Here is a 66020-nt window from a genome sequence, read left to right as displayed (position 1 = left end):
CCCTCCTCTATGCTTGCAAAACATGGACTGTGTATAGCTGCCATGTTTAAAAAAATGAACCACTTCCATATGAGCTCCCTGATTAAACTATTGAAATCAGATTGCAGGACAAGGTACTGAACAGAGGTTCTCACTAATGCTGTGCAATGCACAACTCTGATGGGCTGGTCATTTTGTCCGCATGCCGGTAGAACACCTACCTAAGAAGGTCTTCTATGGAGAGCTACACCAAGGCAGGAGATCTCACAGTGGTCATAAAAAAGCGATACAAGGACACCCTCAAGGCTTCGATGAAGAACCTAGTCATTGATCCTGACAGCTGGGAGAGTGTCGCTGCTAACCGATCTATGTGGCACACTCAAGTTAATCCTGGTGCGGCAGCCTTTGAGCAGAAAAGACTTGGTTGACCAGAAGAAAAACATGATCTGCGCAAATCCAGGAACAGCAGTTCCGCAACTCTCGGTCAGCAACCTGTAAATCCATGTCTCTACTGCAACAGACTTCCGATACCGGATCGGACTGATCAGCCATCTCAGGACCCACCCCCAGTGAATCGATGACATTAAATGGTCCTCATCGTAACCGATGGACAAACATCAAGAAAGTTAAACAAGTATGCCAACATGATACAGCTGCTGATGTTCAACCTCTTCCTGCATTACCAGCCTTGTCAGCCAATGAAAAGAATAAAGACAGATGAAGATGCTTCTGACTCATCCATATTAGCTAAAGCTGACTCTGTTTCTGTCTGATCCACTTCTGCTGATGCTTGAACATATACAAGTTCTTTTTCTCCAAAGATAACTAATGCTGCTCTTGCTTCCATTTTTGGAGATGTACATGTTGTGAAAGTGGAGAAAAATAATAAGACTGTTCTTGAACAAGTAAATGAAGAAACTGAGAACTACAAGGATTGGGAGTCAACTTCTCTTGGCCAGAACCCATTACAATGGTGGCGAAATCATCAGCATCAGTTTCCTGTGTTATCCAGTTATGCAAGAGATTTGCGCTGCATACCAGCAACATCTGTCCCTTCTGAAAGAGTCTTCAAAATTGCAGGAGATATTGTTTCAAGCCAAAGAGCATCATTCAGTACAGAGAATGTTGATATGCTACTATTTCTGAAGAAGAACATGACTATGTCTCCTTTGTAAACACAATGAACTCTGGACTTTGATGGATTCACTTAAGAGGTATAGGACACTTAAACAGGTTTCTCTAGAAAAATGTTAATTTGCTAATCCTTTGTTTCAAACTCAGCTAAGCTGACACCTTCCAATTTTGTCCAGTTGTAAAAGACTTTGTTTTATCTAGTCACATTAAATATTTTGTGTTCTTTCTTTTGTTGGGGAAATTTATAGTTTGACAGTGTTGCCATGTTATAGATGAAAACAAAGGGTTTACATCAGTGATCAAATTGTAATTTAACTTTGATAATCACAAAAATACTGTTTCTAGTCAGCCAAATTATGTTCTTCTGTGATTTTTTTTCTGCTGCCTGTTAATTAATTAGTCTCTCAGGATCAAACCAAGAAAAGGTTGAAATCACTGTTATTATGAATTTACTATATTATTCATTTTTCAAATCAAAGTAGGATATTTATCAATGTGATAATTTGTGATTATGTGTAGTTTTTCTTGTGTTTATCCCATGTCATGATTGTACTACAATAAATTAATCTTTAGATCATTTTGATTTCAAGACTTTCTAATCAGACAAAACAATTCTATAACTCTTTTCCAGTATTTTTGTTTCTTGCTTGTATACGTTTTCACATGTTGATATATTTAATGTATACTAAATAAGCGATGTGATATTCAAGTTAATGTGTGTTTTGGTGGAATTAAAAGCAAGATGGTTTCATTTTGTTCATATTTTATTAAAAGCAAGGGAATTACTCATTATTTCAGTACAAAATTGTAAAATCAACATTTAAGTCATAAATGCTATCAATGACCAATACGTATTGATACGTAACGCAATACAGACATACCATATTTTCAATATATTGCAATACATCTTTTCCTGTTAATACTCACTCCTAGTATCTGGTTAACTCTTTGATATCATTAAGATGTCCATTTTAAACCACATTTAAGATTTTTGCAAAAATACATGTCTAAATATGAATAAAACCAGTTGATGTCCATAAATTGTTACTGGTTGACAATGCCATATTCAATTCTATTAGTAATATAATTGAAATGCTTTCAATCCATGTTTTATTAAATGTACCCAATTGTAAGATGAATAAGTATTCATTAAATATTTCAATGGAAGTTACTGAATTTTTTTTCCTACTACTTTTTTGGATGTTTTTGGGAACTTCTCATGAATTATGTCTGTAAAAGTTACAGCGCTGAAAGACCTGCAGTTTTCTATCCTTGATGGAGTTAGATACACGCCGTCTGAAGACTTTTTAAAAGTACTTAAAGATAACCATACTAGGACCACTGACAAAGAATTGCATGCTGAAAATGTTCTGAGAGAAAAAAGCGTATAACAAAACTCCAAGAAATCATTCGATGGTATAAGCTATATTACATTATAAGCGATATTGCCTTATTGTTTTGCTTACGAGTATGATACTAATTTTTAAACGTTATAGATACTGTGCAAAACGTCGTTTTACAAACAGTAAATAAAGAATGCGATAAAACAATTCTAAATTTATAAAAAACTGTTGATTTCACTTCCCCCATAAGTGCCTCGAGATCCCATGAGATGAGATGACGCTGGTCATGTGATTGGTCAGAGAACAACGGTTGCATGAAGTGTACAGTTAAGGAGCAAATTAAAGAAGAAAACACCAAAAATTAACAGCGTAATATACGATTTCAGAAGAAAAGTCTGGCAGTCATCGGGTTTGTGCATTCCGAAGTACTAATTTCCGAAAACTGGGTTGCACCTTTGCAGAGGCAAAGTGTTGCAGATAGTTTCCCAACTTTTGCGAGTTTTCACTGAACTTCAGTATCAAGAAAATGGAGGGTGCAAACCACCCAAGGCAGTTCCCTGAGGGGACAGGCTTAATGAGTGAAATACTCAAAAATTGTCGTAAACGCAAAGGAAACATCACAGATGATGTAAGTACGGTTTCCGGTACGGGTCTGATGGGGGAAACGAATGCATTCACCATCAGCAACTGCCATCATAGGTATGAGGTCTAGTGGGGCACATGTTGGGCAGCTGGGAAAAGCTACATTAAGTCGGCCATTACGACAAGAAAACATTTCTAAATTTATACAAAACTGTCAATTATAGTCATTTGAGGGTTACATATGGTGAAGAACATTGTCACAGAATTAGGCCAAGCAGAATTTAACTTGGTTTTGCCTTAGAGCTAATTTTCATTGTACATACATACAAGGTTATCTAGGGCGATTAAGTTTTTCCAGGTAAGCGACTGTATTAACATGTACCTCGCCGGAAATTACTTGCGACGAGGGACATTAATAACACGATATGCATGGGTATTTTACCCTGACTATTGCTCACTCTCCTATGGATTTAAGTAAGATCAATTTCTAAACCGACACTGGTCGTTTTTGAGCACGTCAAGGAGTGTACATTCTCCATTGTTCTCCAGCCATAGTGGTAAGTGTTAAATTTATATTTCATTTGATATGCGAAACTTAATCGGTTTGTAATGTCTTGTCGCATAATAATACATTACAAAGCAGATTTGAACTGTGAATTACAAAATCACTTAGTGGTTAATTTATTAGGATATATCTAGAGGTTTTACAGAAACTATTATTATGACCAGTTGGGTTCTATTGTAGCTGATTGTGACTGTGACTATGACTAGAGTTATCTGAAACTGTTTAGAGCTGTCTGGAGTTTCCAGAGTATTTAAAGGAATAGGGAACATACAATTAAAGTTGTGGTTATATTACTCATTTGTTGCCCAAGATAAATTAAATAATAGTTTGGGGCGACCCAGTTACACCGAGAAATATTTACAGTACATTATAGGGAATGAATTGCTCGAGCGTTCCGATATGCATATTTGTCGAGTAGAAACGAGGCTGAATAAATGTGACGTCACAGGATCTTTTGCAGCTATCGGCCATTGCTCAGCATCCTGTTGATCCATTGTGCTTGAGAGTAGGCAGCATATTAGTGTTTGTATTCGAGTTTATTTTCCAAGAATCTTCCAAAATGCCTCACTGTGCAGCGTTTGGATGCAACAACAATTCGACTGGTAATTTTTTTCCGATTTCCGAAAGACAAAATCCGACGAAAGGCTTGGATCCATTACTGTCGCCGTGAGAACTTTGAGCCGGTAACTCATAGACTTTGCAGCCTTCATTTTTCAAAAGATCAATATGAAGTTGATCCAGAAAGACGTGCAGAATTGGGATATTTAAATGCCAGGGCAAGACTTAAGCCGACTGCAGTACCAGATATTATTCTAACCCCTAGGCCTGGGGGAAGATCTACCGACAGATCCGAGTGGCAGCAGCACCATAAATGTCAAACCGAAACGAGTAAGAGGAGCCTATCAGAAACGGCGGAATGCAGAGGTAAATAAATATGTTGTATGCACTCTAATTTCCATCAGTGTCGTGACAATAATGTAATTGAAGTATTTAAACAATAATATCTGCATAAAATAGAGCTCTGTTCATCTCAGATTCCCATGCTTCTCCAACATTATCACCACACCCCCACCCCATGTGCTGTGGAGATTGAATTATGGCGTACACTATATATTCCTGGAACATATTTACCTAGGAAAGAGTTGTTTATGACGCTAACGTTAGAGTAACAGTACTCTGTATTTAAAATATAGTGGAATGCATAATTTCATGTTTTTCACTATCACCTGAGAAATATGAGCCTTAGGCTATGACATAGGATACACTTCTTTGTGCCCCCCCCCACTTTCTTTTCCCCTTTTGTGCGGCCATAAATGTAATGAATCAATTGTTGCCATGTGACTACTCAAATGTTTCAAAGATACTACATACTTACTACAAATGCTTTTTCTTGTCAATAATAGTTTTTTTTCCCTTCAGGTTCTGCATCAAGCAATGCAGAGTTACAATGCAACTTATGTGCTTGATACACCCGCAAGTGCATGTGCTCTGGTCGATGCAGATGATGCTGAACTCAGCATACCAGATTTCGTACCAAGTCCTCAGGCCCAACCACAAAAACTAACACGAAGTGTAAAAGTTCAGGCTAAATTAGATCCCACAAGGACAGTGATGGTAACAGTGACTTTGAAGATATGCACATGAACTATAAGCTTGATAAAGATGCAAAACCAGAAGATCAGCAGCAGTTTCTGGTGTCTGAGTCTGCTTTGGCAGAATTGACAAGTGTGTGTAGATCATGTTGTTTGCCCTCCCAGACGTTTGTGAAATTTTCTCGAGGAACAATGATCACAACAAATTCAATCTGTGTCAATGGGCACATTTCAGAATGGAAAAGTCGGCCCTGTGATGGAAGAATGCCATGGAGTAATATGTTTACTGCAGGAGCAATATTTTTCTCAGGTATCAACTGTGCAGAAACTTTGCTCCTATTTGAGGGAATGAATATGCAAAGTTTCAGTAAACGTACATTTGCAAAGCTACAAACATTTTATATTGTACCTGCAGTTGAAGTGGTATGGGAGAAACAACAAGCTTCCCTAATTGAAGAGCGCACTGGAAAACAAATAATGTGGAGGTGATGCTCGTTGCGATTCCCCTAGGTTTTCAGCCAAATATGGGGCTTATACTTTGATGGATTTGGAGGCCAAGAAAGTACTTGACATCCAGCTAGTGCAGGTACAATATATGGTTGTCATTAGAGCGTTATGTGAATGTCATTATTATATTGTATACAACTTTTAAATTGGCACACGAAAGAGGGAGGCAGAAAGACAGCATTTAACTCTGAGTAGAAATACTCAATTGTCAAGGTCTTTTTAACATTGGTTATTCCACTAGCATACCAAATTTCAATTGTGTATAGCTAGCACTAAATGTTGATTGGGTTGGCTGATGATGTTTTACCAGAATATTATACTTTTGTATTATAGTCTGTACTTTGATAACATAGCTGTATCAAATTTTATCAAGTTGAACTACCTCAAGATAATGCATTTAGATCAATTAAATGTTAGCACAGGTAATTGTTAGGTTACTGGGAACTAGACTTGTTGTTTTGAAATTGTCAGTGATACATATTTAGACTGCTCAGCAAATTTTAATACCTGCAAAGGCTAGCCAATGCCACCTGCCTTTTGTATCCTTGAAAGTGCTGTTAAAAACAAATAATCAACTTTGCAAATTGTGCATTTTCTTTCTATTTAAGAGCAACGAAGTTAAAGGGTCCACACATATGGAGATTGAAGGTCTGAAGAGAGGATTGAATCACATTATTGATGATCATGGTTTGACCATTAAAGCCCTTGTTACAGATCGGCATAGAATCGTGCAGAAATATACGACAGCAGTGAGCAGATATGAAACACTATTATGATGAATGGCACTTGGCAAAAGGTACATATATAGATATGTGTTGTAATAATTAAATTGAATTTAATTGAAAACATTGTCATTTTCTTATGGATGCTATTCTCATGCCAAATTATGCCTTTGTTTGAATGCATGCTTTTTCATTTTCAGGCATCTCCAAGAAGCTGGAGGCAGCTGCAAAAAAGAAGGATGGTGAATTGGTTTGACCGTGGATCAAGTCTACAGTGAACCATGCCTACTGGGTTGCAGCTTCTTGTGAGGACAATGGTAAACTTAAAGTTGCCAAATGGGAATCACTGATGAACCACATCACAAACAAGCACGAAGACCATTCTACCATCTTCTGCAAATGTGAACATGGTCCCATTTTGGAAGAAAGACAGTGGTCGAAGGATGGTATGTTTACAATTAGAATGTGTATAGAAAAGTATACATATGCTTACATTGCTCTGTTTCAATATCCAGTTACTGATACTAGCTGTGTACACACATGATCTACCTGTATAACCAAACAAGAATGAGATTTGGCCATAATTTTATCACGATTTTTTCTAATCAGAGATTTGTGTGTGTGTGTGTGTATATATATATATATATATATATATATATATATATATATATATATATATGGTTGGGAAACACAGTGCTATTTATATTGTGGGATTATTCTAAAGAGCTGAAATCACAATACGCCTTTGATTTAACCAAACATGTAAGCGCAGACTGATAAACTTGTTCATATACACAATCATTTCTCTTTATTAGGATCCAGGGCATACAAACTTATGGATAAAGTCGTTCGCAGTCCTCACATACTCCGAGACATCCGAAGCTATCACCTATACATCAAACTTATGGCTTAGAAGTGTTCCACAATGTTGTGAATCACTACGCACCCAAGAGCACACACTTCTTTTATGGATCCATGCTTGCAAGGTAACTAGTATGCAATTAGTTTAGGTGAAAATGAGAACGTGTGTTTCCGATCAGCTGCTCCTAGCACTTTTTTCCCCCATGGTGATAAAAAAAACTTGCAGAAATTAATTATTGCATGAAATCGAGCCAGTTTTGCCAGTACTTTGATACACTTAGATATTAATCATTGTATTGTATATATAATGTTTAAAAACTAAATTGAAAAACCCTACCTGCCTACCTTAATCGTAAAACTAGCTCAGTAAATAGTAAGAATCACTGAACATTTAATTATAATTGGTTTTTTTTTTGTTGCTTTTATTTCTTCAGGTTACATCTAGCTGCCCTGCACTATAATGAAAATTCAAACAATGCACATGCAGTGACCAAGACTGGCCAGGAGCGGTGGAGAGTTGTCTATCCAAAAAGCAAGAAAGGGATGGAGGCTGTTGTAAAGCCCTGCAAAGTAGACCCAACCTTGGTAAGATTTTGACTAAATATGTTAGTGCCATATCTGTTATGTGCTGTATCCTCCTTTTCTACACCAAAGCCATAGTGTATAAGCTGCTGTCACAATTTCTCGGGGATGATTGATGTCAGTTGTAGATTGACAATAGCCAATTTTAATATATTAATGTAATGTCCAGTGTAAACAGGTAATCAGTGCTGGATTAAGGCACTGTAAGCACTGAAAATATTATGGTACCCCCCACCTACAAAATGTGAAACTAAAAAAAAAAAGCATTTAAAGCTAAAAAGAAAAGTAAATAAAAATACATGGAGATCGAAATGGTCATATATAATTCAATAATTTCATCATCAACACTTAATTTGAATTTTTTCTGGTGCCCTTGTTGGGCTGGTGCCTTAAGCATGCCCTTAGTGTGCTTAATGTGTAATCCAGCACTGCAAGTAATTACAAGAAATAAAGTAATCTCTAGTAAAATCTGAAATGTAAATAAAATAATTAAATACATTTATAGTTCATGGAATAAATTTTATTAAAGTTCATTATGTTGGGACACAGGTTATTCTATCATTACGAAAATATAATAGTTCAAAATTAAAAAAGTTTATTAATTTCATATCTTGGTGCATTTTTATTCTTTAAGGTTACATTGCACTCCTGAAGCAGGCATTGCTGGACTTGAGGCATGACTTGCCTACATACACAGAAGCATACATGTTCATGAAAGGGGCATCTCAGTATCCACCACCACTCACAGCATCATACAAACAATTTTCAAAAGATGAACTCATCATGATGCACAAATCACGCTTTATGAAATCCTAGAATTTTTATGGTGCAGCATATCTGAAGCCAACATATTCCTCTGAGGGAAAAGTTTCTCTGATTTTTGAAACAACACAGGATGGAAGCACTTTACGACTGTGTCTGCCTAGTCGATGCCAAATCCATGTGACAAAATGCCGATATGCTATATGCCTGTATGTTCTGAAAATAAATATAGAATGCCTGTAAGAGTAAATTCATACAAGAGTTAGATATTTCTTCTTTGGTAAATCATGCTGAATTGTACTTTCAGTACTTCAGGTGAATTACATTTGATATGTTTATTTTTTTTATCAAATTATTAATCTTCTTTGAATACATATAGATTTAATACAAGACATCATACATTTGAAATGACCCATATCATTATAAAATTGTTCTATTTATTTGTTGTTTGTTTATTGTGTTCTTGAAGACTCATTAAACCTAGTTGATATGCAAAAAATATTTGTTGTCATGATTGTTATTAGAATTTATAACAAACCTGCTATTCTTTTCTCAAAACAAGCATATATATATATATATATATATATATATATATATATATATATATATATATATATATATATATATATATATAATGGCACATGAGCACAATCCAGGCTGTATAATGTAAAAAAAGTTTAGATATCATTCCAAAGAAAAGACAAGAGAAAAGGGTAAAGTCTTTAAAAGAGAAAGCTACATTTTGTTCTTAAAAACTGCATTCTTTTCATAAGTTCAAGACCATCACAGCTTGAACATCATAATGGAATGCATCCCTCTGCAATAAATGTTGCCTCCATGAGTTGTAAGATGAAAACACTTTGAAGTAAGAAAATCTTGCAAATAGTTTGTTTTGTAAAATGTGTCCCAAACATTGTCACAAGTGTAGGAAAATCTGATTAAACAGGAACTTTGAAGAAATTTGTATAAGATTGGAAAAATTACTCATGTGTTGGTTCATTATCATCCAAAGGTCCATGATGTTCCAGGTATTCATACAGGGATACTTCCAGCATATGTCTGTTTAAGCAGTTTGCAACGAAACTTTCATGGAGGGTTATACATGTCAGGTCACCCTTCTTTTTCTCGATTACCTCTACCTCTTCACAGCATAAGCACTCAATTGCCGAGTTCATCATTTGGCAATATCCACAATCACACCTGTAAGGAAAGAGCACAACATAATTTTGACCATTCAAGAATGTTTAAAAATCACTTTCAACATTTTGTAAGCATTGAAAAGGAAAGATGCGGATTAGAAATATTGAAAAGGAAAGATGTGGATTAGAAATAGCATGTTGATTCTGCACTTGAAATAAAGTTTGACAAAACAACATTAGTTCTCTGTATGTTGCCTTTCAAAATTTAGAGTAAGCATTATCAAGTCAATGTGATATTATGAGTCAAATTGTATTTAATAGGTTAATATTCAGTGCAACTTATGATATCGTTTGACCTGTGATTTTTGTGTTTATAGATTACAGAAGGAGTTAATCTTTGGTGTGCACCGACATTCGTTATCATAGTCATGTATTCTGCGTGGGCTTTTGTTCTTTATTTGAAAAAGAAAACATACTTCACTGTGTGAAGGAGTAAATATAGTTGAAGTTTAAAATAATGAACAACAAAAAAAATCTGTTTACAGTGTACAGCACGTCATTATTTCCACTAAAATCAGTGCTCTGAAACAATGCAGCAATTATAAATTTACAAAATCTACATGTGGCTTTCATTGCTTTAAAAATTATGAAAACTTTGCTACTTAATATCGAAAATGTTTTATTTAGCAAGACATAAACACTAGAATACAGCTTTACAAGCATCTACTTTGATAACTCGCACTATCGGTATAATTTAAAAGTTTCAGGCAATCGAGGGAGGATTATCGAAATTTGGGTCCACCAAAACTTACAGATTTATACACACAGGAGTTGACAAAGTTCCAGTTTCTTTTAAAGAAATGCAACGTGCGTTCTGCTCATTTTTTTAATATGAAATGCATGCTATAAATCGGTACAAACCATTGTGTGTTCTCAAGTCGTCCTTCTTCACTCGGCAAAATATCCTCATCATTCGAAGAACATGACGACGTGTCATCACTACCCTCTTCGTTGTTAGTCTTCAGAAGTGGCTCAAACTGATACGGTAAAATGTCCACGCTTACTGAGAAGTCGGGGAAGTCGTTCTCGCAAGTTTCTATGACGCAAAAGGGAAAAGAAATTATCTGAATCACGCTAGCAATCTCCATAGTTAGCTCGTTTGGGTGGTAGCAATAGATCCTATGACGTCACTACCGGCCACGTGATACGTATCTAATTATCTCTCGAGGCACTTGCACGAATAACCGAATTATTTCCTTGTAGTAACTAAAGGGCCCGAGAACGGTGTACGGGAATAAGATAAAATATAATTTTGCACTACAGGCAATCAAATAATATAAAACCAACATGTACGTTCCCTATTCCTTTAAGGCTGCATGCTGTCCATATGTATGTGTGTACATATGTCTGAGCCACGGACGTAGACATAGCTAATTCAAAAAAGGGATGTATGCTGTCTGTACACGTATGACTACTGTACATGTTGTGGATCCATGAAGAGTGCGAGCGGCCGATAAGAGTGTGAGCCAACCCAAGGAATCGTGCGACTATACAAGAGGTCTAGAAGCATACGTTTGGTGCAATTGGGTGCATTTTTATGTTCATAAGATTATTTTGAATCTTAGTTGTGTTCAGAAGATTATTTTGAATCTTAGTTGTGTTCCAAAAGATTATGTTAATCTCTCTCACAGTTTAAGACATTATTTTGAAACACATTTGAATATCACAAGATTACTTTGAATCTTAATCAGAGTCCATACTTGAGATTATGTGAATCTCTCTTGTAGTGTATAATAATGTTTGATAGGTATCTGCAGTCCATGAAGTTTCTTGGATCTGTCTTTCATATTGAATTCATATTTCTGGTTTATTTTCAAGGTGTGAATGTTTGTGCAGAGTGATTGGGTCAACCGTATGTTAAGAGCATCAGAATCATTATATTTTTTACACCATATATTTTTCCTTATTAATTCATTTCATACATTTCCATCTTTCACACACTGTATTTGTCTTATTCACTCAGTTTCTATTCTGTGACAAACATCGGTTGTCATAATTTGGAGTTGACGAAGATATTCCATCCCTCTATAGTCAATAGACAGCTCAGTTTTCTGCAACGGAAAGCAATATGATGTTCAAGTACCGTTTTAGTTGCAGATTTCAAATATATATGAAGATGAAGTAAATGAAAAATTTAGATGATATGAAGAAATCAAATTAGCTCATGGACTAAACAATACATTGTGACAGAGTCGAGCAGAGTAATTATTAATTTCAAGCAATGAAAGTCGGTTGCAGAAAGACTGGAGGAGTACAGTTTTTCACGGTCAGTACAACCATGCAGAGTTAATATAGGCTGTAGTGTTGAAAAAAGCTGACCTCTACTGCTATGGTCATGTAAAAATCTGGTATCTAGTGTTGAATGCTCCCCTTTATGTACTCACGTTTTTGTAAAATTTGGCAGGGATTTTTCATATTATGTTGCAACAGAATTAGACATATCCCGAATTAGACATCTTATTTAGTCACCATAATGCATTCTGTCCAAGTGTTGCATTCTTTCATGCTGGTGGTCTTGATAAATATAAGCATGGGACAAGTTTCAGCAGGTTTTTTTTGTTTAAGATCACATTAGGATGAGCGTGGATCACTTGACTATATTTATTGACCTTATCTGCAAATTCAGTTCTGCTTTCTGTTATTTCAAGTTATCATTTGGGTCATCCTGGGAGACTACCCATTATTACACATTATCAAATGGGTTCTTCCACTTAACTCTACCAGTTAACGAGTTGATCATAGATCACTTGACTCTTCAATTCTCGAATGTATCAATGGACACGACTCTGCATCCTATTATTGCATTTTATCAAATGTGTCCTTCCGCTTGACTATACCAGTTATCAAGTTGATCGTCGATCACTTAATTCCTCAGATTCTCCAGTTTATCAACCACCTCGATTCAACGTGCTATTATTACAAGTTAACAAGTGGGTCCTTCCATCTGACTCTTCCAGTTATGAAGTTGATCGTGGATCATATGAACCTTACAAACTTTACTAATTCATTGCTGAATGATGTATTTCAAGATATCATGTGGGCCTTCCCGCAATACTAGTTACCAAGTGGACCCCTCCACATGACTCCACCAGTTATCAAGTTGGTTATATATCACATGACTATTTAGTTCTCCAGTTTGACTGCATACTATTCAACACATGTTGTCAAGTGGGTCCTTCTGCTTAACTATACTAGTTATCAAGTTGATTGTGATCATTTGACTCTTTCCCTTTGCATCCTATAATTAATATTGATCTCTTTCCACTTGAATCTATTGGGCCATTCATTTCTTAATTGTGTTAACTGGCTCCAATCTGAATGCTTCAACTACTACACACATAGTGTCTTCCCGTTTGTTTTAACCTCATATCAAGGTGATTGCTGATCACTGGACTGCAGTTATTGTGTTAATTACCTTGACTTGTGCAATTTGTACATCATCCTATAATAATTTCACCTCCTATTTCCACAAAAAAGAAATACTGCTTTCTGTTTTCCTATTAATTTTCAGAATGCCTCAACAATGAAAAGCCTCCACGGGGGTACAGATGGTGGTCGAGGCCAGGAATACCGCACACATAATCATGCCACAAGGACGAAACGACTCAAAGGGGGTACAGCTGGTGGTGGACTCATGAATAACAGGCACATAATAACTTCCTCAGCTCCAGGTCCTGGCTCTTCTTCATCCCTTGATGCGGAAGCGAAAAGAAACATCACGAGAGATGACACCATCAAAGCACACGTCGACGACCGATTGGCCAACATTCTCAGACCCTGCAACTGATGCATCAACCAGCTGCTAATCCGTCATATGCCGCATCTACGTAATAATAACGAAATCATGAGGTTGGTGGACCAGGCTGTAGGAGTGGCAACGTCCGCATTGATGGTGGATGCACTAATAGGTACCACTACTTTGTGTGCCCCTATAAATATTCCCAGTCAGTCGGCACTGCCATGTCAAAATCTAAATTTGTTAGTGAATCTACTCAGATCGCAGTTGCTATCGCCAACCGTCAAGCAACACATTTTGGAAGGCCACTACATTGATTTATCTATGCTCCTTCCTGATAAGAGCGTGAAGACCTTTAAGATGCAGATTGATATTAATCAGGCTTCTCCGGAAATTAAACTAGTCCCGAGTTTGAAGAAAACACCTCTTTCCCTTATTCAATGGTTCTTTGCCGGAATAAGTTTGTAGCAATCCTTGCAGAAAGTAAAACAGTACGATTTGCAGGCTTGTCGCAAAACATGGAAACAGCAAGGACTCTCTCCAACTGGCGATACTATGACGAGCAGTTCCGTCAACTGGACAGTCGTCATTCATAAAGCTGAATGGCGCACAACACTTAACGAGTTGTACCTGCAGTCATTTCTAGACTACCAAAGGATTGCAGAATCTCAACATAAACATTCTAGAAGAGTTAATCTATAGGAGTCTACTTTCCCTATCACAAAACTGTACAGTTGGTCTGTCCTGCTAATCCCAATACAGATGTTCAATTATCTTGGGAACCACCTCATTATGTCAGGTAAACAGAATGTGACACAGCTTTTCAAAGTCGTGCAACGTTACTTCCCTCATTTGGAACAACAAAGCAAGCCTATGGAGTTTCATCAGAGGCAGACCGCCCACAAAACGGCATTGAAAGCGCCGAACCAGTCCCACTCGACAACCCATGTCAACATTTGTCTACAGCAATTGCACCACATTTCCATTCAATTTTGATTACAAGAGTCTGACCTCCCTCAACACACCATCTAATCAACGGTTTTACTCTAGGCTTTGCCTTCGGTCATAGTGGTCCATATCGACATCCGTTTGTAACAATTTGGCATCGTCTGAAGCACAACCAGAGGTTATGGAAGCCAAAACTCCAAAGTAATTGACATATGGCAAATTAGCTGGTTCTTCTCATTCTCTACCTTTTCCAAAATGCGGATTTTCCCTTAGACCTGACTGAGAAAAACACCCCTGGCACTTACCGACCTATATACCACTCGTCAAATCCCCTGGGACACATTGTGAATGATATTATTCCACCAACAAAGTCAACAGTTTAGTACGCTTCGGTTGAAGATGCTACATATTCCATTAAGCAATTAGGAAAAGTGTTATAAGGCTAATACAGATGTAGTAGCTAGCGCTTTTTGAATCATACCAGTTATGTATTCCGAATATCTTTTGCTTTTGATAAATGTTTGCCATGGGCTTCAGTTTCAGCTGTAGCATTTTCGAAACCTTTAGGAAGAGTACTGCACTGGATAGGCAACAAAAATTATGCATAAATCTTATGATTCATACTCTGGATGATTTTCTTATATTAGATAGTACTAATGATGGGAGTTTGAATTAACTCAACGACTTGTTACTGCTATGTGAAGAAACTTGCATTCATATAGCGGACAAAACCTTCCTGCCTGCCCCTGTGGTGCATTTTTATGTTATGAATTGGATTCTTAACTAATGGAAGTGCGTCTGTCGTTTTTCAAACTTTGTACATATCACGAACTGATACAAAGTTGCCTGCAGAACCAGAGATTACACTTCGACATTTTTGGTACGCTAAATTTTGCTTGTTGCGTAGTACTCCTAGGACGACGAGTATTCTTTCGTCGACTCATTAGCCTCACAACTGCGAGGTGCGTTGAAAACTTTTTGAAGATTTCTTGCAAGCATTTTGCGAGAGCACGGTAAGCACGACAAATATAATTTTAATAGTATTTTATGCATAGATGTTTCCGCTTTTAAACAGAAAAGTGTCGTTCAGTTCCTGCTCTTCCATGTAAAGTAACAAAGAAATTTAGCATGGCCTACCTATCGGGGCTAATTGATACACATGTGCCGGGGCTAGTTGATACTGTATCAGCTAACCCCTTAGGCTTAAATGTGTACATTATTGCAGGGCCTACATGTGTACATTAAAGCATTTTATTAATTTATAGAAATAGGCCTATGTTTGATGTGCTTCAACGTGTTTGATGTGATTTAATTTTCATATTCAGATTCATACTCGAAATCCATCGTGTTCATATTCGTATTCATATTCATTTATTTGTGTTAATTTATTTCATCTTGAGTGTTGCATAAATGTATGCCTAATGTGAACATGAATATGAATATGCATGGTACTTGACAGTTATTTACACTTTACTGTTTTAGATGGTACGAACGTATAAGCGGAAAACCACCTGAGGAGCTGCTAGATGTTTTGGAATGTGCTTCCGATGAAGTTTTGAACCAGAACAGACCTCTGCCGCCAGTCGTTGATGCATTTGGAATAGATAAGATGACGCTTTATCGATTCTGCAAGAAGAAAAAAGAACTGGCAGCTTCTGGAGAGGGTGAAATAAAATGCCGCTATGCTCGGCCAAAACAACTGTTTTCCGACGCTGTGGAAAAAGAGTTTGTAACATATCTGCTTGATGCATCCAAGATGTTTTTTGGCTTGTCACCAAAAGAAACAAAAAAAAAAACAAAAAAAAACTGGCTTCTGAATTAGCAGTACACCTCAGCAAAGAGATTCCAAACAACTGGAAAGCTAATCTGTTAAAAGGTGATGATTGGTTTTCAGGGTTTATGAACCGCCACAGCAGTGTTCTGTCAGTGCGTAAACCGGAAGCCACCTCCATCGGTCGTATCACCAGTTTTAACCGTACAAATGTAAATTTGTTTTATGACAATCTGGAGAACTTATACAGGCGTTTCCATTTTCAACCACAGGCCATATGGAATGCTGATGAGACCGGCCTCACAACAGCACAAAATCCTGGCCAAATTTTAGCACCAATAGGTGTTAAACAGGTGGGAGCTGTAACAAGTGCTAAAAGGGGGACTCTTGTAACTCTGTGTTGTGCAATAAATGCATTGGGCCATGCCATTCCTCCGATGTTCATATTCCCGAGGATGAGGTAACAAGACAGACTTGTTGATGGCGGTCACATTATTTTTTATATAAGTGAAATTGGTATCAACTAGTCCCTGTCTCCCCATAGCCAGATTATAAGAAAAATAAAATTCTATAGTTATTCAAAACTGCGACATATTTGTGGGGTTATTGAAGAAATCCGTACTAATACCATGAGACAAAATTAGAGTACAAGGACTATGAATCTAGAGAAGAAATCTGACACCAGTCTCAAGTAACCAGGATTTCTGAAAGGTGATTTCTCGCCTGTAAATAATTGTATGCGGACGAGTCGAATCAAAGGGAAACTCACATAAGTAGTTCAGAATGACTAAGAACAATCAGGTGAGTCATGACTACCACGTCACAAATCTGCTCTAAATATGATAGACTAGATTTGTGACGTGGCATATGATAGACGAAACTAAGCGACTAGTCGTACGGCGTTGTGTAGCGTGTGCCCCTTGCAGGTGACAGAGGCCAACTTTTTCAGGAATACCTTTCATACCTGGAAGTACAGATCAACACTTTTCTACAAATTAAATGTCGCTTTAGTCGCACCTTACTTACTCTGATGTATGTTTTTAATAAATACAAATTTTCACACGAGCGTACTAACAGCTGCCTCGCTTGGCGTTCAGCATTAAGAGGTTAGTGTTAGGACTGGTCGGCCTGGTGTCAGGATAATGTGACTGGGTAGGACATCATGCAACATGTCTGCGGCATGATGCCCCAGTGCTAGACATCACTTTAAACTGCCACACTGCAGACATCGTAGCAATATGACTGAAAAATTGTTAAAGCTACGTTAAAAATCAAAATCACATCACACTCACACGAGCAAATTGACGTGTTATCAAGTTATGTTGACCTAAATTTTCAGTTTGCTGAAGTGCTACGGAAACTGGGAATGCCGAAATCCGTTAAATGGATTTAAGTCTGTTAAACAAAACGAAGCTATCTAAACACTTTCCTTAACATTAGTATATTTCTATTCGTTTCCATAAAGAAACATACTTCAGCTTAATCCGATTTCCGCATGTATATTTTATATATTTAATCAAAGTCTTAAGCTCCGATCTGCTATAAAAAACATCTTTAGCTAAAACAGACCGGATCGTCGGCTTAGGTAAATATACAAAATAAGAATGCAAACAAGTATTTAAAATAACAAATTATCAAATCGACCGCAGCTGTTTGTTAGACCAATTAAACTCTCCCGGATGAAATGTTAGGTGGATAGTTTAAACCGTTCATATAGATGGCGATAATGATGCTCTCACCCCTAATACCATTCGCATTAGGTTTATAAATTAATGTAAAATGCATCAATATGGTATTGTTTTGTTGACAGTTTGATTATATTGAAGGTTTATAAATTAATGTAAAGTGCATCAATATGTTGTTTGTTGCAATCCTTTGAAATAACATTGTGAGTTACATTATAGTACTTGTGGGAATTTTTAATAAGTCGATTACATGCAACCCTAAACGTTTTGGGATATAATTTTTTGATAATTTGATTATACATACTTTAAGTGGATATTCATTTTTATTTCGCTTAATAGCATTCAAAGTTCCTTAGAAGACCATTCTATAAACTAGACTAACTACATAACGATTGAGTTTTGTACCTGCTTCCAATGATATTGGGCGTGTGATACATGTATAGGGATTTTGAATCATAGCGCCATCTATCGTGTGCCTCCCGCGTATGCGCTGGGACAGAGCTACTAGTGCTGCATGACAGGAACAGTATGTTGCATAAAATATATACAACTGATATCTTTCATATCAATCAGATTATTAATTAAAATCAAAATATTAATTCATCAACTGATAATTTGATTACAAAATAGTATAGATATCCTGAATTTTACAATTTGTTTAATGATGATTAGTGATAGTGTTGAATCAAATCTCCATTAAATGTTACATGGTATTTCTAATTTATACTGACAACTTTAATTAAACAATTTTTTTTCTTCTTTTGATACCTACAGAATGATCCATATTAAACACCTTATCTTATATGAAGAAGCTGTATGTTTTGGTCAAAGATTGCGAGAGATTACATTTGACTACTGCAGCAACAACATTCTATTTTATGTATAACTATAGTAGTGTAATTATTCGTTACGTAACATGCATATTTTTTTCCTGGCTTATATTTCGGTTTGGAAAGAAATTTTAAGAGAAGTTATTAAAGATAGTGCTAATCTCATTAAAGTACCAGAGGAATATCGTTTGGCCTAAACGTTATGGTCGGTTTCTGGTATTGTTCGCCCCATGTATGTGTTATACAGCTGTTGTCATACAAATTGCGTATGGCGTTAACGTGTTTAATAAGCATCACATCAGTCTCTTGACCTAGTGTGGTCGCCGAGGCGCTGTGCTGCTGATCATCTGACCAATTCCCTCCACTTGTCTCGATCATGCGCCAATGCCTGTGTCTTCGCAACAATTTTCCAGGTCCATTCTGTGATGTCAGACCACCTTTTTCTCAGTCTATCTCTCGTTCTGCCACCCTGGACGCTGCCCTGTGACAAAATTTCTGCTCTCGATCCCTCAGATGATTATGGAACCAAGATATTTGAACTGGCTCACTGTTTTCAGTTTCTGTTCTCTGACTTTAATCTTGGCTGATCTTTGTTTACCACTTTTTGTCATCAGCTTTGTCTTCTCAGCGCTTAACACCATGTCTAATCTGGAAGAAGTTTCATCCAGGTTCATTACTAAGGTGTCAAGCTCGTCTTTACTGCTTGCCAGCCCATCAATGTCGTCTTCAAAGTGTTGGTTGGTGATGTTAGGCCCTCCAATGCTGACTGTCCCACAGTGGTTTTCCAGGGCTTCGATCATGATGCGCTCTAAGTAGATGTTAAAAAGCGTGGGTGACAAGATACAGCCTTTACGTACTCCGACTGTTGTCTGGAACCAGTCCCCCACTTGGGCAATTACTGCACTGGTAGCCTTGGAGTACAGCTGCTGATGGTATTGGTCAACTTTTGACCCATGTTGTACTTTTTCACTGTGGTCCACAAAGCCTCATGCCACACTGTCAAAGGCCTTTTTGAAATCTATGAACACATCATATATGTCTTGTTGATGTTGAGAGTACTTTTCACACAGAACCCTGAGATTGAATATTTGTTCTGTTATGCTTCTTCCCCTCCGGAACCCGGCCTGTTCCTCAGCGATTATTTCTTCTGTTCGTGGTTTCAGTCTGTTCAGGATGATCTTCAGGATCACCTTACTAGCATGGCTGATCAAACTGATAGTTCTGTAATTTTGGCACAGCTGGAGATTGCGTTTTTGGAGGAATGTTATAATCAGTGACTGGGTCCACTGTGTTGGCCATTCACCTGTCTCCCAGATCTTGTTGCAGATTTTTGTTAGTAGTTCTATCTCTGATTCCCACCCCCTCCATTCTTGACAAGTTCAGCTGACTGTTGTCTACTCCAGCTGCTTTCCCATTCTTCAGTGCTCTTATTACTGACTCCACCTTTTTTATTAAAATGGGGACATCATCATTTGAGGAGTTTGGAACATCAAGCACCTCTGGGTCTCCTGTGGACTGATGTCTGTAGAGTTCTTTGCAATACCTAGTCCATCATTCTGCAGTGTCACTCGCTTCTGTGAGGAATTTTCCATTTTCGTCTTGAATGGTACTGACTTTTGGTTGCTTCTATCTAGTGAGATCTTTCATAATTTGGAATTCCTTTTTGCTGTTATTCTTTATCAGATTGCTCTCAAGCATATTACCGATTTAATGTATTTCTAAATATTGACTTGATATATATTACTATTTATAATTTACTGTTTATAACATTTAAGACCTTTTTTAATTTTGGTTTACTATCCAAACTTATTTTTAGCGTTCCATTGTATATTATATACCAAAATCACTAGTATAATCAGCAATTAAAGTGTAAATTCAGCGCAGCCAGTCTTGTCTAGAGGTAAGAATGCAACACGGGTAACCATGTGAGATAAGGAGGCCTGCATTTCGACAAGGGCCGAGCTCTGATGGTGATGTTTCCTAATCTCTCGTGCATACTTGTGATTTTCTCCCATATTAATAGAATAGTTAACTGAATAGTAAACCATATGCATCTTTTGAGTTAGAGTAAAGCAAAGACCCCTTTTAGCATTTGGTGCAGACTACAGTTAATCGAGAATGTTGAACATTGCACATATGAGTATCTGGCTCTAGATTCACAATATCTTGTTCTTCTAGCTGGGTGTTAGAAGCACTTGGTGTAAGTGCAGATATTGTAACTGCCTCAAATGACGAGACTTGCACAGTAGACAAACTCGTCTAAGGAGGAGTGTTTTGCTTCAGGGTATCCAACTGGTTTTTGCTTCAACCATGAGCGTGGAGTACCAAAATATTTGATACAATTAATTTGCAGGACAACCGTTGGCAGGGCCATCATCCTCGTCTTGGTCGCCATTTACTCTCCGTACACCACTAGCTTCAGCTGTTGCAGAAATAGCCTCTAAATAACCGTCGATAGTTTCTACATCTTTTTTATTAATAAGATAACTGATATGCCAAAATAGCATATAAAAATACATAATATTCTTGTTCATCATGTGGGAACTTGATGCATTTTATTTAAAGCTAATGCAGCATAAACTCGATGTCTTCGCTGAAAAATCTCGACAGTTCTATTATTGGGAACCATCGTCATATATTTCCCTTCCTTTCTGCTAACATTCACTATATATATTGGCAACAGAGCTACTTGTAGTCGTCAGAAAAAATCAATGCCCATATTATATACAACACAGTGAACAAAGTCAAGAACATAAAATTGATGAATTTGGTCTCATAATCAACTCTGAATTTCCCCCATATTGGAGCATCTCCCGGTGCTCTTGTTTCATGTAATTGTTGTGAAGAGTGAATAGTGGAAGTAGTGTCCATAATGTGTGAGAGATACTGAGGTTAAAAATGAAAGTATTTCATACCTGGACAAAGACAAACTATTAAAAACACGCCATCAGTATTATTATCAGGTGCAAACACAAATCTTTATAAGTAAAAAGAAGTTTTTTGACTTTGTTATCTGGACAGAGGACATATCTGTGGAAAGGATTTTGCCAAACCCCAAGCTATGGCAAGAAATAGAAGCAAAGTCAGCATCATTCTTCATTCATGTTATTCTGCCTGAACTGACAGGGAAATTATTCACCAGACCACAGTCCGCAAACATTGAATCTATTGCACAAATGGAAAGGAAGCTGCATACATCTGTGTTGCAACCCTCTCTCACCAACAATGATAGACAGGCTGTGTCAGGAAATAACACTGACCTCATTTATGTCAAGTACCCTATGATGAAACATTTGATAATGTTGTTGGTTGTGACAATGAAAACTGCAGACTGAAATGGCTTCACTTTAAGTGCATAAATACGACTAAAGCACCAAAAGGATCATACTATTGTCCAGAATGTTGTCCAGTGTATGGCAGTAAAGCAAAAAGGCCTAAAAAGTGTTAGAAGGCCATTCTCAGGACATTTGCATGTAAAAAAAAAAACGGGATACACGCGCATTGTGGTCGTTGTACAGTATGACTGTGGCATGGGGGTGGGGCTAAATATTGTGGTGAGTGTTCAGTGTTATCTGGCACTTTTTATTTTCATGCATACTTATATAAGTGAAAAAATCATTCCCCTGTATAAATGTGTTTTTATTCTATCTGTATTCTATATATCTTGCTTATTCTATAGCCCACCATATGACCATCTATGCAGAGTAGTAATAACAAGATTTTCATGACGGCTACAGTGGCAACCATATTGGCTGTCTGAGAAGCACCATTTCATTAGGACCAATCGCTCCATTGGATGAATGTGTGCCTTACATTCAATGACAATCTCCCAGCTTGTTTAGAATGAGTGGCGTAAATCGACTAATGGTAACAGATGGACAGACTATTCATAACATCATCTCATCAATAACCAGTAGAACTAAACTTAAAGAACACAAGTCAAAAAGTTTAGAATTAAGAACACAAGATAATGATTTGTGATTCACAAATATTTAATGATGACATAATTATGTAAGAATATTTTGTGTGCAAAGTTATGAGACGTACAAAATTAAAGACTAAATGTCTTATATATGTAATAAATCTGATTATTTCACAAATCCTTACTAGTCAAATGGAACATCAGACTCGCACATATTTATAAGACAACATGCAACATTAACAATTTTGTCAACTGGAATTTCTCCTTTCTCATTCATGAGGAAATTAATTGGAGCTTTCCCTGAAGCATGACATACTTATTTCGCACTAGACCAATTACACGAACCACATGAATTCGCAAGTGTGCAATTTGTCTACTATTTTCTACATCAATAGGAGACAATTGTGATTTCCATTTAGTAAAACTAGGGGTAACTTTAGCACAGTACATTCCAATACTGTTTGAAATATTAAATCCCCTGTCTGCTAACACAATATATCCAGGCAATAAATTTGATAAAAATCCAGTTTTTAGTTACGTATTTCTCACTTGCCCTACCTCCCCATGCTCTGGAAAGAAAAGAAATAGATCCCTGAGGTGTAATGCTAATAAGAAATTTTATGGTGTTGTTGTGCTTGTATGATGATCCAGTCTGAGCTCGTGCAATTAGGCTTTTAGGTCTCCGTATAAATATTTCAAAATAGTCAATAATGACGGCCACCTTTCCACCAAAATATTGCCTAAATTCCATGGGCATGGTAAGCTGAATCTCCTCCCTCTCTGGACAAAACAAAAGGGGCTTTAATCTAATATATAAAACATGAATAACATTTAAAAATGTCCTTGACACGGTTGATGTAGATATATGAAATCTATATGCAATATCTTGCAAGGGGAGGTTGATCTTAAGTCTCATTAGTGTCATTATGATTTTTTCAAACTTCCCAACTTCTAGTCCTTTACTGGTTTGAATGTATAGAGCAACAAATTCAATCAGGGTCATTAGGGTCATGTAACTCGGCATTCCAGTGTAATACTTAACTTTATCTTCATTATCACAAAATGATTCCGGATTCAATTTGTAGTTGCTTAATTTATCTTTAAGCTGTGTATTTTCAGTAATCAGGTGTTGAATTTCACCATCAACTATACACTGGCTAATGGAGTTAGTCTCTGGTGTTCTTGATCTGGTTCAATCTTTCCATTGATTGTAAAAGAACAAACAGAGTTACCCCTGTGATCAGCAGATTCATCCCCTTCCTGGACAAAAGAGGTTTCATGAAAATGCTGCAAATTCGACAACACTTTAGCTATATCATGGTCTGCTCTGGTCTTCTGTCTGTCCAGATAAGTCACCAAGTTTAAGGGTGGGAGCCCAATCGGATGTCATCGACTATACAATTCTGCAGGTTTTCCTGAAAAAGAAAATGAGACAAAAAAATAGTAAATAATTCAAAGTGACTAGATACATAATATATGGCAATGTTAAGATCTAGTAAGAATCGTGAATGCATATTTTAAATATAAACAGGTTTTCTTAGAAAAACAATGGTAAGGACTGTAGTTCACATGTACTTTAAATATTTAAAACAAAGCGAAACCAGCCACAAATAACGTTTTTGTGTTATTCACTGTAAGAAATATCCGGTATACTACTACTACTACTAATGATAGTAATCTATACAACATTCAATGAAAGTACCTTGAATAAAGTGGTCTGAGCAGATTTTTGAATGCTTCGACGGCAGGTCCTTTCTGTTGATGTTTGCCAACCATGTCCGTCGTCGCTCTTCACTTAATGTTTTCGTTTCTCTCCAAATTTATTGACAACAGGTATTGTGTAAAAACCACGTTTCACGGAATCGTCTGCACGGTTTGAACAACCTTTAACCCAGCATGTATTAACCATTGTGCGATTGCAAATTTTATTCAAGTGATAAACAGTCACGCGAATGAAACTCATTGACCCATAAAATGACGGATGACCTTACGGTGCCCGTATATTATGACGTCATATGATAACTATGTATTGTATTATATAACGCGAAACACTAACGCCACATTGAAGAATATGTTTCCTGTCGCTCGACTAACTTGACTAAACAGCTGCAGACTTGAATTGGGCGGTAGGGTGGTATTTTTCATTATTTTGTTTAGAAAAGAAAACTATCTAATCTTTATCTGTTTGCTTCCTCCCCCCCCAAAAAAAAAAAAAAAAAAAGTTTCCAACCCAAGCTTGAACGCTTGGGTCGGGAGCGGGGAACTATATATATGTGTAACAATAAGTACAACTTAATCTAAAACAACTGAAATAAACAAAATAACTGGCTGTGATTCGTGCAATATTTAATAAGTTGTACTTTTTATTAGGCTTAGAAAAAAGCCTTTGACAACATGTGAGGTTATGTTAATTTCTATCTAGTTTCATAATTTGTACTTTTTATGATTTTTTGAAAATGTGGTAATCATGACTGAAAATGTGTCTGTTGTGATTAGACAACTCTTACCCCTGTATAGTTCAAATTGACAATCTACCACTGTTCTCTAGAAAAGTGGCATGCACGCTAAAGTAGGATAGAAAATATATTTCACCACACATTAGCATTAAGGTCAATGAGAGAAGAATTGGTACCGTGATACCTAAAGGTAATGCCAGCCTCACAGTGTATCCATAGTAACCTGTATATGTAGGCGCCATTATAAACTGGCATAGTGTGATTCGGTGAAACAATGGATATTGACTTTTACATAAAAAAAAGATGTAAAAAATCTTAGGAAAAAAAAACAACACATGGTGGCTTTGGAGGGGAGTATTCGATAAAGACGGCCACGGCAGACAGTTGTATGACCAGATGGCTCAATATTAGCGTAGTCTGTTCACAGAATGTCATGCATGCGACAAATCAAGTTATTTGAACACAATATACCACGTATGGATGATTGTGACAACTTGTTATATATTTCTCGTATGTCATAATAAATCATGTATAAATAGTAAACATGTAGTACTAGAACAGTACAGCGATGGATTAAGTTATCATTGGTAATTTATTATATATATGGTCTTCTTTTCCCCCTTTTCTTTTTACCATTTTGAAACAGTTGCCCCATGTAATTTTATTCGTGAAATTCTAATTTTAACTTGTAAAGATTAGTTTTTTTCTTTTCTCACATTTCTATTAAATATCTTGCTTTTTTAAGCTTTATATCGTGTAAAATTTCTGTACCTGAGCTAGTGTTTGAGCAACCCTAGTTCCAGATAAAATCCTACAATAAATTGCGTTTTGGTTGGATTATGGCCCATTATTTAAAGAGTGCATGCTCTCCCAGGAATATTTCTTGTTCATGTGATATATATTGGCAATGAACACCTTAAAGACGTACAACCTAAGTAGAAACGAATGAAATTATATCTTTTTTTCAGTTGATGATTACTTATTTAGACGATAACTATGATTCGTACTCTTACTGGAGCCGAAATCAGGCTACAAAAGGGGAATTAAGAGTCACCTTCATTTTCGCAGCAACCATACAACTTTATTTATATGCAAGCAACCACTAATGGTTTATTTTATTAAGATGTAAATGGTAATGATTGTAAAGGAAAGTAATGCAATGCAGTTGAGAATATTTTATGCATAAAAGTATTTGTAATGTATAAATAATTGTGTAAAATGAAACATTTATTATTCCTGGGTATATTAGTTATGAATTGAACGGCAGCAGTGCAAGGAAAACGTTAAAAGATTCATCAGAAACAGAGAGAAATGTCACAGGAAGACATGGCTACAACTTCTACACTTGGGCTAACAGTTCATGATGGAAAAGTCTAAACGTTTTATCAAGCCATTTGAATAAGTATACTAACAACAATAATCGTGATACATACATAAAAGGATAGTATTTGTGTAAGTAATGTGATACATGCATTATGTATGTAAATATACTAAAAACAATGGTATATATCAGTGGATGGTTTTTGTGTATGAACGAGAAAGTTGCTCCTGCAAAAGTTTTCTTTTCTCTGTACGACATACACGTTACAAATGTGTAATTAAAATATCTTAAGTATAGTATAGATGCATAATTGGAATCATGAAGATATAGTGGCTATCATAGAAAGGAAATGAATACATTGTATTATAAATACAAACCACACTAAGGACATAGTTAGGGGTCGTCCATTTATTACATACACATGGAGGTGGAAGGGGGTTAACGAAAATGCATACGCTTGCGTATGGGGCGGGTCTAATGTATGTGTGTGTGTGTGTGTGTGTGTGAAACCTCGATAATAATTTGTCTAATACGTAACCTGTTTTCTTCTTCTCGTCTTACAATGGAAGTTTCTGAGAGCAACTTTGAAGCTGATGGCTATGTAAATTGAAGAGTATGAACCAAGTTTAAATCTTTCATTCAGGTAATGAAAATTTTAGTATCTTTTCCATAAAGAATTTGTATGTGATTAAAATATTATCATGTATGTAACTGTAATACATGGTGAAAAGATAATGTAGCTACTATCATACTGCCTGATAATATCATCGGACGTGTTTTTCATCAGAATCTCTGAAAATTTATGTGAAAGCTAACAAATGTTAGGTTTGTATATTAAAATTTCACAAGATATAATCTTCTCTTGCAGGATTTTTATGAAATATCATGAATATTTCATTTTTATCTTTAAGAACAGACAGCAATAGTTGTTTGGAAGATGCTAAAGATGATGATAATGATCAACCAGAAATAGATAAGGACCTGATATTTGGCGTATCCGTACTATTGAAGATACCTTTAACTTTTTTGGTGAGTCCTTTTTTAGTTTATTACAGTGCACTTGAGTCTTGCGAAGACAAACGTGCCACTTTCAGATCCAAGGGATGTGCGACAGAAATCAGTATGCAGACAAGTTGTTGGATCAGCATTATATTTAAAATGGGTAAGATTGCAGCTAAGTTACATTCCAGTGTAATATGCATTAAGGATTATTTATACTGCTATTTTCATGAGATTTATCAATATTTCTGTTACTTTTACAACGTTACATTTACTCCATTACCAGCAAAACTGTTAGATGTGCTCTGAAAGGTATCAAGAGTTTTGCAAACTGGAGGATGTTATTCACAATATATTATTATACATGTTGTCATCATATCATTCTAAGTATAAACTAATGTCATACTATACTGTTGGTCATATATATATATATATATATATATATATATATATATATATATATGTATGTTAGCTGTTAATATCAGTGGGTTCACATTTAGTACATGGCAAAATAAACATGTAGAAGTCCCTATTTATTGTACAAAACTGTCACACTGAACTCTGTGGTATGTAAAATAAATCAGATTTTATATTTATCTAAAGGTTTGTGAAAATGGACATTGTGCCAAAAAATGAATCGTGTTCACAGCCTCTGCTTTATCGGCAACTACATGGTGGTGATTACTTTTGGCATCTGCCATACTACTGTCTGGCAGTACCTTTTAGAAGATGGTTATATTTTCGACATTTCTGAAGCAGCCTATTTAAGTTCTACGACATTTAAAATTCAAGTGACGTGTTTAATTCCATCCATTTACCAATATTGGATTGACAATCTGAAGCATATATTACAATCATTACAGGAAATAGAAGTTGTAATTCTTGGTAGGTCAAATTTCAGTTAATATAGCTAAACTTCAAAGTTATCTGAAATCTAAAAGTATATCCTAGATAAATCATGTCCTCTCAAATTTCAAATATCATAAAAACATGTCTAACCCAATTATATATAAAAACATGGCGATTGGTGCCTATCGTCATGCTCACTAATTGGTTTTGATATAAATTGTAACCAGTGTTATTGTTGAAAGATGAACGAAGACAAATTCAGGTGATCAATGTGCTTATGTTGTTACTCGGGATCTCTAACATTATACAAAATATTTTGTATCTTATCTGTTCTTAATACGTTGACTGGAAATTTGATCATTCAGCTTGTAAACATTTTGAAATTTAGGTGGGGAAAACTGGATTTCAGCATTTAGTCATTAAACTCATGCTAAATCCCAGCGCTGATCATGTTATAGACTACTCGAAACAATGTGGCAGTTGTATTATAAGATAGCTATTATTAGTTATTACAAATGCTTATATGAAACTTGGAGCCAATATAAACTGTAACCTGGTTTTATGAGGATGGTAGAATTGACAGCCCTGGACATTCATCCCAGTATTTTACATACACATTCATGGAAAATTCCAGATAGAAAACTGTGTGCATCATAATGGACAAAAGAATGACACAAGAAAAGCACAGTCTTATAAAAGGTATGCTTTGTAAAGGGGCTGAATTTCTTAAAGGAAAATAAAATAAAAATTGTAGAAGTCGTCACGGATTCACATTTACAGATTACTGCTCTGATGAGTAAGTTGGCTTTTGCTGAATTACTCTGATATAATGAAATGACCTAAACGTACGTGCATGTTTATTTTCGTATTAAACAATAACTATAAATTATGATAATTTTGTAAAAATAAAAATGTGATATAAACTGAAAGCAGGTTAGAAATATATATCATTCCGAGTAATACCTAATATCGGAATTCAATCTAATGCAACTTCTAGAAAATAATGTCCATTCCTCTTTCAGTATGTATATGATATTTGACTGATAATGAACTGAACTCTAATGTCCTGAGCGTATCATATTATTGTTGGTTTGTGCTGCATGCATGCACTAACAGTGATCAGTGGTATGAGGTTTACATTAGGAAGATAACCACATTCAAAGAAATCACAATAGGTTATATATAATCCACATTACTCATAACATGTGATATATTTGGTAAATATGGTATACTGACATGCACAACTTTGTGACCATTGTAGTAAATTTGTTGTGCATAGTTATGTCCTTGTGACAATTTGCTTAATTAAACAACGAATTGTGCTCAGCACATATGACATGTAATAGTTAAGATGTTTGATCTGCAATATGTTAGTTCTTAAGCAAAGTAGGTAAAATAGAAACTATTTCTAATGATAAGTGTATTTCAGTTCAACTGTGTATAGTTAAATATTTCGGTACTTACAAGTGTATGCCACTGATGTTCACTTTAATCCGCAGATAAAGACTTTCCAGAAATCAAGTATTCACATGATGTATGGCACGAAGCAAAGAATTTAGGCAAAAAACTTAGTCACAAGAAAATTTTAATATGAAATATGAATTGAAGTAATTACAAGTATATATAGAACTTGCAAAACAGCAATCTAATATTTAACATAAAAGACAAGTTTCCTATGTATGAAAGATTAAATGTTTGAATGAGAAATAATAATTAGTGTTTTGATGTGTAGGCTGGTCAGGACAAAAACAAAAGCGAAATCTATTCGAGTGGACCAAAGATGTTGTTAATCATTTCTGTCACTGTGCACACATTTCTGGCAACAGGGAGGATTTTACTTAAGTACATATACAATACATTTGTTGGTTTATAATGATGTAAGATTGATTTTTTGTCAATAAAATTTTTCCATTATTTTTGTTTTTGTTTACAGCATTTAAAGTTTAAAAATACATTGTATATATTCTCATTTATAGTGTGTATGGAGTGTTATTTTGCACCATGTTGTAAATGAATATGAATGGTTATTGCCACATGGTCCAAGTGGAACAAATGCATGTAGTCATGGACCTTTTCCCAGTGAAAGAAGTAAAGAATGGCTCAAAACGGACAGTCTACCTCGTGTTGCACTGCGCATAACTGTTCTGAATAAAAGGCTCTTGATCCGGATTGCATACCACCTTAACTTTAGGTAAGTGTGAAAGAATGTTTTGCTGTTTTACAGCTGTTCTTTTAGCTACTAAAATGATTAGTTTCTAAACTTACGTACTGCATCTTTGTTATCTTAACTCATTCAGCCCCAATCCTGTCTCTAGGTATGATGAGGTTGTATCCTACTTCCAAAGTGGGCGGTATTACAAAAAGCAGACAGATCATGCTCTACAATGATACACAATAATCTGGACTTTCTACTTGCATTAAAATATGCAGAGAGGAAAAACGTATTTTGTGAGACCCAGTCTTTTGACACCAAAAAGTCACCCATTGTTGGAATCAGATTTTGTGTCCGGATTTTAGACTTTTTTGCCCGCCATCTAATTCAGACCAGTCTGAACTAGGTGAAACTTTGCAAAAGTCTGATAAGTTGGAGATTGGGAGTAAAAAGTGGTCAGGAAAATAACTTTTACCCTCCTGCACATGTCAGATGATGTTTCTAGCACACTTAGGCATCAATCTAAGCAACAAAAAAAACTCTTGGAAGCAGATTTGGATGTATTCAGAATTAACCCTCAAAATGCGTTCCGTATCCCCATTTCACGTGAAAAGGAAATAATTCTGTGGGGCGTTATAAGTTGATTATTCTCTGCACTGTGTAAATAATGCTACTGTACAACATTTTTAGATTCATTTTATAAGGATTTGTGAATTTTAAATAGTTTTCTGCATGTGAAACAATTTATTTATTAAGTCATTTTACTTTATGTTTCAGAAGTACAACAGAAGTGGAAAATTTCCAGAATTTGATTTTATTGTATGCCTCCAAAGGATTTTCATATAAGCTACCAGCTTTCAGAGCTAGGGATTTGATGGAAGCTCTTGATCACAACAATCATATTGACAGAGATGTGATTGTTAACAGCGATGAAACAAAAAGGTAATAAACTTGATTCTTTTTTTAAATATAATAGTTCATTTTTGTTAAAATATTAATGCTTTACCTGAAAGTTGATAAACTATCTCTGTGTGGTACAATTTAATCTAACATGATAAAGAATTTTTATAACAATTTCATAAACCAATTTTGGTTACAATAAGTCTATAATGTAATTAGAAAATTATGTAAATAATCTAAATATTTTTATGACATCTTGGTAACATACAGATTTGCTATATTCACATTTTCATCTGTAGCAAAATGATTTGTTACATTTATGCTGTTTATGTTTGGACTTTCTAGAATTTACAAAATATGAACTGACATTGTCCGTGAAATGTTTACATTTTCTTGTCAGATACCAAAGGTCATTCAGCGAATAAAAGTGGGAGATGGTCTGCAAACCCAAAGAAAGCTGATAAACAGATGGTCTGCAAACCCAAAGAAAGCTGATAAACAGTACTTTTATATTCCGGAAATAATTACGAAAATATTGAAAATCAGGTTAGATGATGGAGTTGGCATGAACCAGTAAGTTGTTCTGGACATCAATGATCCTAGATGAATATCTACTTTACTCGATCCAATACCATCACCGCCTACAGAAGAAATTGTTACAAAGCAGAAATCTCGTTTTAAGTTAGTGATGTAGGCCTTTTAGTCAGGTACCAAATGTCAAATTGTTATGGATAGACTATTCTAGTTTATGTGCAGTAGTTTTTTTAGGCGATGTACTAAAGTTGGGCATTGAGTAAATGATAATCACTTTCGTCAAAAGCATATAAACCAACACAGGATAATAAAACATCAATGTAATTTCTATAGAACTGGTTGGTATTTCGGACTGGAATGTCTGTAACCAGTCTTTTATAGTAATGGTAGACTAGTTCCTCATGTAAGTCAGTTTTTTGGAACAATGCTCATATCATAAACCGTGTAAAATAACTCTCCCTTAATGTAAAGATGAAGATTGATGGACAAGTCACTTCTGGATGCACTGACGATGACTTCAGCTGATAGGTCCATCTATAAATTTGAAACAAAACTGCTGATAATTATATAATATAGTGGCATTAATATAGTTGTAGTGTTTAACGCAATTTTTCGGCATACAATAGGCTGGCTATACAAGGCGGCCAGTTATAATGGTGGAGGAATAACCCGGGAAAACCCTGGAAAGAACCAATGAACCAAACTCTCTCATACCCACATTGGCTGAATCTGAGACACGAACCCACGCAGACAGGTGAGATGGCAGTGATCCATAACGGAGAACACTTTAGACCACTCGGGGCCGCCAATTAATTAATGGTAGTCTCTCGAGTCGAGGAAGACAAGTTGTGCGATCTCATTCAACGGTGGACGCGCATGTGGCTCATGAGTCCAAATTCCGACGTGAGGACAACTGCATTGTACACTTTCATCTTTGTTGACAGGCGTATGTCCTATTGCTGCAAAACCTTGGTTCGAAGTCGTCCGAGTGCTTGACTGGCTTTTTGGATCCTCGCAGTGATTTCTTTGTCCAGGGAGTCGTCACTAGATATTGTGCTGCCAAGGTATTTGAAACTGTCCACATTCTTCAGCTGCGTGTCGCCAATGGTGATACAGGGTTGTGAGGGGACAGTGGCTGGGGCGGGCTGGAAGAGGACTTCTGTCTTTCCTAGGTTGATTGTGAGTCCAAATAAGTTGGAGGCTTCAGAGAATCTGTCCATGATTGCCTGTAGCGTCTTTGTTTTTGCAGCTAGGCGACGGAGATCAAACACTGATCCATCCAGGCGATACCTAATGTAGATGTCAAGGTGACGGATGGCATGGAACAGTACCTGTGCGCAGAAGAGGTTGAAGAGTATCGGAGCAAGTACACAGCCCTGTTTGACACCATTAGATATTGGGAATTTCTCAGAGGGTTCACCGTCCGAGACAATCTCTCTAGTCATGTCAACGTGGAGGAGCCGAATGAAATTACCAACCTCATTCGGGCCGCCAATACTGTAGTTGTAATGTGGAGAGAGTTTTCTATGTATAATTATTCTTAGACAATAATGCTCAGTTTTTGATACCCGATCATACTCTTGAATTAAAGTTATGTCTTTACGTGCATGTCTGCAATAATATAAGTTTAGTAAATTTCATAATATATAACAGTTTTACAGTGTATACAGTTGCGTACATTCATTTGGGTTTTCGTATAAAGGGTATTATTTCTCTGGTGAATGAGCACATTTGAAAGAACTGAAATGTTTTTATTTTTCTGTTTTCTAATGTGTGAACATGAGTAATTAGTTTTGACAGGTCACCCGATTGCCCTCATTCACATATTTGTATCAATGTTCTGTATTTATACACAATAGCACAATGTTCCCGATGCTTATTGTGCACTTCTAAAATGTTACAATTGTAACTTTTTTAAAATTTATTTCCTTTCTCTAAGAGTAGCATTTATAGCTAGATTCTTTGTAGGTACTTATTCTTTTTTTTCTTCATACAAGACCTGATGACTTTATATAAAGTGAGAGGCAATAATAGTACTTGCCTAATAGGTGTTGAATCTGCTAACTAAATTGCATAGTTCTTTTAATTGGAAAAATTGGATGACACAAATAATCTTTATCAGTGATAATCTATATCAGTGTTTGTACCAAGACCATGAAATCCCAACCTTTGATTGTGATTTCATCATCTTGTCGCAAATCTCGACGGGGGCCCCGAGTGGTCTAAAGCGCTGACCGTTCCGGATCACTGCCATCTCACCTCGGTCTGCATGGGTTCGAGTCCAAGGCTCGGCTAGCGTGGGTACGTGGGAAAGCCTTCCAGTAGCTTCTCGTGGGTCGGTGGTTCTTCCCTGGATTTTCATGGTTCTTCCTCCTCCAGTTACACCGGCCGCCATTTTTAGCCTATCTTGTGCTGAAAATGGCGTTAAACCCTAGAACAACAACAAACTTCAACACAGATTCTTTTATACACATATTATACCACTGAAAAGATCACCCAAGTCTCCTTGGAGTAAAGCCACGGTACTGGCCCAAACTATCTGGGTATTTATCCCTTGTACGCCATACACAGCAGGTTGGAATGACACGTCTATTGCCAGCACCAAGGTATCCGTAATAAACTGCCTATAAGCAGCATGCCTTTAGCAACGGTTGTAATCGTTACCTTCTTCTGCTGCCAGGATATCTTGCCTATACCTCTGTGCAACAAGGAGCACGACATCGTCTAAAACAAACAAGTCGAAGTCCTGCAGAAATTATAAAAATTGTCAGGAAAAAGATGTTCCAAACAGAATCATTAAATGTTCTGTGGGAAAATATTGATTCTTGTGTTATGCAATGACGCGAACATATATAATGATAAACAAGTGTTTCAGTAAGCTGCTTAGTTCACTAATACTAAATAATATATAACAAAAATATTAACTCTGGATGGGCAATTGAGGCAGATTACAGTTGCGAGACTTCTGGAAAGTAGAACTAGAAAGATACAATTTACCCAAAAATTACTTACAGGAAGCCTTGAATAGCAGATTGACGTTATTTGTTTGCAGCGCTGCTTTTCCTCATCAGTTGGCATTTCACGGCAGTTACTACATATGCACCAACTTGACGATTGACCTCCTGGTCTTGGATGATATCCTAGTTGCTCCGTTGATGAGCCATTTATCACTTCAAAGACTATGTTGGGGTGTGTTTGGCATATTCGAGCCAAAAGGTTGTCTTTTCCTTCCTTTGTCATATTGGCTATGCGTTCCTATAATAAATTAATTCAACATTATGAAACAAAACTGACAAAAAATAAATCATAAATGTTCAAGTCTTAATACAAGCTAACTGTAATGGGTAACACAAATCATATTACCGTCAACTGATGATCTCTGGCTTCAGATGTAAGAGCCACTTTTATCCGGCTAAGTGATGGTCCTTGATTTCCTCTTCCTCTCCTTGCCTTGTAATTTTCCTCTACCGCTACTACCTGACTCTTCCTGTGCCCCTTCTAATACCTCTACTTCTAAGATCTTATTTGATGTTCGTCAGTACTGTCAAGAAATGATGACGTCCGACATACTGATTCACTTACAATATTATCTGAATTATAATTAAATCATACGTGATAAAAGGCAGAAAAATCAAGTTTTCAATTGTAATATGGGGGGGGGGCCTTTATATTTATTTTTATTTTTAACTGCACTTGTCGAACCTAATACTTGTATCACGTAACAATGTACCATACGTTTCTTACTGACATAGCCATGAAATGGATATTTATTCAGAATGGAGCTTGTCCACGACACTTATTATTACTGAAGCGTTAAAACATGCGCAAATCCCATCTAGTATCGGATACGTTAGCCTGAGGTGGTAAAGCAAATGTACAAGACAGTCAACTTCATTCTGAGCCAAAGAGGCGACTTTAGCGATAACTTTTAATAGAGGTTCTGATTACAAGGATACGAATTATCATATTTTTAGTTAGTTTATCTTGCAACGTAACACACAGTCTCACACGACAAGTAATACGGAATGGGAATTTCAAGAACTGCCCCTTAAGGAACCCCTTATTGTCATCATACTCCATCATGTTGCTTTTTTCTATTTCTTGTAATTATATACACTGAGAAATCTATAAGCAATACATTTATTGCGTGTGACTATAAAGAACTATAAGGCAATAATTACATCAAAACAAACACCTGCTTACCTCGACTACTATCTTTGTTGACGCACATCACGTGTCGCTGCGACTTCGGGGAATATCGGTAAATTCTTTTCCACATAATTAATTAGTCCGTATATAGGTGCCTAGAAAATGATTACATTTTCATTGATTAAACTGACAGATGTACATTTTATGAAGTTGAATGACATGTATTTACTCATTATTTGTACTATGCTTTTCATAATATCTAGCATTTGTAAGAACAGAAAAAGTCGAAAATCTTGGGTTATATGCCTTTAAAACCGAGTTTGCTCTCTCGTCCTTTTGAGCATTCGTGTTAAAATTTTACCCATCACATATTAATTTCTCTTTCTCTTAAGATTTGTCTCCGACCTCTCGTATCCAAAATAATTTCTTGCATGATCACATTACAATTTTTGTTTCAAACCTTTTGCATCCCCTTTGTGGATGGGGCAGAAATACTGGCGGACAAGAGTAATTTCCTTAGTCTTGTTACAGGATATACCTGAATGGATGCCTGGATGAAATAACAAAAGAAGAATAAAGATTCAAATAATCTTATGTGAACAAAATGACTCAATTAAAACAAACATGACTCGGTCATTTGTACAGCCATATAATTTATATATATTTGTAAAAACTTGCAAAATGTGTCCGCTTTCAAACCACAGCTCTCCCGAATTCTTGGGTTGGTCCTTACTTGTAATGGCCGTACACACCCTTCATGGTTCCACCATGCGCACAAGTTTACAAACTAGCGGTTTCGTCTTCATATGGCCTGGATGGTTACATCTTCCATATAGACAGACTGCCAGACATAGCTTGAGATACCGCACCCCAAATAGGCACCGTCAACAAACAGTTCTCCTAGATTGAGTTGGCCCACTTGTATTGGCTACACCCTCCCTTCATGGATCCACCATACGAACATACAGCCCTAACTTCACAGAGCCCTAAGGTTATGAATTAATATCTATAGATATGTGCTACTAAATTAAACTAACAGAAACTTGTAATTCAAAAGTTCACAATGTTTCAAATCTGCGTAGTAATAAATGCATCATTTCACGATAAGACATTAAAAACTGAATACGCTTCACATATAAATAAACTGCAAATGTAACACTTACCCTATCGTTGGTCGATATAAAACATTTTATACTTTTTCACATAATCATACATATAACCCGTTATATTACGTTAAATAGTCTAACAGTGCTGGTGCGCCGTTAAAAACTGCAACAAACAAACCAAACGAATATGGGCATTGTTCAACAACTTTCCGCGCCATTTGTTTTACTCGGGGATTTTAATGCCCATGACATTTTATGGGGATGAAATCGTGTAAGTGACAGAGGTCACAAAGTTGAAGACTTCATTTCTAGACACGATTTGTGTCTATATAACACTAAAACACCGACATATTTACACACAATTTGTTCTCCTTCGCTGCTTTTAGACTCTGAACGGAAGGTCACTGATGACTTTCACAGCAGTTCTCACTTTACAATCTCCCTTGAAAATATCAGATCTACTTAATGATGTCACAATTCTCTCAGACATCTGAAGCTGAACAATAACAATTTTAGTCCAAAACATGACCTGTCAGATATTCTTGCTCACAGTTTCTCTAAACATTCCTCATCATCTAATTATTCTGAAACCTTCCAAAAATTAAGACATCAAATAGAAAAATCACATTTAAAATTCACATCCAACAACTCAGAAAGTTATAACCAACTGTTTTCACTATTGGATCGTATGGAGGGTTTAGACAAGGGCCATGATACATCCAGCTCTGACAAAACAAAATTTGATCGTTCTAACATTCAGAAAACGACCATTCCGAAACACCACCCTGGCTACTTAAACAACCAAAAGTACTTTTTATGCTACACCATGAAATAAATCCAAGAAAATCCATCCATCTTTCACAACTTGTATTATGAGCTCCTCACCGAATTTAAAAACTACACAAGAATTTATACCGACGGATCAAAAGGATGAGGAAAAAGCTGCTGCAGTCTTCGTTTGTGGAAATCACACAACGCAAGTTCGCTTACTAAATGGCACATCAATTTTTGCAGCCGAAATCAGAGCAATAGACCTTGCTCTGCAATATATCGAAAAGAAACGTATTTTAAACAGCATCATCTTCTCCGACACCCTATCAGTACTTCAGTCACTACACAATAGAAAACTGGAGAACCCATTCTTGACCAATGTTCTCGTCAACAATAGTAAGCTGAGTACCTCCTACAATACCGTATACTGCAGGCTACTTAGCCATATTGGTATTAAATGTAATGAAAAATCTGCTAAAATGGTCCTATCCTTCGAACCATCTGATTTTAAAACACCGTATACTGATTTTACATCCAGTATCAAAAAGTTGTAGGCATCGTGGAATGATGCAGCGAATAATAAACTTGACGCCATCCCTATTGTCCAGATTAATCTTTGTGACTTCCTTGACCAATTTCGGAATTCTCTCTCTTAAGACTTTATTTTCCTCCTCCTCCGGCCCTAAAACATAACGTTCAGCTTCCTTGAATATTGTTCGATTTGGTTTGAAGCCTCACTTGCTTGCTTCGATCTCCTGTCAGAATCTTTCACGTCACTCATTATTTTATCATTTTCCTTCTTTTTCTCTTGTAATTTTTCTCGCAATTGGTGGTTTTCGAATTCCATCGTACCTATCAACTCTCCTTTACTACCCTTTCACTTTATACAACTATCTTCTTTCACAGATCCTCCTTCACATTCTCCAACAATTTTCTCGTAATAGTTGAGACAATTTCTGTTAGCTCATCTTTTTTCATCAAGTCAACAATAGCCTATGTGGGTATGTGAGAAAGATTGCCAGTAGCTTCTCGTGGGTTGGTGGTTCTTTCCGGGGGTTTCCCCTGTTTCTTCCTCCAGCATTGATACTGGACGCCTTGTATATAGCCTATCGTGTGCTGAAAATGGCGTTAAACCACACAACAGAATTCCTGAAAGAAGTGACGTTTACTCTCAGCTTTAACTTTTATACCATCACCTTGAGCATTTTTATGTAATTTATATACGATCCCTATGTTCAATAACTTTTAAAATGTCTTTATTATTACAGGGTTCGTACGGTCTTTGAGAGTTTGGGAAAAATGAGGTAGCATTTTCAAGGCCTTGAAAGTTTGGGAAAATCGAGCATATTACCCTGAGGTCTTTAAAAGTCTTTGAAAATTGAAATAAACCCCAAAATTTGTAATTTCTTTCCAGAATCACAAATAAAATTATCCGAGATTGTTAGATTCGGATGTAATCTATTTATCCTGGTTTCGTTCTTTTGATGACCCGTTCAGTTTCATTGCTGCCGCAATAACAAAAGGGGCTTTGTTTGGCCATCCAAAGTTGGCCTCGGCGGCGACTTCAATAACATGCACTCTTCATCAAAGCAAGTCACAAATAAAATTGCCTAAGGTCGTTAGCTTCGGATGTAGCTGGTTTTCCTCGCTTCTTTCTTTTGACGAATCGTTCAATTTGACTGGACGAGTCCATTAGCTTTGGCCAATCAAAATGTTCATTACACTAATTCACTCTACGTAGAAAGTGCGCGAAAGTATTACGCTCGAGGATTCAAAATTTGTTCAGTCGATTTACATCTAGTGTTTAAAAATGCCAGGTCTTTGCTCTTTCAATGATATCTGGCTTGAACACGAGAAATACAAGGAATGGCTGCAAAAGGATAAATTATGTTAACGAAAGGCGTTTTGTACATTGTGTAAAAAGACGATCAACTTGGCTTCAGTGGTAGAAGGAGCCCTTACAAGTCATGCCAAAGGTAAGTTGCAAATTAGTAACTACATACTGTTCATTTAGTTGAACGAAGATGCAGAAGTATAAGCTATTGGTAGTTTTGGGCAAAATAATGGTAACTCATTACTTTTCGGGTATAAAATAAGATATTGTTTAGTTTGATGATCTGGGAGATGTGGCAAAAGAGGGCCCGTTTAAATTTACTTATACCGTCGGTTTATTTAACACTACCAGGATCCTTTCCTCCCCCGACATGGGACGCAACCCACGGCAAACAGGTTGCCTCTACTTAGTCGCCTTTTACGACACGTAGCGAGGCACGTCGGGCCAATTCTACAACCCCGGACCCGCAGGGGGGAGAGAAAAGGACTAGAAAGAGCGTAAGTAAAATATATAAAATAAAGAATACAGTACAGAAAAGTTAATGTAGATGTAAAATATTAGTTTAAATTAATCATCATAACTTTTTAATGTGCAACGTGTAGATCGAGAACAAACTATTTAGCATTATTATAACGAATATGAACTAGAAATATGAGGTATTATTGTAGGACGTTTATCATTACAGCATGTGTACAAATCAGTTGAATATATATATGCTGTTTTTGGTTGTTCCACACATTGGCATTTTTTAATGTAAACTCGCAAGTGTTGTATATATATATATATATATATATATATATATATATATATATATATATATATATAACTACCAAAAACAGCAGTGCTAAAGTTATCCCATTTGATTTAAATAATCGGTTGTCAGTTGTCATAGACTGGGCTCCACATCATTTTAATTTTGATTTGTAGACTGTTGATGAACTGCTGGAAAAGCATGATTCCCGACAGGCTGAGGCTGCAGCTGAAGAAAGACAGCTCAGAGGAGCAGCTACTACATGGAGGCTGCAGCTGAAGAAAGACAGCTCAGAGGAGCAGCTACTACATGGGGGTGGGGAACAAGAGTCAAACTCCTCTTGATTTCCAGCATGCATCAGAACATATGTCAAGAGGCTCTCAAACAACAGAGGTAAAAAATCACTACAATTAAATTTTGTTTACTATATTTTTCTTTGTATAACTGTTTGCAAACACAAAAGATAATTCTCATGAACAAATCCTGGTGATGGTTTTAAATTTGGATACGACAGTAAAGCCACGCTTGAAATTTCATATCTCCTTGGTACTGAATGGATAAAATATAAATAACTGTTAAATTTTGTTCACATGAAGTTTTCAAATGATGAGACCTCGTTTTGTCCCCCTGCGGGTCCGGGGTTGTAGAATTGGCCCGACGTGCCTCGCTACGTGTCGTAAAAGGCGACTAAGTAGAGGCAACCTGTTTGCCGTGGGTTGCGTCCCGTGTCGGGGGAGGAAAGGATCCTGGTAGTTGAGCAGTTCCCTGCAATACACTACTTTGGCCTCTACTTCTCTTAGACGGGTGGTCGGGATGGGCCCGGTTCCGACAAATCGGCTGGTCACGCCGAGCCCTAGGAGGTCTTTATTAACTTTCTCACCTTCTTTCTCTCTCTCCTTGTATCTCTCTTGATACCACCGTTGCCCCTATATTCTTTTCCTTTATATTTCACTTTTCCAAGTCTTAGAAGGCTTCCTAGAAGGCGGTGGCTTAACGGGTCAATCGGGGGGTAATTTTACCGACCTTAGAAACTGGCGACTTCAGGGTCATTCAAAGGTAATTTTATCAACTGAGTATGGCATCTGTGTATCCCTGACACTTGAAAAGTGTCCCCTTGTTGGGCTCCTTGGTGGGTGGGGAGCACGGGTGCTGAATTTTTAATCTAGCCATCATGGATAATTCCAAAAAAAATCAAAATAAAAGATCGAAACCCTTATCAGAGTCTGACGATGAACCATTTAGTGTGGAGTCATTTCCACGCTTCATGGTCATACAGTCAAAAGATGCCACGAAACCGCTTGCCGCACTATCTCCATTTGCCATCGAAAAGACTATCACAGGATCGATTGGCACACCTAAAAGTGTTAAAAAGTTGAAATCGGGTTGTCTTCTTATTGAGTGTGAGCGACGAGGTCAATCAGACAATATCAGGAAAATGAAAACGTTCTTTGATATCCCAGTAACCTCATTCGCTCACACCACACTGAATACGTCCAAAGGCGTGATTCGCTGCCGTGACTTGGCTGGAGTCACCGACGCTGACATCATCGAAGGAATGAAAGATGAAGGTGTCACTGCAGTCCGACGAATACGTATTAAACGTAATAACAATCTGCAGGACACCAACACCATTGTACTCACCTTCAACAGGCCAACTGTACCCAAAGTGGTGAAAGTTGGCTTTTTGCAAGTAAAGGTAGAGATTTACATTCCCAACCCCCTTCGGTGTTATAAGTGTCAAAAATACGGCCATCACGAAGACCGCTGCTCCAAGAGCCAAATATGTGGCCGATGCGGAGACAATGCTCATCAGGAATCTGATTGTAGAGCAACTCCGCATTGTGTCAACTGCGGAAAAGAGCACCACGCAAATTCCAAGGATTGCGATACCTGGAAACAGGAGAAGGAAATTCAGAGGGTAAAATACATAAATAATATTCCCTATCCAGAAGCCAGAAAAATTGTACAGGCAAAAACAGCCCATCCTGGCCCATCCTTCTCCACAGTAGTGAAGAGCAATCCTAAAACAACGAAGGACGCTCAAACACAAACAGAAGCACCCGATTCAACACCAAATTCAAACACCCCCCATTACCAAGCACAGAAAAACACGGCATCTACTCAGACTACATTTAATAATACCCAACAACCTAAATCACCAAAGAATAAAAAATCTCACGGAAACAGGCAACAAAAGGGGTCAGATGACCCCATCAAACTTTATAACAGGTTTGGAGACATCGAGAGCATGGATGCAGAAGAATCTGCTCCATGCGCACAAGGGAACTCCAGACCTACAAACAAAAAATTCACCCCCGTACTTCCTCCAGAGAAATAACAAAACAAATTCCGTCTGCGAAAGGTCTAACCTAGCTCCACAATCTTTAATTTAAATTTATAATGAAAAACACTATCATACAATGGAATTGTCGAGGACTTAAAGCAAATTACAATGATATTCTCCTGCTTTTAAACGAACATGATCCTGCGGTACTATGCCTTCAAGAAACATTCTTGAAAGATACAGACAATATCACATTTAAAAACTACTCCCTGTTTAACACCTGCTCTCCAAATGTTGATAGGGCATCAGGAGGAGTTTCTGTTATTGTAAACAACAGAGCTCCTCATAGCTTCATTCATTTAAACACCAATTTACAAGCCATTGCTGTAAGCGTCACTCTACATCGAGTGATTACATTTTGCTCTATTTATTTACCACCAAACACTAACCTAGTACCAAACGAACTCGACAATCTTGTTCAACAGCTTCCCGCACCCTTTGTTTTACTCGGGGATTTTAATGCCCATAACATTTTATGGGGATCAAATCATATAAGTGACAGAGGTCACAAAGTTGAAGACTTTATTTCTAGACACGATCTGTGTCTATATAATACCAAAACACCTACATATTTACACCCAGGCATGGGTACATACACATGCATCGATTTGACAATTTGTTCTCCTTCTCTGCTTTTGGACTATGAATGGAAGGTCGCTGATGACCTTCACAGCAGCGATCACTTCCCAATCTTTCTTGTAAATCTTAACTCTACAGGCGATGAAGTAATTCCACATTGGAATTTAAAGAAGGTCGACTGGGCCAAGTTTGAAACACTCTGTAAAACTAGGCTGAATGAGGATACAGTTTTCAATGTTGACGACACCATTCAGCATTTTACATCTATTTTAATAGAGATTGCAGAAGAATCCGTTCCCAAGTCCTCGCCATATTGTAAAAGAACCCAAAAGCCTTGGGTCACTAATGAATGTAAGGAAGCCATTAAACTACGCCGAGAAGCATTAAGGAAATTTAATAATCAACCGACGCCCGAAAACTTAAATATATATCGCATTGCCCGGGCCAAAGCTCGCCGCATAATCAAAGAAAGTAAAAGAGCATCATGGAAGAAGTATGTTTCCTCTTTAAACTCTCGTTCCTCTGTTAAAAAAGTTTGGGACACTATACGCAAAATAAACGGAAAGAGAAAGCAAAACCCTCTCCGACATCTGACACTGAACAATAACAACTTTAGTTCAAAACGTGACATTGCAAATATTCTTGCTGACAGTTTCTCGAAAAATTCCTCATCATCTAATTATTCAGAAGCCTTCCAAAAACTTAAAACTCAAAAAGAAAAGTCACGTTTAAAATTCACATCCAACAACTCGGAAAGTTATAATCAATTGTTCTCACTATCGGAGCTTAGGGAGGCTTTAGATAAGGCCCATGATACATCCGCTGGGCCTGACGAGATACATTACCAGCTTCTGAAACATCTTCCAGAATCATCATTAACATCTCTTTTGAAACTCTTCAATGATTTATGGATTACTGGTAATGTGCCACAAATCTGGAAAGAAGCAACTGTAATACCAGTCCCCAAACCCGGTAAAGATAGCGAAGACCCCAACAGCTATCGACCAATTGCACTCACAAGCTGTGTGTGCAAAACAATGGAACGAATGATCAATTCTCGGCTTGTCTGGTATTTGGAAACTAACAATTTAATATCTCCTTTCCAAAGTGGCTTTCGATATGGCCGGAGCACCAATGATCATCTGGTTAGACTAGAAACATTCATTCGCGATGGATTTATTAAGAAAGAACATTTAGTAGCGGTTTTCTTTGATTTAGAAAAGGCCTATGACACGACATGGAAGTACGGGATACTAAATGACCTGAACGATCTAGGTCTAAAAGGCCGTCTGCCCTCTTTCATATCCAACTTTCTCTCCGACAGAGAATTCAAAGTACGAGTGGGCTCTACCCTCTCAGATCTGCACGAGCAAGAGATGGGTGTGCCCCAGGGCAGTATTTTATCTGTGACGCTCTTTAACATCAAAATTAATAGCATCACCAAATGTTTGACTCCTGGTGTGGATTGTTCGTTATACGTTGATGATTTTCTAATATGTTATCGGTCAAAGCACATGCATACAATTGAAAGACAACTGCAGCAAAATATAAACAAAATTCAAAATTGGGCCAATGCAAACGGTTTCAAATTCTCGAAATCAAAAACGGTATGCATGCATTTCTGTCAGTTACGAAAACATCACGACGAACCGAACCTCACACTGGATGGAACACCTATTCCAGTTGTTGAGGAAACCAAATTTTTAGGTATAATCTTTGACAGAAAACTGACCTTTATTCCACACCTAAAGAACTTAAAAGCTAGATGCTTAAAAGCACTTAACCTACTTAAAGTAGTAGCGCACACTGACTGGGGTGCTGATAGAAAAGTCATCCTAAATTTATACAGAACGTTTATTCGCTCCAAACTAGACTATGGTTGCGTTGTGTATGGTTCTGCCAGAAAATCGTATCTTAAAATGCTTGATCCAATTCATCATCAGGGAATAAGACTGGCTCTGGGAGCATTTAAAACATCCCCGTGTGAAAGCCTTCTAGCTGAGGCGAATGAACCACCGTTATCGCATCGTAGAGAAATGCTTTCCGCACAGTATGCTCTCAAATTAAAATCAAACCCTCTGAATCCTGCTTTTTCGGCTGTTTTTCGACCCAGGTGCAAACCTTTATACGAAAATAAACCAAACGCCATACCTTCCTTTGGCATTAGAATATCATCCAGCCTTGACACTGCAAATATAGATCTTTCAAAAATTCAGGAAACATCCATCTCCGAAACACCACCCTGGCTAATTAAACAACCAAAAGTACGTTTTACGCTACACGATAGCAAAAAGTCCGAAACAAACCCTTCTATCTTCCACAACTCTTACCATGAACTCCTCACCGAATTTGAAAACTACACCAGAATTTACACTGATGGATCAAAGGATGAGGAAAAGGCTGCTGCAGCCTTTGTTTGTGGAAATCACACAACGCAAGTTCGCTTACCAAATGGAGCATCAATTTTTACAGCCGAAATCAGAGCAATAGACCTCGCTCTGCAACATATAGAAAAGAACCGTATTTTAAACAGTATCATCTTCTCCGACTCGCTATCAGTACTCCAGTCGCTACACAATAGAAAACTGGAGAACCCATTATTGAAAAACATACTCGTAAAAAATACCGAGCTGAGTGTCTCCCACAGTATAATATACTGTTGGTTACCTAGCCACATTGGTATTAAAGGTAACGAAAAAGCAGATCGCGCTGCTAAAATGGCCCTTTCTCAAGAACCATCTGATTTTAAAATACCATATACTGATTTTAAACCTTGTATCAGAAAGTTCTTACGTCAGAAGTGGCAGGCATCATGGAATGATGCTGTAAATAACAAACTTCACGCAATCAAACCAACTCTAGGAGAATGGACTCCTTCCTACAGAACCATTCGTAGGGAGGAGGTAGTCATTGCAAGAATCCGAATTGGTCATACTTACATCACCCACACCCACATACTAAAAGGTGAAGACCCACCAGAGTGCGTTTCTTGCAATGAACCATTCACTGTCAAGCACTTTATGATAGAGTGCTTTGACCTACAACCTACGCGCGATCGTTATTACATTGTGCATGACATGAAAGAACTTTTTGATAATATAAACATCACTCGTATTATAGAGTTCTTGAAAGCCGTAAATATTTACTTTAAACTCTGACTTTTATGCTATCACCTTATGCAGTTTTATGCAATATATGTACCGTCCCATTTTAATACCTATTCATCTTTTTTACATCTCCCGTTGATCGGGAAGCTTTATTTTGCAACGTTACCATCTTACCGTTTTTAATTTCAACCATTTGTTCTTTTATATCGCTGGTCGATATAGGACCTTTTATAAGTTTTAAAAGATTATACTAATAACACTTTGTTTGGCGCTAAATAGCCTAAAAGTGCTGATGCGCCGTTAAAAAATAATCAATCAATCAATCAATCAGACCTCGTTTTGATTGTGGAGTACAAGGCATTTTTGGTAATTTACTTAGTTTGTGGCATGTTAATAATTGAACGTATATTTACAAATATGTATCAAAATATAAAAAGTGAATAATCCAAAGGAATTCTGCTTGTGGTCTTCAGGAAGAAAAGACATACACATTTGTATATAAACTGTTGTGCATATGACATTGTGCTCACTTGTCTCTCATGCATTAGTCTTTCCACAAGAAAAATCGAAATAATTGTGGAACTAATGTTGATGTGAAGTTTTAATTTAATGATAGTAGATATTCGTCACTATTCATGGGTTTGTACTTTTTTTTCAAGAATTTTCAGCATAGGCCCACAGTGAACAAGGTATCCCAGGTCAAGCCTCAACATAAGGAAGTTGGTATGACTGCATTGCCAGAGGTGAAATCAGTTGCATGTGGCCCAGATAACCAACATACGTTTTTGACAAAAGTTCAGCTTCCAGATCCTGATGACAATCCAGGGGTAGAAAAAGAAGGAAAATTTCTTTGATACGGAAGGGTGGGGAGAGCTTGTTGACAGTAACGAAACTGATCCAGACTGGGAACCAGATGATGAAGACTATGCTGATATGGATTATGAGGAAGAAGAACAAGTATAGTATGTGATAAAGTAACACGCACTTTACTTTTTGCACCAAAAAGTAGATACAAAAGTCTTCTAAATCTGATCTTGTCACATTCAAAATCAGAGAACAATTTATATGAAAATAACTATTATGTGGATAAAGAACATTTACAGTATTGTGTAGTAAATGATAAAGAGTTCGGTAATCTATGTTATTGCCTAACAACAGAAAGTAGTCGACTATTTTTCTTTCAGCGATGAAATATTTGAAGAGGAGGCAAATAGCATGAAGGAACCCAAATATATTGTGTATGAGAGCTGCTTGAGGCAACTTTTACTTTTGTGCTTTTTGTGTGGCAGTACTTGTCATGTGATCAAGAAACTGATGGGAACAATGGTTGTGTTAGAGGCAGTGTGTTAACATGGACGCGGTAAACATTGGAGCAGTCGGCCGCTAATTAGAAACACTCCCATTATGAACCTTCTTATATCTGAGACAATTGTGTTCAGTGGAGCATCACCATCAAAACTGGTTGAACATTTTTAGATTTCTCAATGTGCAAATGGTAGCAAGTAGAACATACGCAAGGTTTCAAAAATCATTTGTTTTACCTGCCATGAGAAAATGCAGAGACATACCTGTTAAGGTTGTAGGTGATGCTAGATGCTGTTCTCCTGGTTATTCAGCTCAATATGGTAGTTATACCATCATGGATCTACAGTCTGGGCTTGTGTTGGCTGTGAAGCTAGTGCAGGTATACTATGAATGTATATATTCTTTGAAATATACATTGATTCAAAATCTGTTGCATGGAATGTTCAGTTACTGATCATTTTAACTTGACAATATTTTACTGAGTAAAAGTTGAATAGAAACTAAAGGTATGTGTATTTTGTTAAAAAAATGTTATATGCACTATAACATACGTTCTGTTCAATAAGTTAATGTGCAGTTGGCATTTTGTAAAGTTTACCATACTTTAACTACATTTGCACAATAACGGGTACCCCTGAAACACAAAACAACATTAAGAAATTCATAGCACATTACCATGCTGTCATACAAGCCAAAGAACTCGGGATGTATTAGTCTTGAAAACATTTCATTTTTCATAGAGTAACGATTGATTGTTTGTTTTTTTTAACGGCGCATCAGCACTTTTAGGCTATTTAGCGCCAAACAAAGTGTTACTTGTATAATCATTTAAAACTTATAAAAGGTTCTATATCGACCAGCGATATAAAAGTACAAATGGTTGAAATTAAAAGCGGTAAGATGGTAACGGTGCAAAATAAAGCTTCCCGATCAACGGGAGATGTAAAAAAGATGAATAGGTATTAAAATGGGACGGTATGTATATTGCATAAAACTGCACAAGGTGATAGCATAAAAGTCAGAGTTTAGAGTAAATATTTACGGCTTTCAAGAACTCGATAATACGAGTTATGTTTATATTATCAAAAAGTTCTTTCATGTCATGCACAACGTAATAACGATCGCGCGTAGGTTGTAGGTCAAAGCACTCTATCATAAAGTGCTTGACAGTGAATGGTTCATGGCAAGAAACGCACTCTGGTGGGTCTTCACCTTTTAGTATGTGGGTGTGGGTGATATAAGTATGACCAATTCGGATTCTTGCAATGACTACCTCCTCCCTACGAATCGTTCTGTAGGAAGGAGTCCATTCTCCTAGAGTTGGCTTGATTGCATGAAGTTTGTTATTTACAGCATCATTCCATGATGCCTGCCACTTCTGACGTAAGAACTTTCTGATACAAGGTTTAAAATCAGTATATGGTATTTTAAAATCAGATGGTTCTTGAGAAAGGGCCATTTTAGCAGCGCGATCTGCTTTTTCGTTACCTTTAATACCAATGTGGCTAGGTAACCAACAGTATATTATATTGTGGGAGACACTCAGCTCGGTATTTTTTACGAGTATGTTTTTCAATAATGGGTTCTCCAGTTTTCTATTGTGTAGTGACTGGAGTACTGATAGCGAGTCGGAGAAGATGATACTGTTTAAAATACGGTTCTTTTCTATATGTTGCAGAGCAAGGTCTATTGCTCTGATTTCGGTTGTAAAAATTGATGCTCCATTTGGTAAGCGAACTTGCGTTGTGTGATTTCCACAAACAAAGGCTGCAGCAGCCTTTTCCTCATCCTTTGATCCATCAGTGTAAATTCTGGTGTAGTTTTTAAATTCGGTGAGGAGTTCATGGTAAGAGTTGTGGAAGATAGAAGGGTTTGTTTCGGATTTTTTTCCATCGTGTAGCGTAAAACGTACTTTTGGTTGTTTAATTAGCCAAGGTGGTGTTTCGGAGATGGATGTTTTCTGAATTTTTGAAAGATCTATATTTGTAGTGTCAAGGCTGGATGATATTCTAATGCCAAAGGAAGGTATGTTGTTTGGTTTATTTTCGTATAAAGTTTTGTATTTGGGTTGAAAAACAGCCGAAAAAGCAGGATTCAGAGGGTTTGATTTTAATTTGAGAGCATACTGTGCTGAAAGCATTTCTCTACGATGCGATAACGGTGGTTCATTCGCCTCAGCTAGAAGGCTTTCACACGGGGATGTTTTAAATGCTCCCAGAGCCAGTCTTATTCCCTGATGATGAATTGGATCAAGCATTTTAAGATACGATTTTCTGGCAGAACCATACACAACGCAACCATTGTCTAGTTTGGAGCGAATAAACGTTCTATATAAATTCAGGATGACTTTTCTATCAGCACCCCAGTCAGTGTGCGCTACTACTTTAAGTAGGTCAAGTGTTTTTAAGCATTTGGCTTTCAAGTTTTTTAGGTGTGGAATAAAAGTCAGTTTTCTGTCAAAGATAATACCCAAAAATTTTGTTTCCTCAACAACTGGAATAGGTGTTCCGTCCAGCGTGAGTTTAGGTTCATCGTGGTGTCGTCGTAATTGACAGAAATGCATACATACCGTTTTTGATTTCGAGAATTTGAAACCGTTCGTACTAGCCCAATTTTGAATCTTGTTGATATTTTGCTGTAGTTGTCTTTCAATTGTATGCATGTGCTTTGACCGATAACATATGAGAAAATCATCAACATATAGTGAGCAATCCACACCAGGAGTCAAACACTTGGTGATGTTATTAATTTTGATATTGAAAAGTGTCACAGATAAAATACTGCACTGGGGCACACCCATCTCTTGCTCGTGCAGATCGGAGAGGGTAGAGCCCACTCGTACTTTGAATTCTCTGTCGGAGAGAAAGTTGGATATGAAAGAGGGCAGACGGCCTTTTAGACCTAGATCGTGCAGGTCTTTTAGTATCCCGTACTTCCATGTTGTGTCATAGGCCTTTTCTAAATCAAAGAAAACCGCTACTAAATGTTCTTTCTTGATAAATGCATCGCGAATGAATGTTTCTAGTCTAACCAGATGATCGTTGGTGCTCCGTCCATAACGAAAGCCACTTTGGAAAGGAGATATTAAATTGTTAGTTTCCAGGTACCATACAAGCCGAGAATTGATCATTCGTTCCATTGTTTTGCACATGCAGCTTGTGAGTGCAATAGGTCGATAGTTGGTAGGATCTTCACTATCTTTACCGGGTTTGGGAACTGGTATTACTGTTGCTTCTTTCCATATTTTAGGTAGGTTACCAGTAATCCATAAATCATTGAAGAGTTTCAAAAGAGATGTTAAAGATGATTCTGGAAGATGTTTTAAAAACTGGTAATGTATTTTGTCAGGCCCAGCGGAAGTATCATGGGCCTTGTCTAAAGCCTCCATAAGTTCTGATAGTGAAAACAGCTGGTTGTAGCTTTCCGATTGATTGATTGATTGATTGATTGTTTATTTAACGGCGCATCAGCACTTTTAGGCTATTTAGCGCCAAACAAAGTGTTATTTGTATAATCTTTTAAAACTTATAAAAGGTCCTATATCGACCAGCGATATAAAAGAACAAATGGTTGAAATTAAAAACAGTAAGATGGCAACGGTGCAAAATAAAGCTTCCCGATCAACGGGAGATGTAAAAAAAATGAATAGGTATTAAAATGGGACGGTACATATATTGCATAAAACTGCACAAGGTGATAGCATAAAAGTCAGAGTTTAGAGTAAATATTTACAGCTTTCAAGAACTCTATAATACGAGTGATTTTTATATTATCAAAAAGTTCTTTCATGTCAGGCACAATGTAATAACGATCGCGCGTAGGTTGTAGGTCAAAGCACTCTATCATAAAGTGCTTGACAGTGAATGGTTCATTGCAAGAAACGCACTCTGGTGGGTCTTCACCTTTTAGTATGTGGGTGTGGGTGATGTAAGTATGACCAATTCGGATTCTTGCAATGACTACCTCCTCCCTACGAATGGTTCTGTAGGAAGGAGTCCATTCTCCTAGAGTTGGTTTGATTGCGTGAAGTTTGTTATTTACAGCATCATTCCATGATGCCTGCCACTTCTGACGTAAGAACTTTCTGATACAAGGTTTAAAATCAGTATATGGTATTTTAAAATCAGATGGTTGTTGAGAAAGGGCCATTTTAGCAGCGCGATCTGCTTTTTCGTTACCTTTAATACCAATGTGGCTAGGTAACCAACATTATATTATATTGTGGGAGACACTCAGCTCGGTATTTTTTACAAGTATGTTTTTCAATAATGGGTTCTCCAGTTTTCTATTGTGTAGTGACTGGAGTACTGATAGCGAGTCGGAGAAGATGATACAGTTTGAAATACGGTTCTTTTCTATATGTTGCAGAGCAAGGTCTATTGCTCTGATTTCGGTTGTAAAAATTGATGCTCCATTTGGTAAGCGAACTTGCGTTGTGTGATTTCCACAAACAAAGGCTGCAGCAGCCTTTTCCTCATCCTTTGATCCATCAGTGTAAATTCTGGTGTAGTTTTTAAATTCGGTGAGGAGTTCATGGTAAGAGTTGTGGAAGATAGAAGGGTTTGTTTCGGATTTTTTTCCATCGTGTAGCGTAAAACGTACTTTTGGTTGTTTAATTAGCCAAGGTGGTGTTTCGGAGATGGATGTTTTCTGAATTTTTGAAAGATCTATATTTGTAGTGTCAAGGCTGGATGATATTCTAATGCCAAAGGAAGGTATGTTGTTTGGTTTATTTTCGTATAAAGTTTTGTATTTGGGTTGAAAAACAGCCGAAAAAGCAGGATTCAGAGGGTTTGATTTTAATTTGAGAGCATACTGTGCTGAAAGCATTTCTCTACGATGCGATAACGGTGGTTCATTCGCCTCAGCTAGAAGGCTTTCACACGGGGATGTTTTAAATGCTCCCAGAGCCAGTCTTATTCCCTGATGATGAATTGGATCAAGCATTTTAAGATACGATTTTCTGGCAGAACCATACACAACGCAACCATTGTCTAGTTTGGAGCGAATAAACGTTCTATATAAATTCAGGATGACTTTTCTATCAGCACCCCAGTCAGTGTGCGCTACTACTTTAAGTAGGTCAAGTGTTTTTAAGCATTTGGCTTTCAAGTTTTTTAGGTGTGGAATAAAAGTCAGTTTTCTGTCAAAGATAATACCCAAAAATTTTGTTTCCTCAACAACTGGAATAGGTGTTCCGTCCAGCGTGAGTTTAGGTTCATCGTGGTGTCGTCGTAATTGACAGAAATGCATACATACCGTTTTTGATTTCGAGAATTTGAAACCGTTCGTACTAGCCCAATTTTGAATCTTGTTGATATTTTGCTGTAGTTGTCTTTCAATTGTATGCATGTGCTTTGACCGATAACATATGAGAAAATCATCAACATATAGTGAGCAATCCACACCAGGAGTCAAACACTTGGTGATGTTATTAATTTTGATATTGAAAAGTGTCACAGATAAAATACTGCACTGGGGCACACCCATCTCTTGCTCGTGCAGATCGGAGAGGGTAGAGCCCACTCGTACTTTGAATTCTCTGTCGGAGAGAAAGTTGGATATGAAAGAGGGCAGACGGCCTTTTAGACCTAGATCGTGCAGGTCTTTTAGTATCCCGTACTTCCATGTTGTGTCATAGGCCTTTTCTAAATCAAAGAAAACCGCTACTAAATGTTCTTTCTTGATAAATGCATCGCGAATGAATGTTTCTAGTCTAACCAGATGATCGTTGGTGCTCCGTCCATAACGAAAGCCACTTTGGAAAGGAGATATTAAATTGTTAGTTTCCAGGTACCATACAAGCCGAGAATTGATCATTCGTTCCATTGTTTTGCACATGCAGCTTGTGAGTGCAATAGGTCGATAGTTGGTAGGATCTTCACTATCTTTACCGGGTTTGGGAACTGGTATTACTGTTGCTTCTTTCCATATTTTAGGTAGGTTACCAGTAATCCATAAATCATTGAAGAGTTTCAAAAGAGATGTTAAAGATGATTCTGGAAGATGTTTTAAAAACTGGTAATGTATTTTGTCAGGCCCAGCGGAAGTATCATGGGCCTTGTCTAAAGCCTCCATAAGTTCTGATAGTGAAAACAGCTGGTTGTAGCTTTCCGATTGATTGATTGATTGATTGATTGTTTATTTAACGGCGCATCAGCACTTTTAGGCTATTTAGCGCCAAACAAAGTGTTATTTGTATAATCTTTTAAAACTTATAAAAGGTCCTATATCGACCAGCGATATAAAAGAACAAATGGTTGAAATTAAAAACAGTAAGATGGCAACGGTGCAAAATAAAGCTTCCCGATCAACGGGAGATGTAAAAAAAATGAATAGGTATTAAAATGGGACGGTACATATATTGCATAAAACTGCACAAGGTGATAGCATAAAAGTCAGAGTTTAGAGTAAATATTTACAGCTTTCAAGAACTCTATAATACGAGTGATTTTTATATTATCAAAAAGTTCTTTCATGTCAGGCACAATGTAATAACGATCGCGCGTAGGTTGTAGGTCAAAGCACTCTATCATAAAGTGCTTGACAGTGAATGGTTCATTGCAAGAAACGCACTCTGGTGGGTCTTCACCTTTTAGTATGTGGGTGTGGGTGATGTAAGTATGACCAATTCGGATTCTTGCAATGACTACCTCCTCCCTACGAATGGTTCTGTAGGAAGGAGTCCATTCTCCTAGAGTTGGTTTGATTGCGTGAAGTTTGTTATTTACAGCATCATTCCATGATGCCTGCCACTTCTGACGTAAGAACTTTCTGATACAAGGTTTAAAATCAGTATATGGTATTTTAAAATCAGATGGTTGTTGAGAAAGGGCCATTTTAGCAGCGCGATCTGCTTTTTCGTTACCTTTAATACCAATGTGGCTAGGTAACCAACATTATATTATATTGTGGGAGACACTCAGCTCGGTATTTTTTACAAGTATGTTTTTCAATAATGGGTTCTCCAGTTTTCTATTGTGTAGTGACTGGAGTACTGATAGCGAGTCGGAGAAGATGATACAGTTTGAAATACGGTTCTTTTCTATATGTTGCAGAGCAAGGTCTATTGCTCTGATTTCGGTTGTAAAAATTGATGCTCCATTTGGTAAGCGAACTTGCGTTGTGTGATTTCCACAAACAAAGGCTGCAGCAGCCTTTTCCTCATCCTTTGATCCATCAGTGTAAATTCTGGTGTAGTTTTTAAATTCGGTGAGGAGTTCATGGTAAGAGTTGTGGAAGATAGAAGGGTTTGTTTCGGATTTTTTTCCATCGTGTAGCGTAAAACGTACTTTTGGTTGTTTAATTAGCCAAGGTGGTGTTTCGGAGATGGATGTTTTCTGAATTTTTGAAAGATCTATATTTGTAGTGTCAAGGCTGGATGATATTCTAATGCCAAAGGAAGGTATGTTGTTTGGTTTATTTTCGTATAAAGTTTTGTATTTGGGTTGAAAAACAGCCGAAAAAGCAGGATTCAGAGGGTTTGATTTTAATTTGAGAGCATACTGTGCTGAAAGCATTTCTCTACGATGCGATAACGGTGGTTCATTCGCCTCAGCTAGAAGGCTTTCACACGGGGATGTTTTAAATGCTCCCAGAGCCAGTCTTATTCCCTGATGATGAATTGGATCAAGCATTTTAAGATACGATTTTCTGGCAGAACCATACACAACGCAACCATTGTCTAGTTTGGAGCGAATAAACGTTCTATATAAATTCAGGATGACTTTTCTATCAGCACCCCAGTCAGTGTGCGCTACTACTTTAAGTAGGTCAAGTGTTTTTAAGCATTTGGCTTTCAAGTTTTTTAGGTGTGGAATAAAAGTCAGTTTTCTGTCAAAGATAATACCCAAAAATTTTGTTTCCTCAACAACTGGAATAGGTGTTCCGTCCAGCGTGAGTTTAGGTTCATCGTGGTGTCGTCGTAATTGACAGAAATGCATACATACCGTTTTTGATTTCGAGAATTTGAAACCGTTCGTACTAGCCCAATTTTGAATCTTGTTGATATTTTGCTGTAGTTGTCTTTCAATTGTATGCATGTGCTTTGACCGATAACATATGAGAAAATCATCAACATATAGTGAGCAATCCACACCAGGAGTCAAACACTTGGTGATGTTATTAATTTTGATATTGAAAAGTGTCACAGATAAAATACTGCACTGGGGCACACCCATCTCTTGCTCGTGCAGATCGGAGAGGGTAGAGCCCACTCGTACTTTGAATTCTCTGTCGGAGAGAAAGTTGGATATGAAAGAGGGCAGACGGCCTTTTAGACCTAGATCGTGCAGGTCTTTTAGTATCCCGTACTTCCATGTTGTGTCATAGGCCTTTTCTAAATCAAAGAAAACCGCTACTAAATGTTCTTTCTTGATAAATGCATCGCGAATGAATGTTTCTAGTCTAACCAGATGATCGTTGGTGCTCCGTCCATAACGAAAGCCACTTTGGAAAGGAGATATTAAATTGTTAGTTTCCAGGTACCATACAAGCCGAGAATTGATCATTCGTTCCATTGTTTTGCACATGCAGCTTGTGAGTGCAATAGGTCGATAGTTGGTAGGATCTTCACTATCTTTACCGGGTTTGGGAACTGGTATTACTGTTGCTTCTTTCCATATTTTAGGTAGGTTACCAGTAATCCATAAATCATTGAAGAGTTTCAAAAGAGATGTTAAAGATGATTCTGGAAGATGTTTTAAAAACTGGTAATGTATTTTGTCAGGCCCAGCGGAAGTATCATGGGCCTTGTCTAAAGCCTCCATAAGTTCTGATAGTGAAAACAGCTGGTTGTAGCTTTCCGATTGATTGATTGATTGATTGATTGTTTATTTAACGGCGCATCAGCACTTTTAGGCTATTTAGCGCCAAACAAAGTGTTATTTGTATAATCTTTTAAAACTTATAAAAGGTCCTATATCGACCAGCGATATAAAAGAACAAATGGTTGAAATTAAAAACAGTAAGATGGCAACGGTGCAAAATAAAGCTTCCCGATCAACGGGAGATGTAAAAAAAATGAATAGGTATTAAAATGGGACGGTACATATATTGCATAAAACTGCACAAGGTGATAGCATAAAAGTCAGAGTTTAGAGTAAATATTTACAGCTTTCAAGAACTCTATAATACGAGTGATTTTTATATTATCAAAAAGTTCTTTCATGTCAGGCACAATGTAATAACGATCGCGCGTAGGTTGTAGGTCAAAGCACTCTATCATAAAGTGCTTGACAGTGAATGGTTCATTGCAAGAAACGCACTCTGGTGGGTCTTCACCTTTTAGTATGTGGGTGTGGGTGATGTAAGTATGACCAATTCGGATTCTTGCAATGACTACCTCCTCCCTACGAATGGTTCTGTAGGAAGGAGTCCATTCTCCTAGAGTTGGTTTGATTGCGTGAAGTTTGTTATTTACAGCATCATTCCATGATGCCTGCCACTTCTGACGTAAGAACTTTCTGATACAAGGTTTAAAATCAGTATATGGTATTTTAAAATCAGATGGTTGTTGAGAAAGGGCCATTTTAGCAGCGCGATCTGCTTTTTCGTTACCTTTAATACCAATGTGGCTAGGTAACCAACATTATATTATATTGTGGGAGACACTCAGCTCGGTATTTTTTACAAGTATGTTTTTCAATAATGGGTTCTCCAGTTTTCTATTGTGTAGTGACTGGAGTACTGATAGCGAGTCGGAGAAGATGATACAGTTTGAAATACGGTTCTTTTCTATATGTTGCAGAGCAAGGTCTATTGCTCTGATTTCGGCTGTAAAAAGTGATGCTCCATTTGGTAAGCGAACTTGCGTTGTGTGATTTCCACAAACAAAGGCTGCAGCAGCCTTTTCCTCATCCTTTGATCCATCAGTGTAAATTCTGGTGTAGTTTTTAAATTCGGTGAGGAGTTCATGGTAAGAGTTGTGGAAGATAGAAGGGTTTGTTTCGGATTTTTCCCCATCGTGTAGCGTAAAACGTACTTTTGGTTGTTTAATTAGCCAGGGTGGTGTTTCGGAGATGGATGTTTTCTGAATTTTAGAAAGATCTATATTTGTAGTGTCAAGGCTGGATGATATTCTAATGCCAAAGGAAGGTATGGCGTTTGGTTTATTTTCGTATAAAGTTTTGTATTTGGGTTGAAAAACAGCCGAAAAAGCAGGGTTCAGAGGGTTTGATTTTAATTTGAGAGCATACTGTGCGGAAAGCATTTCTCTACGATGCGATAACGGTGGTTCATTCGCCTCAGCTAGAAGGCTTTCACACGGGGATGTTTTAAATGCTCCCAGAGCCAGTCTTATTCCCTGATGATGAATTGGATCAAGCATTTTAAGATACGATTTTCTGGCTGAACCATACACAACGCAACCATAGTCTAGTTTGGATTGATTGATTGATTGTTTGTTTTTTAACGGCGCATCAGCACTCTTAGGCTATTTAGCGCCAAACAAAGTGTTACTTGTATAATCTTTTAAAACTTATAAAAGGTTCTACATCGACCAGCGATATAAAAGAACAAATGGTTGAAATTAAAAACGGTAAGATGGTAACGGTGCAAAATAAAGCTTCCCGATCAACGGGAGATGTAAAAAAGATGAATAGGTATTAAAATGGGACGGAATGTATATTGCATAAAACTGCACAAGGTGATAGCATAAAAGTCACAGTTTAGAGTAAATATTTACGGCTTTCAAGAACTCGATAATACGAGTGATGTTTATATTATCAAAAAGTTCTTTCATATCATGCACAACGTAATAACGATCGCGCGTAGGTTGTAGGTCAAAGCACTCTATCATAAAGTGCTTGACAGTGAATGGTTCATTGCAAGAAACGCACTCTGGTGGGTCTTCACCTTTTAGTATGTGGGTGTGGGTGATATAAGTATGACCAATTCGGATTCTTGCAATGACTACCTCCTCCCTACGAATCGTTCTGTAGGAAGGAGTCCATTCTCCTAGAATTGGTTTGATTGCATGAAGTTTGTTATTTACAGCATCATTCCATGATGCCTGCCACTTCTGACGTAAGAACTTTCTGATACAAGGTTTAAAATCAGTATATGGTATTTTAAAATCAGATGGTTCTTGAGAAAGGGCCATTTTAGCAGCGCGATCTGCTTTTTCGTTACCTTTAATACCGATGTGGCTAGGTAACCAACAGTATATTATATTGTGGGAGACACTCAGCTCGGTATTTTTTACGAGTATGTTTTTCAATAATGGGTTCTCCAGTTTTCTATTGTGTAGTGACTGGAGTACTGATAGCGAGTCGGACAAGATGATACTGTTTAAAATACGGTTCTTTTCTATATGTTGCAGAGAAAGGTCTATTGCTCTGATTTCGGCTGTAAAAATTGATGCTCCATTTGGTAAGCGAACTTGCGTTGTGTGATTTCCACAAACAAAGGCTGCAGCAGCCTTTTCCTCATCCTTTGATCCATCAGTGTAAATTCTGGTGTAGTTTTTAAATTCGGTGAGGAGTTCATGGTAAGAGTTGTGGAAGATAGAAGGGTTTGTTTCGGATTTTTTTCCATCGTGTAGCGTAAAACGTACTTTTGGTTGTTTAATTAGCCAGGGTGGTGTTTCGGAGATGGATGTTTTCTGAATTTTTGAAAGATCTATATTTGTAGTGTCAAGGCTGGATGATATTCTAATGCCAAGGGAAGGTATGTTGTTTGGTTTATTTTCGTATAAAGTTTTGTATTTGGGTTGAAAAACAGCCGAAAAAGCAGGATTCAGAGGGTTTGATTTTAATTTGAGAGCATACTGTGCGGAAAGCATTTCTCTACGATGCGATAACGGTGGTTCATTCGCCTCAGCTAGAAGGCTTTCACACGGGGATGTTTTAAATGCTCCCAGAGCCAGTCTTATTCCCTGATGATGAATTGGATCAAGCATTTTAAGATACGATTTTCTGGCAGAACCGTACACAACGCAACCATAGTCTAGTTTGGAGCGAATAAACGTTCTGTATAAATTTAGGATGACTTTTCTATCAGCACCCCAGTCAGTGTGCGCTACTACTTTAAGTAGGTCAAGTGCTTTTAAGCATTTGGCTTTCAAGTTTTTTAGGTGTGGAATAAAAGTCAGTTTTCTGTCAAAGATAATACCCAAAAATTTTGTTTCCTCAACAACTGGAATAAGTGTTCCGTTCAGCGTGAGTTTAGGTTCATCGTGGTGTCGTCGTAATTGACAGAAATGCATACATACCGTTTTTGATTTCGAGAATTTGAAACCGTTCGTACTAGACCAATTTTGAATCTTGTTGATATTTTGCTGTAGTTGTCTTTCAATTGTATGCATGTGCTTTGACCGATAACATATGAGAAAATCATCAACATATAGTGAGCAATCCACACCAGGAGTCAAACACTTGGTGATGTTATTAATTTTGATATTGAAAAGTGTCACAGATAAAATACTGCCCTGGGGCACACCCATCTCTTGCTCGTGCAGATCGGAGAGGGTAGAGCCCACTCGTACTTTGAATTCTCTGTCGGAGAGAAAGTTGTATATGAAAGAGGGCAGACGGCCTTTTAGACCTAGATCGTGCAGGTCTTTTAGTATCCCGTACTTCCATGTTGTGTCATAGGCCTTTTCTAAATCAAAGAAAACCGCTACTAAATGTTCTTTCTTGATAAATGCATCGCGAATGAATGTTTCTAGTCTAACCAGATGATCGTTGGTGCTCCGTCCATAACGAAAGCCACTTTGGAAAGGAGATATTAAATTGTTAGTTTCCAGGTACCATACAAGCCGAGAATTGATCATTCGTTCCATTGTTTTGCACATGCAGCTCGTGAGTGCAATAGGTCGATAGTTGGTAGGATCTTCACTATCTTTACCGGGTTTGGGAACTGGTATTACTGTTGCTTCTTTCCATATTTTAGGTAGGTTACCAGTAATCCATAAATCATTGAGGAGTTTTAAAAGAGATGTTAAAGATGATTCTGGAAGATGTTTTAAAAACTGGTAATGTATTGTGTCAGGCCCAGCGGAAGTATCATGGGCCTTGTCTAAAGCCTCCATAAGTTCTGATAGTGAAAACAGCTGGTTGTAGCTTTCCGAGTTGTTGGATGTGAATTTTAAACGTGACTTTTCTTTTTGAGTTTTCAATTTTTGGAAGGCTTCGGAATAATTAGATGATGACGAATTTTTAGAGAATGTATCAGCAAGAACATTTGCTATGTCACGTTTTGAGCTAAGATTGTTATTGTTCACTTTTAGATGTCGGAAAGAATTGTGTTTTCTCTTTCCGTTTATTTTTCGGATCGTGTCCCAAACTTTCTTAATTGAGGAACGAGAGTTTAAAGAGGAAACATATTTCATCCATGATGCTCGTTTACTTTCTTTGATTGTGCGGCGAGCTTTGGCCCGGAGAATACGATATTTACTTAAATTCTCGGGCGTCGGATGATTGTTAAATTTTTTCAAGGCTTCTCGGCGTTGCCGTATGGCTTCCTTACATTCCTTAGTGAGCCAAGGTTTTAGGGTTCTTTTACAGTTTGCTGAGGACTTGGGGATAGATTCTTCTACAATGGCGGTTACAATAGATGTAAAATGCTGAATGGGGTCGTTAACATTGAAAACGGTATCCTCATTCAGCCTGGTTTTACAGAGTGTTTCGAATTTGGCCCAGTCGGCCTTCTTTAAATTCCATTGTGGAATTATTTCATCAATTGTAGAGTTATGATTTACAAGGGAGATTGGGAAGTGATCGCTGCTGTGAAGGTCATCAGCGACCTTCCATTCATAGTCCAAAAGCAGCGAAGGAGAACAAATTGTCAAATCGATGCATGTGTATGTACCCGTGCCTGGGTGTAAATATGTAGGTGTTTTGGTATTATATAGACACAGATCGTGTCTAGAAATAAAGTCTTCAACTTTGTGACCTCTGTCACTTACATGATTCGATCCCCATAAAATGTTATGGGCATTAAAATCCCCGAGTAAAACAAAGGGTGCGGAAAGCTGTTGAACAAGATTATCGAGTTCGTTCGGTACTAGGTTAGTGTTTGGTGGTAAATAAATAGAGCAAAATGTAATCACTCGATGTAGAGTGACGCTTACAGCAATGGCTTGTAAATTGGTGTTTAAAGGAATGAAACTATGAGGAGCTCTGTTGTTCACAATAACAGAAACTCCTCCTGATGCCCTATCAACATTTGGAGAGCAGGTGTTAAACAGGGAGTAGTTTTTAAATGTGATGTTGTCCGTATCTTTCAAGAAGGTTTCTTGAAGGCATACTACCGCAGGATCATGTTCGTTTAAAAGCAGGAGAAGATCATTGTAATTTGCTTTAAGTCCTCGACAATTCCATTGTATGATAGTGTTTTTCATTATAAATTTAAATTAAAGATTGTGGAGCTAGGTTAGACCTTTCGCAGACGGAATTTGTTTTGTTATTTCTCTGGAGGAAGTACGGGGGTGAATTTTTTGTTTGTAGGTCTGGAGTTCCCTTGAGCGCATGGAGCAGATTCTTCTGCATCCATGCTCTCGATGTCTCCAAACCTGTTATAAAGTTTGATGGGGTCATCTGACCCCTTTTGTTGCCTGTTTCCATGAGATTTATTTTTGTTTTTTGGTGATTTAGTTTGTTGGGTATTGCTGAATGTAGTTTGTGTAGATGCCGTGTTTCTCTGTGATTGGTAATGAGGGGTGTTTGAGCTTGGTGTTGAATCGGGTGCTTCTGTTTGTGTTTGAGCGTCCTTCGTTGTTTTAGGATTGCTCTTCACTACAGTGGAGAAGGATGGGCCAGGATGGGCTGTTTTCGCCTGTACAAGTTTTCTGGCTTCTGGATAGGGAATATTATTTGTGTATTTTACCCTCTGAATTTCCTTCTCCTGTTTCCAGGTATCGCAATCCTTGGAATTTGCGTGGTGCTCTTTTCCACAGTTGACACAATGCGGAGTTGCTCTACAGTCAGCTTCCTGATGAGAATTTTCTCCGCATCGGCCACATATTTGGGTTTTAGAGCAGCGGTCTTCGTGATGGCCGTATTTTTGACATTTGTAACATCGAAGGGGGTTTGGAATGTAGATGTCAACCTTCACTTGCAAGAAGCCAACCTTGACCACTTTGGGTACAGTTGGCTTGTTGAAGGTGAGTACAATGGTGTTGGTGTCCTGCAGGTTATTATTACGTTTGATACGTATTCGACGGACTGCAGTGACACCTTCACTTTTCATTCCTTCGATGATATCTGCGTCGGTGACTCCAGCCAAGTCACGACAGCGAATCACGCCTTTGGACGTATTCAGTGTGGTGTGAGCGAATGAGGTCACTGGAATATCGAAGAAAGTTTTTATTTTCCCGATATTGTCTGACTGACCTCGTCGCTCACATTCCACGAGAAGGCAACCCGATTTCATTTTTTTGACGCTCTTTGGCGTACCAATCAAACCTGTAATTGTTTTCTCAATCACAAACGGAGAGAGTGAAGCAAGGGATTTTGCGGCATCTTTAGACTGTATTACCATGAAGCGTGGAAATGTGTCCACACTACATGGTTCGTCGTCCGAGTCAGATAAAGTTTTGGTACGTTTATTTTGATTTTTTTTTGGAAATATCCGTTTTGGCTAGATTAAAAATTCAGCACCCGTGCTCCCCACCCACCAAGGAGCCCAACAAGGGGACACTTTTCAAGTGTCAGGGATACACAGATGCCATACTCAGTTGATAAAATTACCTTTGAATGACCCTGAAGTCGCCAGTTTCTAAGGTGGGTAAAATTACCCCCCGATTGACCCGTTAAGCCACCGCCTTCTAGGAAGTCTTCTAAGACTTGGAAAAGGGAAAGATAAAGGAAGAGAATTTAGGGGCAACGGTGGTATCAAGAGACATACAAGGAGACAGATAAAGAAGGTGAGAGAGTAAATAAAGACCTCCTAGGGCTCGGCGTGACCAGCCGATTTGTCGGAACCGGGCCCATCCCGACCACCCGTCGAAGAGAAGTAGAGGCCAAAGTAGTGTATTGCAGGGAAAGCCACTGCTCAACTACCAGGATCCTTTCCTCCCCCGACACGGGGCGCAACCCACGGCAAACAGGTTGCCTCTACTTAGTCGCCTTTTACGACACGTAGCGAGGCACGTCGGGCCAATTCTACAACCCCGGACCCGCAGGGGGAGTCTAGTTTGGAGCGAATAAACGTTCTATATAAATTCAGGATGACTTTTCTATCAGCACCCCAGTCAGTGTGCGCTACTACTTTAAGTAGGTCAAGTGCTTTTAAGCATTTGGCTTTCAAGTTTTTTAGGTGTGGAATAAAAGTCAGTTTTCTGTCAAAGATAATACCCAAAAATTTTGTTTCCTCAACAACTGGAATAGGAGTTCCGTCCAGCGTGAGTTTAGGTTCATCGTGGTGTCGTCGTAATTGACAGAAATGCATACATACCGTTTTTGATTTCGAGAATTTGAAACCGTTCGTACTAGCCCAATTTTGAATCTTGTTGATATTTTGCTGTAGTTGTCTTTCAATTGTATGCATGTGGTTTGACCGATAACATATGAGAAAATCATCAACATATAGTGAGCAATCCACACCAGGAGTCAAACACTTGGTGATGTTATTAATTTTGATATTGAAAAGTGTCACATATAAAATACTGCCCTGGGGCACACCCATCTCTTGCTCGTGCAAATCTGAGAGAGTACAGCCCACTCGTACCTTGAATTCTCTGTCGGAGAGGAAGTTGGATATGAAAGAGGGCAGACGGCCTTTTAGACCTAGATCGTGCAGGTCTTTTAGTATCCCGTACTTCCATGTTGTGTCATAGGCCTTTTCTAAATCAAAGAAAACCGCTACTAAATGTTCTTTCTTGATAAATGCATCGCGAATGAATGTTTCTAGTCTAACCAGATGATCGTTGGTGCTCCGTCCATAACGAAAGCCACTTTGGAAAGGAGATATTAAATTGTTAGTTTCCAGGTACCATACAAGCCGAGAATTGATCATTCGTTCCATTGTTTTGCACATGCAGCTTGTGAGTGCAATAGGTCGATAGTTGGTAGGATCTTCACTATCTTTACCGGGTTTGGGAACTGGTATTACTGTTGCTTCTTTCCATATTTTAGGTAGGTTACCAGTAATCCATAAATCATTGAAGAGTTTCAAAAGAGATGTTAAAGATGATTCTGGAAGATGTTTTAAAAACTGGTAATGTATTTTGTCAGGCCCAGCGGAAGTATCATGGGCCTTGTCTAAAGCCTCCATAAGTTCTGATAGTGAAAACAGCTGGTTGTAGCTTTCCGAGTTGTTGGATGTGAATTTTAAACGTGACTTTTCTTTTTGAGTTTTCAATTTTTGGAAGGCTTCGGAATAATTAGATGATGACGAATTTTTAGAGAATGTATCAGCAAGAACATTTGCTATGTCACGTTTTGAGCTAAGATTGTTATTGTTCACTTTTAGATGTCGGAAAGAATTGTGTTTTCTCTTTCCGTTTATTTTTCGGATCGTGTCCCAAACTTTCTTAATTGAGGAACGAGAGTTTAAAGAGGAAACATATTTCATCCATGATGCTCGTTTACTTTCTTTGATTGTGCGGCGAGCTTTGGCCCGGAGAATACGATATTTACTTAAATTCTCGGGCGTCGGATGATTGTTAAATTTTTTCAAGGCTTCTCGGCGTTGCCGTATGGCTTCCTTACATTCCTTAGTGAGCCAAGGTTTTAGGGTTCTTTTACAGTTTGCTGAGGACTTGGGGATAGATTCTTCTGCAATGTCGGTTAAAATAGATGTAAAATGCTGAATGGGGTCGTTAACATTGAAAACGGTATCCTCATTCAGCCTGGTTTTACAGAGTGTTTCGAATTTGGCCCAGTCGGCCTTCTTTAAATTCCATTGTGGAATTATTTCATCAATTGTAGAGTTATGATTTACAAGGGAGATTGGGAAGTGATCGCTGCTGTGAAGGTCATCAGCGACCTTCCATTCATAGTCCAAAAGCAGCGAAGGAGAACAAATTGTCAAATCGATGCATGTGTATGTACCCATGCCTGGGTGTAAATATGTAGGTGTTTTGGTATTATATAGACACAGATCGTGTCTAGAAATAAAGTCTTCAACTTTGTGACCTCTGTCACTTACATGATTCGATCCCCATAAAATGTTATGGGCATTAAAATCCCCGAGTAAAACAA

General features: G+C 37.5%; 1 protein-coding gene, 2 long non-coding RNA genes and 1 pseudogene across 3 annotated transcripts; 2 read left to right on the top strand and 2 right to left on the bottom strand.

The window, feature by feature from the left end:
- Positions 1–7043: 7043 nt before the first annotated feature.
- Positions 7044–7897, top strand: LOC149780241 (uncharacterized). Its single transcript, XR_016414887.1, has 2 exons — positions 7044–7410; positions 7720–7897. It is a non-coding gene; the product is annotated as an uncharacterized LOC149780241 (long non-coding RNA).
- Positions 7898–8359: 462 nt separating this feature from the next.
- LOC149780240 (P2X purinoceptor 7-like) lies at positions 8360–11261 on the bottom strand. Its single transcript, XM_089936357.1, has 3 exons — positions 10690–11261; positions 9614–9829; positions 8360–8845 (listed from the first exon to the last, which is right to left on the bottom strand). Exons 1-3 carry the CDS (start codon positions 10914–10916, stop codon positions 8689–8691), a joined length of 600 nt encoding a protein of 199 aa, XP_089792483.1. The 5' UTR covers positions 10917–11261; the 3' UTR covers positions 8360–8688.
- A 9135-nt stretch (positions 11262–20396) lies between these two features.
- LOC149780239 (uncharacterized) lies at positions 20397–24496 on the bottom strand (annotated as a pseudogene).
- Positions 24497–27010: 2514 nt separating this feature from the next.
- On the top strand, positions 27011–30865 carry LOC149780238 (uncharacterized). Its single transcript, XR_016415033.1, has 3 exons — positions 27011–27140; positions 27409–27526; positions 30322–30865. It is a non-coding gene; the product is annotated as an uncharacterized LOC149780238 (long non-coding RNA).
- The last annotated feature ends 35155 nt before the right edge of the window (positions 30866–66020 follow it).

This window comes from Sinohyriopsis cumingii, chromosome 16 (assembly GCF_028554795.1).
Source record: "Sinohyriopsis cumingii isolate HCF-2022 chromosome 16, ASM2855479v2, whole genome shotgun sequence".
NCBI classification, from domain to species: domain Eukaryota; kingdom Metazoa; phylum Mollusca; class Bivalvia; order Unionida; family Unionidae; genus Sinohyriopsis; species Sinohyriopsis cumingii.
This window is presented reverse-complemented; position numbering and strand designations above follow the sequence as displayed.

Bases quoted from the DNA above. Each gene is read 5' to 3' on its own strand.
- LOC149780240 (XM_089936357.1), bottom strand. From the start codon at position 10,916: ATGGAGATTGCTAGCGTGATTCAGATAATTTCTTTTCCCTTTTGCGTC. The intron at 9,830-10,689 runs GTTTGTACCGAT...CTTTCCTTACAG, and splicing joins CGACTTGAGAACACACAATG to GTGTGATTGTGGATATTGCC. The intron at 8,846-9,613 runs GTAATTTTTCCA...ATTTATTTTCAG, and splicing joins GATAATGAACCAACACATGA to AACATACAGGCATATAGCAT.